We start from the raw sequence: 72089 nt of genomic DNA, 5'->3' as shown, positions 1-72089 counted from the left end.
AGACAGAACTGAGACAGATGCTATCATCACTCAGTGACATTAAAGCAGTTTCTAAAACTGTTTTTCATGAGCCAAAACCCAAGGAGAAATGTGGAATGTATATCTTTATCTCTTCACATATATATTAAAGATTCTAATTAAACTTCTAGAACTGATGACTACATCTTCTGCAGTAAAGATGCATAGGATGGAAATACTGGAAGATAATGCAGTATGAGAGAAAATACTGGAAATGGAAACTAAAATTAAACTTATTGAGGGAAAATAATTTAAAATAGAAAATCAGTGAACTGTGGGATGATTTCAAGCATAAGTAAATAAATAAAGGATAAATAAACATAATTGTAGTCCCTAAAGGAGACATAGAAAAACAAATGGGAAAAAGTATTATGCAGAACAGAACAGTGAATAAATAATGGTAAAAGATTGCATAGTGTATGTACACAGACACACAGGCAACTCGACAAAACCCAAGCATGAGAAAAAGGATGAAAAAGCATAAGTGCACAGCAAAGTCAAATGAATCAAGAACAGGAGCAAGGATGGTGTCTCTAGTGTGATAAAAGGCAAACATAAGTACTGACAGTTAGGATCACTCTGAATGGAAAAATCCCGGAAGCTTCCTTCCTCAAAATCAGGAATGAGACTGAGATGGTGGGTTGTCATCTTCTCTTCTTTAAAAATATATTCAACTTTATTGTTCTTGAGTACTGTGTGTGAGTGTGCACATGCCATAGCTTATGTATGGAAATCAGAGAACAACTCTGAGAAACCAGTTTTGTCAATCCTCCTTTATGTAGGTTCAAGGACCACATTTGGGTGGTCACACTTAGATGGCTAAGTGCTTCACCCACTCAGCCATCTCACTGGCCCTTATCATCAATTTTATTCAGCATTTACATAAATTATAGGCCAGTACAACACAGCAAAAACAAGAAAGGAAATCCCATTGAAATTCTATTTTAATATCTTGGATAAACTTATTTCACTCATCTCTTTTGTCTTCTTTGCATTGCTTAGCCGTAGTTGTTATATCTATATCTATATATGTATAATTATTAATTATATATACATATGAATCTGAAATGAAGTTACCCTATAATGGGATGAAAATGGCCCTACTAGACATTATAAGCTAACAAAGAGAAAGCAGAGTACCATGAATGGGTTACTTCTTTTGGAGGTGCTGGATAGTAAAGTCCCATAGACTCCCAAACATTACAGGATATTGCTAATGCTCTTGGTTACCTTCTAGAACTCGATAAAAGATTACTGCTGAAGCCACCATATACTTAAGTCACAGAACATGGAGTAATGAAGGTCCTCTGATCTATGAGAACAGAAAACCTTTCTATCTTATGATGGCTTTGTCAGTTTATTATGCAAGTCATTCATTTGGTTAAAGTTTTCCCAATTTTTTTGAGGCTGTTGTAAATGGTGCCGTTTCCCTGACCTCTTTCTCAGTTTCTTTCTTATTTACATATAGGACAGCAACTGATTTTCTTTTACATTCTTTCTTTTGGTTTTTCGAGACAGGGTTTCTCTGTGTAGTTTTGGGGCCTGTCCTAGATTTCGCTCTGTAGACCAGGCTGGCCTCGAACTCACAGAGATCTGCCTGGCTCTGCCTACCGAGTGCTAGGATTAAAGGCATGCGCCACCACTGCCTGACCAGCAACTGATTTTCATCTGATAATGTTGTATCCTTCTACTTTACTGAAAATATATATCAATTGTGGAAGTTTCATAATGGGATCTTTGATAAATGAAGTCATATTGTACACAAATAAAGACATGTTGACTTTTTTTCATTTTTGTATTCCTGATCTACTTTAATCATCTTACTGCTCTAGCTATGGCTTCAGGTACAGTATTGAATATGTATGAACATCCTTATCTTGTTCCCGGTTTTAGTGAAAACACTTTGAATTTCTCTTCATTTGGGTTGATGTTGGCTGTGGGCTTGCTGTAAATCATCTTTATTATGCTGAAGTATATCCTTAGTCTCCAGGACTTATTTCATGATGAGGTGTTGGATTTTGTCAATGGCATTTTCTGTGTCTAATGAGTTGATCCTGTGATTTTGTCTTCAATGATGGATTCATGCATTCATCATTTGGTTTATGTGGTAGATTAGATTTACTGATTTGCCTATGTTGAACCATTTATGGCTATCTGGGATAAAACCAATTTGATCATATGAATAATCTTTTTGAGATGTTCTTATATTCAGTTTCCAAGTATTTGCTGAGAAATTTTGCATCTCTATTCATAAAGACTATTGGTCTATAATTTTCTTTTTTTGAAACGGATCAGTAGATTTGCAATGAAAATTGGGAAATGTTCCTTCAGTTTCTATTTTGCTGCGATGTATTGATACTTGTTACTCTTTGAAAGTCTGGTAGAATTCTGCACTGAATTCATCTGACCCTGGGCTATGTTTGGCTGGAAAATTTTTTATTTACTGCTTAAATTTCACTAGATGCCATGTGTCTGTTTATATTGCTTATCTGATCTGGATTTAAATTTGATAGAATATATATATATATATATATATATATATATATATATATATATATATCAAGAAATTCATTTTTTTTAGGTTTTCCAGTTCTGTGGAATACAGATTTTCTTATTAATTTTTTTCATATAATATATTCTAATCACATTTCCTTCTTCCCAACTCCTCCGAAATACTTTCTCACCTCACCACCTACCAAACTCCATGTCTTTTCTATTTCTCTTTTCTTAGAAAGCAAGCAAACAATATCATACAAACCAGCATTTTTAAAAAAGAAAAAAAAACACACAAGAAACACCTATACACAGATGCATAAATACACATGTCATCACTCAAACAAAACCTGTAAAACCACAAAATCAGAAACCAAAATATACAAGAAAAAGGCCATTAAGACAAAAGAAAGTGCATAAACAAAGCAATATAAGACCAAGTGTCTACAAAATATCATTGAGTTTCTATTGTTTTGGCCATTAATTGCTGGACATTGGGCCTAACCTAAATTGCGGTTCTATACTCAGTGAGACCCCATTGGGGAAAACTAAGTTTTCCTTTATAAGTGAGTATCAGTTGTGGATGCTTCTTGGTTAGGGGTGGGTACTTGTGTCCAATTATCCCCTTCCTTATCTTGGTTGAACCGATGCAGGTCCTGTTCATTCTGCCACAGTTTTTGAGTTCATATATTCAGATCCCTAGCCATAGGGGAAATCCAAATGAAAACAACTCTGAAATTCCATCTTATACCTGTCAGAATGGCTAAGGTAAAAACACAGGCGACAGCTCGAGGATGTGGAACAAAGAGAACACTCCTTCATTGCTTTTAGGAGTGCAAACTTATCCAGTCACTTTGGAAGTCAGTGTGGTAGTTTCTCAAAAAACTGGGAATCAGTCTACCACAAGACCCAGCTACATAGCTTTTGGGCATATACCCAAAGGATGCTCAGTCATACCACAAGGATACTTGCTCAACTATGTTCATAGCAGCTTTATTCCTGCAGAAATAGCCAGTACCTGGAAACAACCTAGAAGTTTGTTCCTCAACTGAAAAATGGATAAAGAAAATAGTACATTTACATGATGGAGAATTACTCAGCTGTTAAAAACAAGGACACCAGGAAATTTGAAGGTAAATGGATGGAACTAGATAAAATCATGCTGAATGAGGTAACTCAGACCAAGAAAGACAAACATGCTGTGTCCCACCTTTTGGCATTGTAATATGATGTTGTCATGTACAATGTTCCTGCTTGAGAACCATACTGTATCATGTGCATGTGGTTCATATATCTGCAAAAATCACAGTATTTTAAAGGCATTTATTTATTTATTTATTTATTTATTTATTTATTTATTTTGCTGTGCTTCATGCATAGCTATCGTTGGTGCTACTTGGTTACCCATGACCGAGAGGTCATATACTATACAAGTCAACAGTTTGGAGGCTAGGTTTTTTTTTTTTTTGTCTTGTATCTAAAATTAGCAAGTACTTGGAGATTAAAAATGGATTCTCTGCCCTGCATTGTTTTCTTTCCATAGGAAAATTTTTCTCCACTAGTCTTAGTTGCCATAAATATAATTAATTCTATTCAGAAATGTATTTATTTATTATTTATCTATTTATAATAGTTTCTTGACTTTTCAGTGAGACCCTAGGGCTAGATAAAATCAGAGCCTGAGTGCAAAGCTTCATATTTAATTGTATACTCATTCATAATCTATTTTTTCCAGAAAATGAAACTTTATCAAAGTATTTATGTATTATTCTCTCAAAACTTAATGTATTTTAATTGCTTCTTTACTCTTTTTTATGAATACCGAAAGAGGATCTAAATTCTGGAAAGCATGTGACAGTATATATTTATAGTTGCCAACAGAATTCTAATTTGGTATAGTTGAGGATGAAATCTGAGGAGTTGAGAAAACTCGAGAAGAGGGATACCAGAAGAGAAAGCAGTGGGGTTTGAATTAGAATAGCCCTCATAGGTTTATATATTTGAATACTTGGTCCTCAGCTGGTTGAAGTATTTGGGAAGGCCTAGGAGGCGTGGCCTTATTGAGGAGGTGCACCACCGAAGGTGGGCTTTAAAGTTTCTAAAGCCCAGGCCATTCCCAATTATATACACCCCCTTCTCTCTGCCTTGTGGTTGGAACTTAAGATGTAAACTCTCAGCTACTGTTCCAGTACCATGCCTGCCTACCTGCTGACATGCTCCCTGATTTGATGATTATGGACTCACCCTCTGAAACTATAATCCCCAATTAACTTAGTATCTATAAGCTGTCTTGATCATGGCATCTTAACAGAGCAATAAAAAGGTAACTAAGACAAAATCAAAAGAAAATACAAAAGTATGACCTATTTTCTGGAAACAAAAGATTTAAAATTATTATGGAACAAAGAATGACATTTTATCCCCAAACCTTATAATTGTCACATTTCCATTTAATGCCTTTATATAAATTCTCATCTTTGATCTGTCCAATTAAAAAGAATTGAAGCTGGGCAGTGTTTGCACATACCTCTAATCCTAGCACTTGGGAGGAGACAGAGGCAGGTGATCTCTGAGTCCTGGGTCAGCCTAGTCTACAGACTGAGTTCCAGGACTGTCAGGGATACACAAAGAAACCCTGTCTCAGAGAGAGAGAGAGAGATATCTAATCACTGCTCCCTAAATTTTGCACAATAATTTGATCATACATCCTCATGTGTAGCTGAAAAATTGCTGCATCAAATTCTTATTTTGTTTGTTTTGTTTTTAAGAAAGGGTTTCTCTGTGTATTTGTGGCTGCCCCGGAACTTGCTTTGTAGATCAGACTGGCCTTGAACTCACAGAGATCCGCCTGCCTCTGCCTTCCAAGTGCTGGGATTAAAGATGTGCACCACCACCAGATTCTCATTGGAAAACAGATTGATACATTTTTATCAGCACTTCTCAAACAGTTACATCATGTTTGTATACAATTCCCATTGACAGTGATGTTATGAAAGTCATGTTGCATGCTGGGTAATACAGACTTCAAGAGTTCACACTCTATTAATTAATTCATCACCTAAAAGCTAAGTATTGATTTTTAAATGGTTTTACAAATCTATTTAAGCTTCTGTGATGTGATTAAGAGGATGTGTGTTTACTGTAAATTATCTAACAAGTACAATGCATTACTCAGGAAGAGCAAACAGTTTAGCTTGTGAGAGAACAGCAAAAAAGCTTTATTAAAACATTTTCTCTGTATCGATAATTCATTTAAGAGCTATTGTAAGCTATTGTACTATGTCTTAAAATCTATTATTTCCAAATACAGGTACAGTGTGTCTTGAATTATAGTAAAAGTGAAGTAACACACACGTCAATAATTTGTTTTCTCTGACTTCTCCTACAAATGATACTAGGATAAGTACTCTAACTGACCACTTGTCAGAAATCATGTTAACTCATAATGTGAAATTGTACTGCAGATTTCCATTTATGTTTCTCAACAGTGCTTCACACGGGTTTTAGAAATAGCTCTTTGTATGCTTATAATAGTTCCTTCATCTTTTATAAGATTGCAGAAATTCACATCTGTTATTAATTCCTAAGACAATAAAGGTCTATCTCAGGTATCCACTAAAATTAGAAATGTTGTCATTTATAGGATGAATTGATTTTCAATAGCAGTACAGAACAATGAAATCTTGTTGTGGTTATTATATCCAGAAAACATGTTTGTCTACTTTCATTTGGAAAGGTTGAGTTATGTACAGAGTTGTTCGTGTGTGTGTGTGTGTGTTGTACATTTGGGGAGGACATATGTATGTACATGTGTATGCTTGGGTGTGGGTTCAAGAGGTTGATTCTTTTAGTCCCTTTCTACCTTATTTCCTGAGGCAAGGTCTCACAGTTCACTGATTTGACTACTCTAGCTTGCCAGTTTACCCTGGGAACTATGTCTGATTCTGAAGTTCTGAGGTTATGGACAGGCCAGTTCTGCCCATCCAGCTTACACGTGGGCACTGAGAATCTGAATCATGGGCCTTCATGCTTGCATGGCATACTCTTTACCCACTAAAATATCATCCAAGCCCCTTTCAAACTTCAACACACATTCTGATGATATTCAGCATAAATTTTCTCAGACATGATGGGGGTGTATCCTCTTAAAGGAATTTCACTGCAAAATTAATAGAGTATTAGAAGCATTTCACTCAAAAGCCTTGATTATTTCCAGCAGTTCCTTTGCCTTTTAAACTATCACGAAATCAAATTAGAAGTTTAGAAAGTACAGCACAGTCTCAGAACAAGTATACAACAGAACATGCCAGGAAATGCAGAGAATGTTTACTGGGAAAAATTGAGAACAATTTGCAAGAACTGTTTGTGACCCATATGGGTATGTATGCAGAAATTACAAATGTACAGTTGCAGGCATGGTGTTTAGATAAAGAAGTCAGTTGCTTGGTACTCCATTTGCAAATAATATTGACCATGTATCTACTCTGGGAGAACAGAACGATGCTCATTAGATAGTTAAATGGCTGATTATCTTCTTTTAGCCGTAATAGTTTTAGTGGGAACTGTTGCTACTGCTGCTTAGTTTATAGATGACACCCAACTGGCAATGGAAGATGTGAGGCTGTTTGAAGTTTCTCATCATGCAGAGATAAAAAGGCTGCAGAATAATCCTGCTAGGCCTTTTGATATCATTAATTAGCAGCAGAGTCAAGGTTGGTATGTACCATACTTTCTTAAGTCAAAGTTAGCTTTGTTTTATATTCTCAGAGTCAAAGAAAGAAAAAAATAGCAGAATGACTCAGTTTTGAATACGAAAAAAGTGACCTTTTGTGATGGAAACTAACTAGGTGGGTGTTTCCTTGGTTTTGACATAGAAAAAGAAGTGTCCTTTTTCTATATTTGGTTTCTCCCTAGCTTTCTTCAAATAATCACCATTCAGCACTTCTTTAAGAGTGTGTGTAATTAGGATTTCAAAAAGGCTTCTGTGGATCATGAGGAAATCCTCTCATTTATGGTTAACTTCAAATAGTCTTCTAGACCTTCAAAATGAAATTAAACATTTCCTATTTACATATTTTTTCACAGAGCCCACCCTTTTCTACATCTCTGTCTGCACCTAAGCACAAATCCACAGATCTGCTTAACTATGTCACCAACAACAAATAGAGAGCTCTACATTAAGCTTCCATTTCTAAAAGGGTCATTTCCAGAAACAGAGTGTGACTGCAGACATCTCTCTGAGTTGAGATGTGATGAAGAATATAGCCGAAAGAACTACAAGCAACTAAGGAATGTTGAGAACGTGAGATTTCCAAGGCCAAATAGAAAAATGACTAATCAACAGGACTGCCTGGGATATTTTTATTATTCCTTTAGAGTTTGTTGAACATATACCAAACCACTGCCTCCTGAAGACAAATTACAAGAAAAAAAAAAAAAAAAAAAAACTTCTTATGTTTTTAGAGTATATGCAGCCCAAAGAAACGCTTTCTAGGATTCTTCAGTGTAGTAAAATCTAGATGGGATGATTCATACTTATTCAGTAAGCAAAGCGTTTCTGAGCATTTACTGCGCATCATGCAGCATCCTAATCAGCAGAGATACAGCAGCAAATAAGTCAGACAAGTCCTTCTTTATTCAAAGAACTTAAAATCTAATAGGAGAAGAAAAATCCTCAAATAATAAAAACAATACCAACACTTGAGCAGTTAAGGCAAGTCATGTGAATTGCCATGTATTTAAGAATAGCTTGAGTTGTAGAATAAGACCCTATCTCATAAAAAAAAAGAATAAATAAATAAAAATCCACTTTTCCCCCAGGGTACTCTTGAGCAGGGAGACATATATGTAGAGAAGAAAGAGACAGACAGAAACACAGGATAGCCTCAAGAGGGCCTGGGTCAAAACCTACCAGCCCCTTCTGTCTCTACTAAAGGGCTATTTATAGCAATACCAAGGGATGGAGCAAAATATATATACTCCCCCTTGCACAGCCAAGTGCAGACTGTCCCAAACACCTGGTGACCATGCACGTGGTCAAGCCACTACCTAATGCAGCCCTTTTGTATAAAACAAGCTCAGATCTCACTAGGAAGCTTTTGTGGGCTTCCACAATTGAATAAGAAAGAATGAGAATGATAGGAGGAGAGAAGGAGACCATATTGGGGATATAACCTTGAAGTTTGTAATAAAGTGAGTGGGGAGAAAACATTAAGTTATATGGAACACAGCAGTAAGTATACCTTTGCTGAAAAGTACTTCTCTTAACACAGTCCAGTATTTCTGTTATTTTCATGTGTCCTTTTGTCTCATACCTGTCTCAGGAGGCCCTCACCAAGAAAGTCCCTGTAATTATTGGCCCTGAGATCTGAAAGGTGTAATGGTGCAAATTTGACAATGGCATTCAACAAATGGCCTGTGCTTTACTATCTGGGTGCCTTTGGGTGAGTAAAAGAAGCTGACTAATTGACCTTTGTCTCACTCCTGCAATGGGATTAATCATACTTTATGAAAATATGTTTCTGTGTTAAGAACTCAGTGGACACTAAATCTATAGGACTAACTTGGACTTTATGATTACTTGTAAACTACGGAATGAAAAATGTTACGATGGATATTGAACATTTTAAGGAGAATTGCCTTGTGACTAATGAGCTCAGAGACAGACAAATACTGTAATTGGGATATAATTAGAGGACAGGAAGTCCTCTTCTTGAAATGAATAACTTTCAACAATTCTCTTCATATTCAATACTAGAAATGAATGTTTTATTGAAAATGAATACATATTGCATAATGGCATGAAAAATCTAATTTAGAGTCCTTCCTGTGTTTTTCATTTTGCTCCAGCTTAAGTTAAGCCACATAGAAGATCCTGAACACACCAGCACAGAAAGAAGAACGATTTTCAAAGGAGAGGACAAAATACTTTTTATAGAGAGACTAGAATCCTGAAAATAGGAAATGTCCAGCAACTAAAATGATTAAATGCTAAGGTGCTTGCTGGCTGCGCCATCTCTTTCGGGCACAATACTATTCTTGGGGCCATTCTATTCTTTCTACCTATAACATGTTGTCCCAGAAGCCAATCAAATCTCCAGCCATTTTCCTTAACCAGTTAGGTTTGGCTAGTGGGAAGTCTGATGAAATGAACAGAGCCTGGATGATAAGGGTCACTAGCTTTAGCTTCTGGGAGCATTAGCTTTAGCCTCTGGGTGTTTCTCTGGCTATAGCCAGTGAAAGGAGAATGAGGTGCAGGAACTAAAAGTAAGGGGTTCCTAAATATGATCCATGCCAGAAGAGATCGAAAACTGCAGAGAAGTGCACTGGACCATTTGCTGCTCCCATGTCTCGGTTCATTAACTAGCTTCTAAAAGCTGATGAAGAGTGCAGACGATGCTTACTCTCCATATTCTTACTGTGTTCTGCTGATGAGCCTACACCTTTGTTGGGAAGTCCATACTTTATCAGGCTCATCAGCAAACCACAGTAAGAACCAACCAAGAGAGGGCACAAAGTAAGAGAACCCTAAAGGAAGTTTGAAAAATCCTCAAGATGGTTCTAAGGCTGCGTTTAAAAACTGTAAATGGTCGGTAGTGTCTGAGAAGATACAATCATGGGAACTCTCAGCAAGAGTTAGACAAAATAAACCCATTAAGTCTGAATTCTTTAACAAGAGCTGTTATCATTTTAATGAATGGAATTAAATGTTTCATATTAAAATTCATATTTCTTAGTTTTTATACATAGATCTGACTTGATAATGGGTGGCTTCAACCATATTCTTTCTGCAACTTCTGTGTTTTCTCTAAATTGGCTTGAGATTAAAGGTCTTAGCACAGAAGTGAACATTTGGTGTGTCTGGCAGGTCATTCTAATTATCTGAGTTGAATCCAGAAGTCCTTGTTCTCTCTCAGTGAGACAATACCGAGTTCTGAAATTACTAACTGACAGACACATTCATAAAGCTCTGGATGGACAGTTGTACAGAGGGTGACAGCAGCTCCTTTCAGGTAATCCCTTAAAGCACTTGGGGCTGAAAAATATTTCTTTGTTTTGTGGCAGAAACTCGATTCCTAAGTATGTTGTCCAGTGACACATGACTGATGGGTTCCTCGAATGACTGGTTATTTAAAAAAAATCAATCTCTTGACCATAAAGCTATGTAGAAGGTAATTCAGTTCTATTTTAGAAGTTCTGAATAGTTTTGAGATTAAAAACATAATCGTTTATTCCTAAAGCTTTAACTTGTGCTGTGCAAAATCTTGGATATGCCCTTGGTATTATCAGTCACCCAAAGAAATGATTTTTAAAGTAAGCTCTCTAAAAGATCCTCACATAAGGATGGCCCATGATAGTTTACCCTAGCATAGATGTGCAAAGGGTGGGAAATAAACTACATTATGCTTTTGTGATTGTTGTAACCTGATAAGAATCAACTTAAAGAAGGGAGGGCTTATTCTGGCTTACTATTTAAAGAGTCTAGTCCATCATAGTAGAGGGAAGCATGACCTAGGAGTTTAAGGCAACTGGTTACATTGTACTATAATACAGAACAAACAGGAAGTAGGGCAAGGCAGTAAAGGCCCAATGACCTACTTCCTCCAATTCCAATGAGGTTCCACCTCCTAAAGTTGCCTCAACCTTCCAAACTAGCATCCCCAGCTGAGGACCAAGTGCTCCAACATATGAACCTGTGGAAGATATTTCACATTCAAGCCATAAAAGAAGTACACTGCAGAAACAAAACATGATTATATTTCCAATTTTAAGTATTTTCTCCATCACTAAATTGTGACCAGGAAACATATTGCTGACTTCCAGCTTTTTTTATCTGATTAATTTTGCATGAGGATTTTCTTGCTCAGTACAAACTCCTTTGTTCAAATGGTAGTACCTTTATTGATCAGATACCTGAAAATGAAACTATGCTGACTTTGAACCAAATGTTAATTTTTTTTACTATTTTTTATTTTGTGGTTCTCAAAATAATTATTATTGAAATAAAAAGTCCCATGTCCATAAATGTGGTAGTGAATAGATTATGACTGAATTCCCATAGCATGGTATTAGTACGTGACCCAGGTTTGCCTTCCTATGAAATGATATTGCTGATTTACCTTTCTACATGTTTGTTTGACTATGTACAACTTATCAATATTTCAGCATTTGTCTGTCATAGCACCTTTGAATGATGCCTTTTTATACTCAAAGCAATAGGTGGCTCTATTATTGAAATCTTATTAGAAATATATAGAAGTGTTCTTTGCTTAGAAAATGACAAGAAACCTTTGATGGATTATGCCACTTGTTGACAAAACTTCAAAGACGTAAGTCAGGAGAAGTGGATTGAGGCTCCAATGAAAGATTAAATAATGATTTTCTATAAATTCTTTTATATTTGAATATAAAATATATACTCAATATATATTAAAATCTAGATTACCTTTTATGGCAATGTAATACTTAATACAAAAGTTTAAATAATAAAAATTCTAGGAATATCATTGGCTTTTTTAGAAAAATAGTTTAGACAAATTTATCAGTCTTTACAGCCTTGGCATCCAGGAATCACAATGAAAATGATAGTTAATCTTAAATGTCATATTAGTGAAAGGTGTGTGAGATATACTACTAGGTTTTTCAGCAAATCCATCTAACTGTAGCACAAATTCTAATTGGTCTTTATAATAAAAACCCAGAGTCAGATAAATGCTGAAATATCAGAGAAATAAAGGAACAGCCACCAACACCGTTTACCTCCACGACTCTTCAGACCAAAAAGGGCCTGAGCTCCTGTCTCTGCCCACCTTATATTCCTCTTTCCACCCAGCCATATCACTTCCTATCTCCTGTCTATACAGACTTCCAGACCTGTATGGTTAACTAATGGCTAGCTCCACCTCTGATCTTAGGCAAGCTTTATTTGTTAGAGCACAAATAATATATCACCACATCTATCTGCCAACAGATTAAAATTATACAAATTAAACCAGCAGTACTTGCACAAAGGACAGCTGTTTCAATCAAGTGTTCTTAATGGTTATGTCTATGTCTGACACATAGTAGGTGATTAATGTATAAAATGTAGTTGATGAAAGTCATCTTTCCCCTTTCTCTCTCTTCCCCTCCCTCCCCTATCTGATCCCTCCTGTTCCCATCCCCAACACGCCCCAATCCACCCACAAAATGTATTCTATTTCCCTTTCCCAGGGAGATCAATGCATCCTCCTAGACCTTGCCTTCTTTCCCAACATCTCTGTATCTGTGGATTGTAATGTGATTATCTTCTACTTAACAGCTAATATCCGCTTATAAATAAGTACATATCATGTTTGTCCTTTTGAGTCTGAGTTGCCTCACTTAGAATGATTTTTTTTTTTAGTTCTGTCCATTTCCTTGCAAAGTTCATGATGTCATTTTTTTTCTTCTTTTTTTTTTCTTTTTCTAACAGCTGGTAATACTCCTTGTGTAAATAACCACATTCTATTTATCCATTCTTTTGTTAAGGGACATCTAGGTTGTTTCCAGTTCCTGGACGTTATGATGTTGATCCTCCCCAGGGCTCTTAGAAATGGAGGATATAGAGCCTGAACCAGGTATCTTCTGTAATCAAGCTAGGCTCCCAGTGTTGGTACTGGAACACCTATCCAACCACAAAATCTATGATTCATAACCCGCCCTGCCTGCAAGATAAGATAAGGCAATGGTGGCTCAGAGCTTGTGGGAGTGGCTAACCAATGACTGGTCTAACCTGAGGCTCACACCACAAGAGGGAGCCCATGCCCAACACTTCCTAGATGGCCAAGATCGGATGGCTCAGAGACTTAATGATATTGCGCTATATTTACAGTAAGGTGCATAGCCCAATAATCATCAGAGAGGTTTTTCTCCAGCAGCTGATGGAAGCAGATGCAGAGACCCAGAGCCAAACATTAGGTAGAGCTGGGGAAACTCCATAGTAGTAGGGGAGGAAGGATGTAGGGACCAGAGAAGTAGAGGACACCAGGAGAACAGGACCACAGAATTAACTAAGCTGGGCTCATAGGGACTCATAAAGACTCAGTGCAACAATGGAACCCACATGGGTCTGCACCAGGCTCTCTGCATACATGCTTTGGTTCTTTATTCAGGGATTTTTGTTGGACTCCTAACAGTGGGATTAGGGGTGTCTCTGGCTCTTTTGCCCATTTGTGGGACCTATTATCCTCCTACTGTATTGCCTCATCCAGCCTTTATATGAGGGTACATGCCTAGTCTTATTGTATCTTGTTATGCAAGATTCATTGATATTCCCAGGGAGGCCTGCTCTTTTCTAAAGAGAAAAAGAGGAGGTAGTGGATCTGGAGGAAAGGGGAGGTGGGGCCAGGGCTGGGAGGAGGGGCTGCTGTGGTTGGGATATATTGTATAAGGTAAGAATAAATAAAATAAAATGTACTTGAATTAATAAAAGAATATGAAAGCATGTGGCCATGAGAATTATGGGACTTACGTAAGAAGAGCTGGTCTGGACTGAGTGAGAGACATGGGCTCTGCAGTTCATCCCTGGGTTGCTGCTCTAGAGTGTTGTTTGTTGTATGTGTGTGATATTGGTTCTCCAAATGAGCAAGTGATTATGAGCACTGGTGGGGTTGGGAAAACTGGTTGAGAAAGAATACTCAGGAAAATTAAAAAACATAACATTTGTATTAATTATTTGAACATTTCATATATGTGTACATGTATGTTTATAGTACCCGCCCATCTTCCCCCAAGCTTTTCTGGATAGACTACTTTTTTGAAAGTACAGGGTGAAAGAAAGCCAAATTGCCTGCTTTTTGCAATCCCTGGAACATAATGGTGGGGTGGACTTCTTTCCAGAATGCAGTGGGTGACATGTTTCTGGAAGCCTTGGGCCTGTTTCATGGTCATGGTTTGGGGATTTGGAGATTTCCTTTATCTGTCATTGTTATTTCTGAAATGGATATTTGTAAATACCTTCCTGGTGATAGTATGATTGGGGATCATATGCCTGGTTATGGAAACAGAGGGAACCCAAGTATTTAACTTTGAGATAAACATTATATCCTAGTTTTTTAAAAGCAATATATTAAAAACAAAACAAAACAAAACAAACGAACAAAAAAAAAACAGTGTGCTCTTGGACTTTTCTTCTAATCAGTCAAATGTGCCAATAATTTGAATATAAAGAATTTTGGGCATGTGTTCCCACGTCTGCTTTGCCAGTTTGCTTTGTTCATCCCTACCACTTCTCTCTACTTATTGGTAAGCACTTTGACGAGACAGATTTTTAAGATCACATTCTTAACTTGGCATTTGCCAATGGCTGGATTTCATGGAGCTCTTCTTTCTCAAAATCTTATCAATGTCAGAAGCAATAGATTGCCATAACTCTGAGTTTTACTCATCTCCACTCCTTTTCATTCCTGTTTGTAAAATGGTAATTAGTCATGTGAACTTCTGTTTTTCCTATAACATGGTGTCCAATGCATCTCACAGTAGCCAAGAATCATGGAGTTTGAATTTTTCCCAATACTCATTATTGAAATTTAGTTGAGAATCCATCTTAAATAGGGAAATGTCACCAGCTCAACTCAAACAATGAGAAGCATTACAAGTATTCATCTAGAAGACCAGAATAATCAGAAGAGTTCTATATAGTGAATATATATGTTAGGCTTGACAAGTAAGGTATAAATAACTAGTGAATTCAGGGCCCTCTTTAGACTGTTGTGTGTTTGGGATCATATTGAATTGACATTTTGTCTGAAAGTGGTCTAAGCATTGCTCAGAGCATCAATTAATGTCTTATAAACAAAAAAAATAGATCGTGTGCTAAGGAAAAATGTTATTCCTGAATTCTCCATGTGCATAAATATCTACTGATAAGTTGAACACTGAAAATAATTCACTAAATGATAGGTGAAATGACGTATGAAAAATTACTGTTTTTGTTGGGGATAATAATTGTTCTGCTATGCAAAAGTGTATTTATCATGCCCTGACTATGCAGACCTACTGTAATAGGAATCTAGAAAACAAACAAGCAACAAAACAATCATAAAATTAAATTACCGTTTGAATCAAGGCAGTGACTATGGCTCCAACATCTGCCACAGGTTTCAGAAGATGGCCTCAGGGCTTCTCAAATTCCCAGACAATGAGTAAGGAGTTCAATTCAGCAGGACCGACTTTATACTGTTTCCTAGACCTGAGGAAGAAGCTTTAAATTTAATTTTCCAAAGATTTGCACTGTGGTGGTTTAAATGATATGTCCCTATAGTTTCAGATATTTAAATGCTTGGTCCCAGTTGGTGGTACACTTTAGGAGGCTTGAGGATGTGACCTTGTTGGAGGAGGTATGCCAGGGAGGTGGTCTTTGAGAACTTAAACTCTCTCTGCTTTCAGCTTGCAGTTCAAGATGTGAGCTCCTCAGCACTATGTCCCTGATGCTATGCTTGCCAACTCCTTCCTGTTGCCACTATTCCCTGGTAATGCTGATTCTTATCTCTCTGATACTGTAAGCCCAAATAAACTTTTCATTCTGTAAGTTTCCTTGTTCGTGGCACTTTATCACAGCAGTAGGAAAGTTAGTAACAGAGAGTAGACTAGTACTGTGAAGAACTTGACTCTTTTATTATTATTATTATTATTATTATTATTATTATTATTTTGAGTTTTTTGAATATCGAAGGATTTATGAATGGGGAATAGAAAAGCAGTTGAATATTGTAAACGGAACATAATAGGCCACCCCAGTAGGAGCTTGGAATACAGCAGTACTGACATTGAGCACCTTGGGGACTGTAGAGGCCCATTTCAAGAGGCTTCAGAGGAGAACAATAATAATGACTGGGATAGAGATCATTCTTCTGATTTTATTTTATTTTATTTGTGCAAAGAATGTGGCTGCTTTCTGCCCTTGTCTTAAGAACTTGCCTGAGGCTAAATTTAAATTTATATGGGAAGGAGATTTCAAAATAGCTTAGTATTGATTCTGCCATATGATTATTAGCAATCACTCTTTTGCAGATCTGTAAAAAAAAATAGCAAATGGGGCAGAAAGAAACATAAAATATACAGATTGGAAGGTAAAAGAACACCGACAAGCTGAATTTTATGTAATGCTTATGTTGGAAGACAGGCTACCATTGGTAAGGAAATCAGTGCAACTACAGAGAGGGCAGGTAAAGGGAAGGGTACCCTCAGGACAATTCTCTACCCAACCAAGCTTCTAAATTATAAAAGGAAAAAGTCTAAAGACTTTCCTGCTTTTACAAACAACCATAAGCAAAAACTACTGCAAATGTAGTTGGCAAGTATCCATTCCAAACTGACAGCTAAAATTGGCATTATTGTATATATGTCAAGGATTCACTAGTAAATGGAGTCATGGAAACTTCATTAAGGGTTTCAGAGAGCTGCCAAAGCCAGGAAATATATGGCAAAGGAGAAACAGTATGGAGGTCATGAGAGGCCATTATTTCAGGTTGTGCAAGTGAAGCGTGGGCTATGTTGGAGACCCCAAGTTGTTGTAGATGTCAGAGCCATGAGCTATCTCTCTGTAAAGTAGAAATGAAACACAGGGAGTAGAATAAAATGAAGAAAGAGATTTATTATATGCCACAGTCGTCCTAGGGACCTCCATGCTATATATATATAGCCTTTATGGTTCTATGGGTTGTGGTCTGATTGTTCATTTTATATCTAGAATCCACCAATGAGTGAGTACATACCATAACTGTCTTTCTGGGTTTAGGTTACCTCACTCAGGATGATTTTTTCTAGTTCCATCCATTTGCCTGCAAATTTCATGCTTTCATTGTTTTTCTCTGCTGAGTAGTACTCCATTGTGTATATGTACCACATTTTTTTCATCCATTCTTCCGTTGATGGGCATCTAGGTTGTTTCCAGGTTCTGGCTATTACAAATAGTGCTGCTATGAACATAGCTGAGCATGTATCTTTATGGTATGTATCAGCATTCTTTGGGTATATGCCCAAGAGTGGGATACACAAGAACTATGAACCAAAGGCTGAGCGGCTCCCAGCTGGATCAGGCCCTCTGAATAGGTGAGACAGTTGATTGGCTTGATCAGTTTGGGAGGCATCTAGGCAGTGGGACCAAGTCCTGTGCTCATTGCATGAATTGGCTGTTTGAAACCAGGAACTTATGCAGGGACACTTGGCTTAGTCTGGGAGGAAGGGACTGGACCTCCCTGGACTGAGTCTACCAAGTTGATCACAGTCCTCGGGGGAGGACTTGTCCTGGAGGAGGTGGGAATGGAGGGTAGGCTGGGGGTAAGGGGAGGGCGTGGGAGGGGGGAGAATAGGGGAACCCATGGCTGATATGTAGAACTGAATGGTATTGTAAAATAAAAAATATATATCACAAAAAAAAAAAATGAAGAAAGAGAGAAGTATGTTACAGTCAGTGAAGGCAGAAGGGCAGAGCCACTAAGCCCTTTTAAGATCTAAACTGGAGTTAAAGATTTGGTATTGTTCCTGCTTGATTTCAGTCTTGATTTGGTCCAGTATTTCCTCACTATCCCCATTTTTGTCTTTTAGAATGGCAATGTATATTTTGTGCCATTATATGTCCAAAGTATATCATTTGCTTTTTGGTTGTACAAGGACTTACAAATAAGAGATTGCCTGGATTCTTAGAAGATACTTTGGACTTTTAAACAGTGTTGAAACTATGAAATACTATGGAGAATCTTAGTGCTGGACTAAATGCATTTTACATCATAGTATAGCTATGAGATTATGGGGGCCAAGTAGTGGAATTTAGTGATTTGAATGAGGTGTCTAATATAGTCTTGGGAATTTTTATACTTGTTCCCTCATTGGTAGCACTGTTCGCAGAAGCTTTAGAAGGATGACTATGCTAGAAGAGGTAAATCACTGAGGGTGGGATTTCAGAGTTTCAACGCTTGCACCATTTTGATTTTGATCTCTCTGCTTGTGTTTGTGGTTCAAGATGTAAACTCTTAGCTTCCTCCTCTAACAACTATGACTATGCCATCATGGACTTTTGTCCTTATGAAATCATGAGCCCAAATAAACTTTTTCTTCTATAAATCACCATGGTCATAATATTTCATCACAGCAATAGAAATGTAACAAGCACCACATTGTGATGAGAGTGCTCTTGGCAGACTCATATACAGCCTGCCTTGAGTGTTGTAATGGTGTATCTCTGTATGTGTGTGTGTGTGTGTGTTTGGGGGGGGGTTGTTCTGATCTGTATGCTTGTGCCATAGCAAAAGGTCTATGTCAAGTATCTTCCTCAATTGCTCTCTATCTTCCTTTTTTAGACCGGGGTTGAAGGATTCCCTTGTTTCTTCACCCTCAATGCTAGAGTTATAAAGGATGGAGTATAATTTGTAATTTTAAGATGAAAGAAACCTTTTTCCCTCTTAAGACCCCTAAGTTGCTTGTTGTCAGGGTTTTTAAATCACAACAGCAGAAATAAAACTTGAACAATGTAAAATTTAAGGTTCAGTGTCTTCCAATATAGTTCTATCCTGCATGTGCTGCTGCTCTACTTTTGGGAGTGACTCTGCAGAGTTTCAAGGCTAATCAGGGTATCACCTAGCAAGACAGAATTTCTCACTCTTCTTATAAAGCTATCATCTCATTGTATCAACGTCTCATTATTATAGTCTCATTTAATCTTAAATATTTCCTAAATTCCCCAACTTCAATAATATGATTGGTTTTTTTTGTACTTCATATAAAGAATTAAATTTTATGAGTTTGTTTTTGCAGGGGGGCGAGGGAGGACATAGTATCCTTACAGCATTTACTAGATGCAGTCTAGAAAAATACTTTATTCACTTCAGTGATTTTGTCTATGATATTCTAAGCTATTCCAAACTGGTCACATGGTCTTCATTAAAATCATGTGCCATCTGAAGTTAGGACTATTTGTATCTTCATCTTCATTGTGGCATACTCATATTAAACAGGTATTGATGATTTTAATCAGTTATGTGAAACAGCAAAAATAAGGATAATATTTGTTTAAAAATATTTAATATTCTACCACTCTCTATTTTATAGCTTTTACAATTGAAAATAGATTTCATTCAAACAACATATTCTGATTATGGGGCCCCTTCCCCAACTCTTCCCATATTCTCTCGAACTCTCCACCCATGCAATCCACATTCTTTTTTGCTACCTCTCCTTAGAAAACAAACAGGCATCCAAAAATAAAAAAAAAAAAAGAACAAGAAAATAATATAAAATAAAACCAAACAAACCTTATTAGGGCAAAACAAGCAGAAAAACAAAGGGCCAAAGAAAGAACACAAGAAACACATACAGATGCAAACACACACACACACACACACACACACACACACACACACAAATGGAGAAATCTCATAGGAACACAAAAGGGAAAACTAAAATATAAAAGCATAATACCCATGCTGAAAAATAAAAAAGGAAAGAAAGGAAGGAAGAAAGAAAGAAAGACTCAAAGAGAGTGAGTGAGAGAGAGAAGAAGAAGAAGAAGAAGAAGAAGAAGAAGAAGAAGAAGAAGAAGAAGAAGAAGAAGAAGAAGAAGAAGAAGAAGAAGAAGAAAGCCCAGACAAAGCATTGATACAAAAACAACAACAGCAACCAAAATATCCTCCAAAATACTATTGAGTTAGTTTTGTGTTGGCCATCTAATGCTGGGCATTCAGAATTTACATTTGGCAATGAGACACATAGCTTCTGCTGTAACAGTTTTCTATACTACCCCTTGAATGGTTCTTAGTTTTAGCCATCCTTCCTTGTATTTCTTCCATCACTCCACTATCTGATCCTCCTGTTCTAGTGCTCCCCCATCCTTCCGTAACTATCTGTTTTATTTCCTCTTCCTGGGTGATCCAGTTCCCCACATCCCCTACCCTATACCTAACCATTGTGGTTATATGGATTATAGACTGCTTATCAAAGACCTATAAGCTAACATCCATATATAAGCAAATACATACTGTATTTTATCTTTTGGGGTCTGGGTTACCTCAGTCAGGATGTTTTTTTTTTTTCTAGTTACATCTATTTACCTGACAATTTCATTATTTCATTTTTTCAAACAGTTGAGTAAAATACCATTGTTTAAATATTCCATATTTTCTTTACCCATTCATTCACTGATGGACATCTAGTCTGTTCCAGTTTCTGGCTATTGTAAATAGAGCAACATTGAACATCATTGAGAGTGTCTCTGTAGTAGGATGTGGAGTCTTTGTGTATATGCTGGAGCATGGTATATAGCTGGATCTTGAAGTAAATTGATTACCAACTTCCTGATGAACCACCACACTGATTTCCATAGTATTGGTTTAAGTATTCCCAACAGAAATAGTTGAGTATTCCCCTTATTCCGCATCCTTGTCAGGATAAGCTGCCATTTGTTATATTGACGTTAGCCATTCTGATTGGTACAAGAGAAATTTTCAAGGTAGTTTTGATTTGCATTTCCCTGATGAATAAAGATGTTGAACATTTCTTAAAGTGATTCTCAACCATTTGTGTTTTCTTTACCCTAGTTTAATTGAGTCATTTTGTTTGCTTGATGTCCAGACTTTTGAGGTTTTAACATATTTTAGACATTACCTCTCTATCAAATGTGCAGTTGATAAAAATTGTCTCCCCTTCTGTAGCCTGTTGCTTTGTCTGAATGATGGTGTCTTTCACAGGGCAGATGCTTTTCAGTTTCTTTAGACCCCATTTGTTAAATGTTGTTCTTGTACCTGTGCTATCAGTGTTCTGCATAAAAAGTCTCTTTCTGTGCCAATGAGTTCAAGATAATTTTCTACTTTCTCTTCTGTCAGATCCTGGGTATCTGGCATTATTTTGAGGTCTTTCATCCATTTGGAGTTGAGTTTTTTGCTGGTCAATAAGTATGAATCAATTTGCATCTTTTTACATGTAGGCATCCAGTTTGACCAGGACCATTTGTTGAAGATGTTGTCTTTTTTTTTTTTTTCAGTGAGTATTTCTGGCCTCTTCATAAAAAAAAAAATCAGATGTCCAGAGGTGTTTTGGATTTATATGTGGATTTTCAATTCTATTCCATTGATGAACATGTCTGTTTTTTTTCCAATACCATTCTGCTTTTATTACTATAGCTCTATGCTACACTTTTAGGTCAGGCATAATGGTACCTCTAATAGTACTTTCATTATTCAGAATTGAGTTTGCTATATTATTATTATTATTATTATTATTATTATTATTATTATTTTGTTGTTGTTGGGGTGTTTTGTTTTGTTTTGGGGTGTGTGTGTGTGTGTGTGTGCACGTGCGCGTGTGTGTGATTATATATGAAGCTGAAAATTGTCCTTTCAGGATGTGTGAAGAATTGTCTTAGAATTTTGATGAGGATTGCATCATATCTGTAGATTGCTTTTGGTTGAATTGTCATTTTTGTTTACTCTATTAATACTAATGATCCATCAGCTTAGAAGATCTTTCCATATCCTGATATCTTTTTCAATTTTCTTGTTCAATGTGTTAAAAAGTTTATTATACAAGTCTTTCGTTTTATTTAGAGTTACCCCAAAATATTATATTTTGAGGCTATTGTAAAGGTGTTGTTTCCCTGATTTCTTTCTCAGACCATTTGTCATTTTTGTATATGAAGGGCACTGATTTTGTGTGTTAATTGTGTATCCTGCTATTGTGCTGAAAGTGTTCTTCAGCTGCAGGATTTTTTTTTTTTTTGGTCACTTATGTATATTATTGTATCATCTGAAAATAAAGATACTTTAACTTCCTACTTTTCTATTTATACCCCTTTGATTGCTTTTAGTTACCTTATTGTGCTAGTTAAGAATTTAAGTACTAAATTGAAAATGTATGCAGAGAATGAACAGACTTGTCTTTTCCTGATCTTAGTGGAAATACTTTGAGTTTCTCTCCATTTATGCTGGTGTTTGCTATGGTCTGTTGCTGGAGGGCTTCTCTCCAGGTTCCCCAAGCCCCGCAGTCCCACAATCCACTTATAAAATAATCACTCAGACGCTTATATCACTTATAAACTGTATGGCCGTGGCAGGCTTCTTGCTAACTGCTCTTTTATCTTAAATTAACCCATTTCTATAAATCTATACCTTGCCACGTGGCTGGTGGCTTACCGGCGTCTCTACATGCTCTTCTCCTGGCGGTGGCTGCAGTGTCTCTCCCTCAGCCTTTCGTTTCCCAGAATTCTTCTCTCTCCTTGTCCCACCTACCTCCTGCCTGGTCATTGGCCATCAGTGTTTTATTTATATAGAACAATATCCACAGCACTTCCCCTTTTTTCTTTTTTTTAAAAAGGAAGGTTTTAACTTTAACATGGTAAAATTACATATAACAAAACAATTACCGAGCAAGAATTATAGTTACAATATTAAAGAAGATGTCCTATCTATCTTATATTTGTGAGTTTAAGGTTTTATAGCTAACTTATCTTTTATCATAACTGAGGAAATTACGACTATCTAGCCTTCAACCACATCAAAGACCTGAGAAGGAACATAATGGTACCTGAGAAATGGTAGACGGATGCAAGCAACTTCGGGAATCTTGCAAGAGTAGACCAAGACAGCTGGCAGCCTGGACAGTCACCTAATGTTTCTCAGCATTGTTGGTGCATTTAAATTGGCTACAGGCCTAGAGTATCTGACAGACCATTTTCAGAAGCAGGATTTCTGAAAGACCATCTTACCCTGTCTTGGCAGAGTACAGTGGTCGCTTTCCTTGTGTCCCGCTTGTCCAGAAAGGACAGCATTGCATTTGTACTGTCAGCCATCAAGGCAAGGGCAGTTCTTTGCCCAGTAGGCCATTTTGTGCCAAGAAGACAAACTTTCAAATGGAAATGTCTTAGAAGCCCAACATTCTCTCGGGATCAAATTGGTGCAGCCAGGAGCAATTGTGTCTCATGTCAACAGAATTCTAAGTTATTTAAATGCCATATTCTCTAGGTCTATGAAGTGTTTGAAGATTACCTATCTATCTGAAATATATCTATGTATACCTAGAAGACTTAACTAACATGGCTACAGATATGATTATCATAGATGACTAATTATTAATCTATTTTTTAATTATCCATTACAATTTTAAATGAGTTACATAAACACAATACCTCAAACAAGAATAGAAACATATATACATACAGTATAACAAAATTAACTTCAAGTTTGTATCAATGAACTAAAATTTACACCAATGCAAAACATTTTAAACAAGTTGTTCTTTAAAAGTAGGTTCATTAATCTACCCTTTTATCTTATCATCTCCATATCCTCCTATATATCATATCCCCTTTTCTTTTTTAGAAAGAGATCACATTTATAATCAACCTGTTTTAAATTAAAATATTGGTTTTTCTCTGTCCCACACCAGAGGGCTCTTCTGATTTGGGACACAAGAATCCCTTAACCATTTTTTTTTTTTAAAGCAATATGTCTGGGTTTAGAGGGGGAGTGAGCCAATTCCACCTCTAAAGCCAGCTTGGTATATTTGGGAATTTGGGCGTAGCATCTCTTACTACTTCCTGCTGGAGGGGGGGCGCTGTATCTTATGGGGACGCAAAGAAAATTTTAGACCTATGGGGTAGTCCGTGAGGCTGTATTGTGTGAATCAGTTGCCTTGAAACCGGTCTGGATGTTGGATCATCTGGGCCATGGTGTCATCGGAGACCTTTCAGGGGGTCTTGGCTGGTGAAACCTGATGCATCTTAATCTGGAACAAATCCACAGCCTCTGGCTTTCTGTGGAAACAAAAGCAGAACCTGTTTTCCAAAGTAACATATCCTTATATACAAATTTTGAAGTCAAGGTACCTTTAAAATATACATTTTGGCATAACTCAACAGCTTTTGTAAACAAATGTTTTTCTTTAGTTATGAATATCAAAGAGAACATAATCCAGATTCTCTGTGTGGTAGCCATCTTTATGTGGCTTATGTTTTATATTACCTTGAGCCTTGAGCCTATTGCTTTAAACTGTACCATTGTAAGCCCGAAACGGCGCTGTGGCTGCTGGCTCCGCCCACTTCAGCTTCCCAACATGGCAGTGGTACGTTTTTCGCCAGCTCTGGGAGTCATCAAGTCTCAGAAATAGTGGGTCTAAGCTTTTATCAAAGCAGCGTGTAGCCCAGAAACCTCTTTTTTTTAAAAAAAAATACTAGTAAAGACTAAATCTACCACACAGCTTAATTTGCCGCTGGCAGATGCCTCATTTCCGACATACTGCCGGTCAAAGGCACCGGCCAGGAACCCGCCAGTGTTTTGCCACATCTAGCTGCCCGTATGAGACAAGAAGCAGGAACCTGGTTTTGGCTCTGTTTAGAATTGGTTATTAAATATTCTCAGGTTTAAGGTGGAAACTCGAGCCGTTGGGCACCATTTGTTGCTGGAGGGCTTCTCTCCAGGTTCCCCAAGCCCCGCAGTCCCACAATCCACTTATAAAATAATCACTCAGACGCTTATATCACTTATAAACTGTATGGCCGTGGCAGGCTTCTTGCTAACTGCTCTTTTATCTTAAATTAACCCATTTCTATAAATCTATACCTTGCCACGTGGCTGGTGGCTTACCGGCGTCTCTACATGCTCTTCTCCTGGCGGTGGCTGCAGTGTCTCTCCCTCAGCCTTTCGTTTCCCAGAATTCTCCTCTCTCCTTGTCCCACCTACCTCCTGCCTGGTCATTGGCCATCAGTGTTTTATTTATATAGAACAATATCCACAGCAATGGTCTTGTTGTAAATATCTTTTATTATGTTTAAATTATCCCTTGTATACATAATCTGTCCAGGAATTTTATCATGAAAGGGGATTAGGTGTTGTCGAAGACCTTTTTTCCATCTAGTGAGAAGATCATATTGTTTTTGTCTTTCAGTAGTATGTTTATTAGGTGGATTACATTTATCAATTTACATGTGTTGAACAACCCCTGACTTTGAGTTAATTTGGCAAAGGATTTGTCAATCTTATTGATTTTCTCAAAGAATAAGCTCTTTAGTTCATTAATTCTTTGTATTTTTTTATTTCTATTTTATCGATTTTAGCCCTTCATTTATGTCCTGCTATGTACTCCTTTTGTATATTATTTCTTCTTTGTATTCTAAAACTTTCAAGTGTGCCGTTAAGCTACTATTATGACATCTTTCTAATTATTTTAGATATGCATTTAATGCTATAAACTTGATCTTAGAATCACCTTCATTTTGTCCCATAAGATTGGATATGTTGTATAGATGTTTTCATTTAATTATAGAAAATCCTTAATTTCTTTCTTGACCCATTTTTCATTTAGTAGTGAGTTTTCCAGTTTCCATGAGTTTGTAAGATCTGTTGTTGATATCCAGCTTTATTTTTTTGGTGGTCAGATAAGATTCAGAGTGTTTCAATTTTCCTGTGTCTTTTGAGGCTTGCTTTGTGTCCACGTGCTGTGGAGTATCTTTCTATGTGCTATGAATGTGTTGCTTTGATTGGTTGATAAATAAAACACTGATTGGCCAGTAGGCAGACAGGAAGTATAGGCTTATTGTACCTGAAAGATTCTTATTTGTGGAAATATAGAGATGATAGGCAAATGACCTAAGCTTTTACCTTGTCCACTAGTTTGAAACAGACAAATTCAGGCTATGGGGTAGTCCAACAACAAGATATCAGCAAGAGAGGCTGTAGGCTTCCCAGAATGTAACTCTATGAGAACAGTAAGTCCACTACACTATATCAGAGAGAAGAGCTGAGTCTGAGGACACATGGCACTGATCTGATTACCCAGCCAATGTTCTACCTAGTTAGGAAGTTTGAGCCTGAGAAATGTGTGAAGGGAAGAGATTATCATATTTGTTAAAAAGAGTTATTTCTTCACTGACCATTGTAGAAGCAGGTAATCTAATGATATCCAGGAGGATTTTCTAAACCATTGTGTGTGATACCATCTGTCAAGGTACTTTGATGACTGCAGAGTAATGAGACATACTTTGATAGCAATCATCATTCAAGGATCCTATAGTTTCTAGTAGCACTGGAAAAAAAACTTGACCATAAGAGGCAGATGAAAGGACTTGGCTGGATAGGTCTCATAGCTAGATAGACCAGTAATTTTCCACACTGGTGGTCAGTGATGTGATCAAGAATCTGGAAAAATGCAACTTCACAGAGGAAGAGTTTGCTTTACCCACAGTTCAGAGGAATGATTTTTTTTTTTTTTATGGCCAGGAGGCATAGCAGCAAAAGCAGGTTGGTTCATGGCACCAACCAGAAAACAGAGAAAGCTGGTCTCAGCCCCCTTTCTCCATTTTGTCTTCTTACTTAGTTCACATCCCACCCTATCTGATAGTTCCACCTACATTCAGGGTATATCTTTGCTTCTCAATTGAACCTCTGTGGAAGTGCCCTCAACAACACACTCAGAGTGTGTTTCCTAGTCTATTCTAGACCTATCTAGTTCATAGTGACTGTTAAACACAACCAGACAGCTCTTGGGTATTGTTTTAGGAAACCATGGTTTTGAAAAATAGTGTATGTAGGGATGGTTGTCTGTACCATGAAGCACCGCCCCTAGTAGGCAGTAGGTAACTGCTAGGTACCTACCACCCTCCCCCTGGGAGTGGGGCAAAACGGATCCCTTAAGACCTGGGAGGAATACTTAACTTGCACTCTCTTGGCTGCTTCATTGTCTTGGATGCTGGTGCTGCGGAGTTCTCCAGAGAACTGCGTTGGACAGTGCCCCACCCCTCCTAGATTCTGTGACCAACTCCTTTATGCTTGTTGTGAGTTAACCCCAAATAAATTCCTTTGATTATCAGATAGACTTTATAGAATATCCCCATTAAGTGTATGTATGTACGTGTACATATTGAATGCACATGTGTGATAGAGAGGAGATACAGTTCAAAATTGCTAAATACAGCATTAAAATACAGGAATTCTGTAAGATGTTTCACAAAACTTGTTCCCAGAGTTTTGAGAGATTTTTAACAGCATGTTCTGTATGTAACAGAAAAGAATCTTTAAAAACTTTAATTACATTTGATTGAAAAATCAGAGAAAATTGTGCATGAGCATGGAGTCTGAATTATGCCAGTGGACTATAAATTTCTGAGATTTGCTGAATAACCACAACCCTATAATTAATAACACTGCTTTCTGCATTTAAACCTTTATTAAGATAGTAGCTTTAATGCGTTCTTATTGCAACAAAGTCCTTTTTAATGAGAACAAATTCCACCTTTATCATTATATTGAAAATTATGAGACAAGATATATAGATATTATAAAATTTAAAATTAATTACCTGGATGGAAATTAAGACAAGTGTTATTTTAAAAATATATATAAAATAGGGTATTAAAGTACTTAGCCATTTTCTTTGACAGACTAAATATGAAAAATATTTTTAATTAAATATTAAAATTTTAAATGTTAGAAATATTTAAACAGACCAAAAATATCTCAACTTTTATTAAATCAAGTTGGTATTCTCAATCATTATGTCACATTAAGGTATGTTTTGAACCTCCTACCACATTCAGTCAGTCCCTTGGCATCCTTGAAGTTATCCTGAATAGACACATAAAAGCTTCAAAAAGTAGCTGAGTACAAACATGGACTTGATGGCTATCTCTCAAAGTCCTGCTGCCTACTTCTCCATGGCTGTTTAGCTTGAAGAGATGATCTTTTTCAATAACAATTAGCTCACCCCTTCTCGTAGTCTTCTAAGTGCCTTTCTAGTCACTGATAACAGCTCCTTAAAAGCTATAAGATTTTAAGCCATTCAATCCTTTACACGTAAAATTGATGAAAATCAACAGAGGTCCAACACAACTCTTGAGATGATGGCATCTCCATCTCTGTCTCTAGTGTTCCATGTGAAGTCACTTATGGCTGTGCTTTGCTCTCTGGGTAGAAAAGCAGTATCTGAACATTTATAAAGACTCAGGAAATCTTTTAATCCCTGAGATTCTGCTTGAAAGTTCAGTAGGACAGACTTTTTCATTCTGGTAGAATGCTTGCTCCACCCTATGTTGACACTTGTTCGATCTTTGTTTTGTTTAATTTTATGTATCTCCTTATATTTGTTTTTATAATTTTATATGTCTCCATGTTTTTCAGCTCCTGTCTTAGCAATGTCTCATTTGTATATCTCATTTCATAACAATACACTTTCTTTTAAAAATATTTTGTTTATTATTTTTAAGTGTGTGTGTGTGTGTGTGTGTGTGTGTGTGTGTGTGTGTGTGTGTGTGTGTGTGTGTATGTGTGAGTATGGGTTTGTGTATATGACTGCTGAGCCTGCAGAATCAAGAAGTGGACATCTGAGCTTCTGTTGCACCGTTAGAGGTGACTGTGTTCAATCCTATGTGAGTGCTAGGAACTAAACTAGGGTCCTCTTTAAGAGCACAGTGTGTTCTTAGCCTTGAAGCCATCTTTCCAGTCCCATAACACCATACTTTCTGATGAAATAAGGAGGCTATCTCTTGAAGGTGATGTGACCTTCATGGAATCACATTACTAGCCAGAACAGTGAATATATCTTTAAATCTTTAAAGCTCTTTGGTTTGTTATTGTGAACTAATGCTTTTATAGTCTGGGAAATCCTGTGGATTTCCATGTATCTCAATGGTCTAAGTATTACTCAGTGAGGAACTGTGATTCTTTGAGATATTAAAAGTGGTCACAAACAGATGTTTATTGTAAAATATGAAAAATTGTTGTGGTTTTTGATTTGAGAACATTCTCTTTTACTTATTTGCAACAGACAATACAATTGTAAATATTAATCTTTGATTGCCTATTAGAATAAAAACAAATATGTAATGTATTTGAACCTAGAAAATGATAATTTATTGAGTTTTATAACCTGACAAAATGGATGAAGCTTCATAGGAAAGATAATGATAATTAAGAGATAGTATGACATATTGCATGGGTTACAGTGATACCAAGTGTTTGTTTTCATTGAGAGTTTGATTCTTGAGTTAATAAAGATAAGTAGAAATACAGACATATTTACTAAGAGGAAGGAGCTATTTCATGAACAGAGAGCAGTGAACCCTAGTTTCTGTTCTGAGGATTAAAAGGTAGTGGTAATTTTTTAAAACACATACTTCTCTTTGGGAATCAATTGAATAAAAGGAAGAAGTTGAGTTCTTTGAGGCCATTCTCTGTGTATCTTACATCTGCATATGTTTTTGTAAGATTGACTAAAACAGAAGAAAATGTCTACATGTTGGTAAAGAATATGCAGCAGTAGGTTGTCTTACATATCTAAATTCTGGAATTATGAAGATGAAAAAGCGTGATACTTCCTTTAGTGATTTCAAACTGGATTTTTGTCCTGAACAATACATTTAAAAATGTCCTTCAAAACTATGGAATACCTTCTTCTCTAGGAGGAAACACACTGATTGGTTATTCAATACCATGATCAAACCTGGAAACATACATACAAGTAATAGCATATTGGCCAATCAGGTTTTATTTATGTATTTAGGAATATTTACAGACAGGCACACACACACACACACACACACACACACACACACACACACACACACACGTAACAATAATTAAAGAAAAATGTAGATTAGAAAGAACAAAAGGAGAGTACAAGGGAAGAGATTTAGGGATGAAAGGGAGGAGAATGATTTAATTATATAATTATAATAGTTATGTTATAATTTCAAAAAGTAATAGTAATAAAATAATAATAATGATGTCTTCAAAGCAAAACAAAACCAAAAAAGTGTTTCCATTTCTTTCTTGCTTAATATTATCTGCCAAATTCAAGAGAACCAAATCTGGTTGGATTCTGGTCAATCCCTAACACTATTTACATAGATTATAAATTCCTTATACAAAGTAATTGATTGAAAGTTCACAGTAGAGGCTAGGAATGCAGTTCAGTTGATAGAGTGCATGTTTAGCATGCATAAAGCCCTGGCTGTGGTCTCCAGCACCACTTCAATAGGTCATGGCAGCACACCCCTCCAGTCCCAGCACTCAGAAGGAAGATAAGTTCCAGGTCATCCTCTGATAGACAGTGAGTTGGAGGTCAGCCTGGGTTACATGAGACCTTTTTGTATTGAAAAGAAAAAAGCAAAGAAACAAAACCCCCAAACCTACCAAATGAAAATCAGCATAGTATGGCTAAGTCTCTAATCTCTAGAATTATTCTGCTCTTTTATTGGAGGACAATAGTTATATAGTCCCTGAATGACCCTGGAGGCAAAGAGACACAAAACTCAAGGTAAAGAAAGATGTTCTTTTCTTTTTTAAAATGTTGCACACAAAAATGAAATTGAAAATACATCCTACCCTCTTAATTTTACATTACCTTATCTTTATATGTACATATATGAGTCTCTAGGAGTATAGGTAAACCTGGGTTATGTGCCAGAATGCAGGAATCTTGTTTAATCTACCATCAAAAAGTGGTAAACTGTAACACAGACTCTAAAGGAACACATAGCAAAGGGTTACCAGCATGGATGCATTTAAACAGTTTTTCCTAGTTTAGTCCCTCGCTGGACCAATTTCCTGTGCCTACCCAATGTGAACACATTTAATCATTTGTCATTGGATTCCAAATTTAACTGAGTTAACATATTTTATTTAATCTTCCCCCAAGGAAATATATTGAACTCTACTAAAATAGCAGGGCTTTTTTGGGTAAGGAGGTTTCACAATAAATCTCACACACACACACACACACACTCAGAGAGAGAGAGAGAGAGAACACTTTAATACCCTGTGTATATGGAAAGAAAACAGCTGCCAGAAGAGTTTAAAATATAATAAAAACAGAGCCTTCTTCCCACGCACAAGTATGGACAGTTCTATTTTTTTTCTATCTTTTTAAATTTTTTTTATTCATTTTACATACCTACCACACATCTCCCTCTCATCCCTCCTCCTGCTTCTCCCTCCTACCTTCACCCTCCAACAGGGTAAGTTCTCCCATGTTGGGGGACAGCTAAGCCTGACTCAACATCCAGTTGAATCAGGACCAAGCCCCTCCCTGCCGCATCAAGGGTGAACACGGTGTCTGACCATAGGTAATGGGATCCAGAAAGCCAGCTCCTGCACCAGGGATAGATCCTGATCACATTGCTAGGGGCCCCTCAAACATACCCAGGTACACAACTGTCTCCTGTATGCAGAGGGTCTAGTCTGGTCCCATGTAGGTCCCACAGCTGTTGGTCTAAAGTTCTTGAGTTCCTTTGAGCTTGGTTCAGTTATCTCTGTAGATTTCCCCATCATGATCTTGACACACACACACACACACACACACACACACACACACACACACACACACACACACACACACCACCCCTGCCTTGCTCATATAATCCCTCTTCCATCTCTTCAACTGGACTCCTGGAACTCGGCCTAGTGCTTGGCTGTGGATCTCTGCATCTACTTTCATCAGTTACTGGATAAAGGCTCTATGATAACAGTTAGGGTATTCACCAATCTGATTACCAGGGAAGGCCAGTTCAGGCACCCTCTCCACTATTGCTAGTAGTCTAGTCTGGGGTCATCCTGTTCTTTCTTTTTTAAAGAAAGGTGAAAATTCCTCCTTCATTTTAGAACATCACTTCTAACATTTATTAAATTGTGATGTAGATATGTTTTTATTCTTTCAGTGTAGTTAAGACTAGAAGATTATCTCAACCAGGAGCACATGACCAAAGCAGGTATGCAGAAGATATGCAGGAGCCCAAAAACAGATTAATCAGGAGTAGGAGAAAGCATTCAATGTTGCTTAAAGGGGGAATACAACTAAATTCATTTATTTGAATAAATAACTTAGTATGTACTTAAGGGCAAAGTTTGGGCGAAGTTTTGCAGTGAGAGTGTCTCTTAGCAGTCGATAATGTTTTCATTTCAGAAGCTCACTAAAGTCTGAGCAATGAGGCTGCCTAGACCCAAGAAAAGAGAAGCAATGCACACATCCAAGTCATCCTGGTAGTACAGGTAGATCACATAAGTAGAAAACGAGTTATAAAGACAGAAGGCGGAGGACAGAAGAGGTGACTCCCTGGTTAATAGCACTTGCTGTGCTCTTGGAGAGGGCTAGTTGAAGTTTCTAGCACTCACATGATGGATTTCATCCATGCTTAACTCCAATTCCAAAGGACTCAATGCTCTCTTATTGCCTCCTTCTTGAGTACTGCACACACATGGTGCATGTACATAGAAGCACAGAAAACACTCACATGTATGGAGTAAATATAATTTCTTTAGAAAATGAATGGTGAGTGTATCACAAGGCAGGAACTTCTCCAGAACAAGAATGAGGAGTCAAATGTCTGGAACTTAACTGCCAATTTGGGCTCTTTATAATATACCATAGTTTTAGTTAGATTTGGAGATACCCAGGTATATGTAAAATAATTTACTTTTTAAAGATATGCTACAAAATAAATGCTCATTTGGTTGACTTATATAATCCTTTATTACATTCCTCTTGATTGATTATCAACTTTTAGTTATCTTCTCTGAACTTCAGACATCAAAATTTTATAAACATTCAGGCAAAATTCTTAGCTGAGTAAAAAATAGTTGAGATCACTATTAATATTTCAAGTAAAAGGTTTCTATATTTGAATTTTATGATGTGACCTCTTTTCCATAGTCATGTATTATTTAAGTTGTATAATGCCAAGGTTTTATTGTACACGTTTTGACAGATACTTTTTATTCAGACAACATTAATAAGGCATTCAGTAATTGCAAGATACTTCACTAGGCACAACTCAGGATATATGATGGGACTTCATCTTCAACAATTTGACATGAGAATAATAAACATCAGAAGTGTCTATATAGAATGAACTCATGACTCTGAGTAAAAATGGCACTGCATTGGTTTTTCAACATAAAGGATGTCTTCAGTACCAAATGACCACATAGGAATCCTCATTCTGACACTCTTCACTTTGTAGCTGTGTGCATACTTTGTAACTGCCTCATGGCCAAAATTTTCACACCTACAGTCTTAAATTTCTAATGATATATCTCTTCAGCTGGACTCCTGGAACTTGGCCTGATGCTTGGCTATGGATCTCTGCATCTATTTCTAGTTGCTGGATGAAGGCTCTATAATGACAGTTAGGGTACTCACTGATCTGATTACTGAGTAAGCCAATTCAGGCACCCTCTCCACTATTGCTAGCAGTCTAAGCTGGGGTCATCCTTGTGGATTCCTGGGAACCTCCCCACCACCTGGCCTCTCCCCATCCCCATGATGTTTCCCTCCATCATGGAATCTCTCTCACTGCTCCCCAACTCTGTTGGTGCTCCAGCTTGACCATTCCTGTTCCCTCATGTTCTAATTCCCCATCTCCTACTCTCCCCCCACCAACACCTCCAGTTTACTCATGGAGATATCCTCTATTTCCCATTCCCAGGGCAATCCATGCTTCCCTCTTAGGGTTCTCCTTGTTAGCTACCTTCTCTAGAACTGTAGGTAATAGTATGGTTATCCTTTGTTTTATATCTAGTATCCACTTATGAGTGAGTACATACCATGTTTGTCATTCTGAGTCTGGGTTACCTCACTCAGGATGATATTTTCTAGTTCCATTCATTTGCCTGCAAATTTCATGATGTCATTGTTTTTTTATTGCTGAGTAGTACTCCATTGTGTATATGTACCATGTTTTCTTTTTTATTCTTCAGTTGAGGAATATCTACATTGTTTTCAGGTTCTGGTTGTTACAAATAATGCTGCTATGAAAATAGTTGAGCATGTATCCTTGTGGTATGATTGAACAATCCTTGGGTATGTGCCCAAGAATGGTATAGCTGTGTCTTGAGGAAGATTGATTCCCAATTTTCTGAGAAACTGCCATACTGATTTCCAAAGTGGCTGTCCAGTCAAGAGAGAGAAGAGGGATTCTTTGAGCAAGGAGTATCAAGATCATGTTGGGGGAACCTACAGAGAAAACCAATCCAAACTAGTGGGAACTCATGAACTTTAGACCAACATCTGTGGAGCCTCCATGGGACTTGATTAGGCCTTCTCATGAGGGAGACAGTTGTGTAGCTTGTTTGCTTGATTTGCTTAAGGGGCCCCCGGCAGTAGGATCAGGATCCATCCCTGGTTTGTGAGCTAGCTTTTTAGAGCCTGCTACCTATGGTGGGACACCTTGCACAGCCTTGATGCAGGAGGAGGGGCTTAGACCTGCCTCCACTAAATGTACCAGACTCTGTGGATTCTCCATGGGAGACTTTGCCTTGTTGGAGGAGGGAATGAGGTGTGGGTTGGCAAATAGGCAGGAGGGATAGGAGGAGGGAGGAGGGGGGTTCTGTAATTGGTATGTAAAATGAATAAATAAATTCCTAAATAAAAAAGATATATTGTAATAAAATACTAATAATGTGTATGATGCTAAAGTTTTATAATTAGAGATATGGTCCATTGTGCATTTGGCATATGGCAATTGTTAAAAGACAATTCTCTGTGGTTAGCTCACATCTTTGCATTGGTCAACTCTTACAAGACCTGTATAAGAGAGGTTTGAATAAAGAGGTAGTCAAGGGTTGGAAGCTGACATGTCTCTTTTCTTTGAGACATCCCTATGGTGATATTTGTGCTGAAATATGATTTTATTTGTATGTTAATAAATAAAGTTGCCTGGGTATCAGACCTAATAGCAAGACATAGCAGAAGCCAGGCGGTGATGGCACACAGCTTTAATCCTGATCACATGACAGGCAGATCTTTGTGGTATCAAGGATACAGCCAGCATGGAAACACATGCCTTTAATCTCAATACCAACCGTAGAGACCTAGAGGTCTGTATAGACAGGCAGTGATGAGGAGGTCATGTGGTTGGGTTTACAACCAATAAGAAGGCAGAACAGAAAGTCATTAAAAACACAGACACACAGGAAGTAGGCCTCTTTCTCAGGGGAAGGACAGCAGTGGCAGGAAGGGTAAGAAGGCAGTTTTAAGTCTCAGCTCTTAGCTACTGCTCTGACTTCTTGGACTTTTAACTCTGCATTTGGCTCTGTGTTTCTTATTTAATAAGACCCTTACATCTACACATCCCACGATCAGAAAAATAAAGACCTCCCTCTTCTTTTGTGGATTTTTTTTTTTTTTTTATGGAACAGGATAGAAATGTTAGAGATGCCTTTATTTGTTCTTTTCTGGAAACATCAGCTTACATATTAGAGTGGCTATACCCATAAAATCTCATCAGATAGCTGCCCAAATAGGACTGGAACAATGGCAACATCAATGGACAGGCTAACACAGAAGGGGTAGATCTCTTGGGGCATAAAGCCTAGACAAAGGACTACTGGCAAAGAGAGAATGCCTGAGCATGGCAAAAATGGTCTTTACCAGGGAAAAGGCCCCCAGTTGGTTGTCTAATTCCAAGTGGTCAGCCCTGAAATCATCTAGATACAAGTAACATCATACAGATTGAGTATGTTGTATTTATGTATTTAGAAGGATGGTAAAGAAGAAGTAGCCATAGTTTTGAGACAGGGCAAGGGTATACAAGTGCTGAAGGGAGGAAAAGGAAAGGAAGAATAATCTAATTATACTATAATTTCAAGAATTACATGCAGAAAGTGAACAGGCTTGTTTAAGTAATATTCCCAATGTGACACCCAAGTGTCACATAGTTTTTGGATTAAGTAGGACGCAGGCTGTCATCACATCAACTATAGAAGACCTTGAAGAGTCTCAAAAAGGAATGAACAGTTTCTAATTAAAGCAAGTTATAAATTCAAGTGGTAGCTGGTCATCTTCTAAGTAGACCAATTGTGACACAGAGAGAGGACAACATAGATTAAAACAACAAAAGGGCAGAACCCCAGGCTCCAGTAGTCCACTGTTATCTTGGATGGACCACTGGCTTCTCCGTGAATGTAGTTGCCTTCACTTTAATAAGTCTTACCTGCTGCATCTTTCTTTGCGTCTCTTTGAATTTTTCATGAGGACCAAGAACTGAGGGACTCCCATAAAATTTTGTCTCACATAGTCCACATTTAGGTGTTATGGGTAGCTGTTTGAGCCATGACCTGAAGCACTGCCCCTAGTGAGGCAGCTGTGGTTGTTACACCTGCCTATGACCTACCACCCTTTGAGGTCAAAACTGTGACAATATGAAAATGTGATGGTTAATCTTAATTTTCAACATTATCGGACTTAGATCAACATGGAAGCAGGCTCTGTGCTTGTCTGTGAAGGCGTTTCTCAGTTGGATTAATTGAAGTAGGAAGATCCATCCTAACTGTGAGCAGCACCATTCTGTGACCTGGGATCCAGGACTGAGGAAAAGGGGACCCAAGGACCAGCATTTCTCTCTCTCTGCTTCGCAAGTGCAATGCTGTGTAATCGGCTCCTGGTACTGCATTGGAACTTCCCTGACAGGGTGTCCTAAACCCTCACAATTTTACCAAAAGTGGACTTGGAGATGAATGGGTGGATAAAAGCACCTGTGCCAAGCCTGTAGAATTGAGCTAGATCCCTGGAATTCAAGAGGAGAGAATCAACTCCTGCAAGTTGTCCTCTGGCCTTTTCAGGTTATCAGGACATCCACCCAAGCACAAACACATACACAAAAGAACAAATACAATTTGAACCTAAATAAACCTTACCTAAATTTCTTTTGTTGGGCCTTTGATGTAGCAATGTGAAACGTTATTAATACGGGAAACTCAGGCAAGTATGCGACATGTACCTCCAGAAACACGGGATGTGAAAGGAAATTAGGAGGGATGACAACTGGGTGGACTTTACCTGATTCTGGAATCAGTTCTGTCCTCCTGGGCAGCAGACCACTGATTCACCCTGGTGCCTCTTCACAAATTTAGAGTGGATGCGGTCCTGCCATGTGTGAAGGGCACATAGAAAGACAAGGAATCAGGGAGAAGAATTCAGGTACTGCAAATGGTAATATTCTGCTGACAGCCTGCCTCTGGACAGCTCACATAGTGAGAGCAAGTATGTATTATGTCTCAGGAGGAGCTGGAAACCTCGGGTATGGGGTAGAGACCCACACCACTTCAACCTCAAACAGACAAGTCTCCCGGTTCCCAAATCCCCAAATCCCCACTCCTGGCCACACTGTTGAGAATGGAGGCGTTTTGGCTGCTAAACAGCAATATGCCAATGGCATTGTAAAACCTTAATAAAATGTTTATTGGGCACATAATGAAATCTAATTATGCTTAAGCAAAACATAACTATGTACTTAAGAAAGCAAAAGGTCTCCAAATAAATTTAGACCTTGGTCAAACTCAGTAAAATATACTGTTTTCTTTGGCAAGCCAAAAATCTGATAAATGGTGCTTGTTTTTTGTTTCGATATGGTTTTGGTATTTACAAAAATATGTGTAAAGTCTATCCTTAAACACATAAGAATGCAAGAAAATAGATGTGAATTGAGTTTACCTTAACAACAATGTGTTTTCTTGAAGTACATATGTCCTGAACAGACAGTATAAATATCTTCAAATGATTGATTAAACCAAACCATATTTTTGGAAAAAACATTTTTGTTGATTTAGTTTGTTGATTTTCCTTTGCCTAATTCCAAGAAGAAAATATTACTAAACAGACTGAAGAGAATTTAAAAACACACAAAGTATTTCCTTTTTGTTGTTGTTGTTGTTTGTTTGTTTCTTCCCCATCCTATTTTTCCCACAAGACTCTTGGAGTCTAGCTAAACCTCGAGACTCAGATAAAATGGCTTCAGTCTTAACTCATCCATGTTATCAAATGTCCAAGTCTTTTGGAAGCATGGGGCTCCTGAACTCCACAGATGGGTAGATAACCATCAGATCTGCTGTCATGATCTGTGGCCTAAAGCAAATTCAAGTTGTCTCTTTTGTATGTTTTTGTTCTGTGCCTCAGCATAAAACAAACAAGCAAGCAAACAAACAAAAAAGGGTCCCATAGATGCCATAAAAGACTGCTGGGACTCAGACTCTAAAAACCCCACTTACAGTGAAAGCTTGTTCTGTTTCAACACAACTGTTTAATGTCAGCCACATTGTGGCAGTTTCAGAAGTGCCTGAATTTTTAACTCTTGACTTCTGGTTTTGGTTGCTTGTTCTCATACATGTGATTAGATTATCAGGATAAAACAGGCCCCCTAATTGGCTAGTTGACTTTGTTATCCCAAGACATTTGTTATCAGTGATATGAGTGCTGTTTTGCTCAGTGAAGTCACATGAACACATATAACTAAATTTATGGGCAGTGATAAAACTATAAATGTACAGAACAAAAGAATGTGTGAGAATACTTACCTTTCCTAGTCTGTGACATATTTCTACATCACCTTTGCATCACTGGCCATCTTTCTACTTCCCTTCTTTTTTCTCTCTTTAGTTAAGTTTTACTGACTTTTAATATTACTTTCTTTAGTCAAAATATCAGTCCTTCATTATATACAACTATTTTTCTAATATACAAGTCATTTTAATTTTGTTCATAAAATTTTTTGTTAAGGAAGGGTTTTATTTTCAATATCCTGTTTTCATTTACATTATTTTGTATTTTGGGAAGTCTATACTTGAGTGCTTTCTCTAGTATTTTACTCTGTAATATTTACAGTTCTGTTATCTTACAGTTATAACTCTATGGATATTAACTGATTCTTTTTTGTAAGTCCTGCCAAATTCTCACAAAGCCACAAAATATTCTGTATTTTAGTCATGGATTCAATAATCAAAAAAGCAAACTAAATAGATCCTCTACTCCATATTAATTATTTTTTGTTTTCTGATCTTAGGACAAAATGTCAGATTTTAATGCCTCTTCTCTATAATAATTTCTTGACATATACCACAGGCCTCCCAACTTCTCACCATCTTCTGATTTTTTTTTCAAAAATAATGTTCCCTATTCTTTATAATTTCTTTAAGCAAATACAATTTTGGTTTCAATTATCAAGGTAACCTAAGTAGTCCCAGGTATAATTTGAACATAATTCATTTGAGACCCACTCTATGTAAGCTAATCTCTCTAGTAGGCCTATAAACACTGTACGTCAATACCAGTGCTACTTCTCAGACCGTAGCCTTCCATATAAGAGTGATGGCATGAAGCTGAATCACCTGTATGTGTCTCATATGTCATGGTCTCATTATATTAATGAGAACTCTTTCATATGAGTTCATTTGAATTGTCAAGAGGAAGGATATATGATAGTTCACATGTTACCACAGTAGCAACATTTGGTGAAGCTACCAGTTGGAAGTTCAAGTTTTATGTCTTACACTCTTACCCTTTTTTCACTCCACTAAGCAGTGAGAAGTCCTCTCTCAAAACACTATCTGAATAGTGCACTGGTTACTGAAAAGATGTTGGTGGATATATGTGGGCCACAGAGGCACCATCTACAAAAGCCAGATAATACTTGATATGGAAGGACCTTTAGAAATTATTGAGTAGCATTTATTTGAATTTGGTTGAAGAAATTGAGATGATGAGAAGTAAAGACATTTTAAATGCCAGCAGTTTCTTGGTGACCATGGAGTGTTATATCTGAATTTGAGCATGAGTCCTGGCATTGATCTGTTGGCAACTCCCTACTCAAACCTGTCAGCCTAAGATAAATAAGATAAAAGATAATAAAATAAAACGAATGTGCAGTAATACATGCCAGGAACTCAGAATTACAGTTACTGTTCTTCTGAGATCTCAGAGTACAAGTTTTACTCCCAAGCTTGCATTAGTCATTAGAGACATGCTCACTGGAACACCACTATTACAAGCATATGTTTGCTCCCCACTGTCATGGGGACCAGAGTTATTAGGCTAGAATTAATATATAATCATCAATAGTGGCTTAGTTCCCATGTGCTTAATTTTAATTTTAAGGGGCACAAATTACAGCTTGTTTTCTACCTAGCCACAGAGAGCAAGAGCTAAAAAACATGGGAATCAGATATTGGCTTTACTTTTTGTCTCTTATCTGACCATATGTTATACTTCATGAGTGAGATGATTGCTAAACTTTAAACACAAGTTGTATTTGTATCTTTTTTCCTGGATCTTAAGTGTCTAAGACAAGTACTGCACTTGAGTTAATGAGGTGTATCAAAGTCATATTCCAATCTAAACTTCCATTTTCTGCAAGCAAGTCAATCTCTAAAAAGATCAAGCTTTGTCTAGTAACTGCTTCTCAAATTAACTTACGTTGTAACTCTTCTGAATATTTTTACAGACTCAGTAACAAAAAAAAATTCATGGTTCAAAACTTTGGAGCAACTTATACAACTTAGAATTTCTGATGCAGCTCCTGGATCAACTATGCTCTTAGTTTAGTCAATCTGAGGCTCGCACACACAGTCTGCACATTGTTTTACCTCCTTTTGTGCATGTTATGCTCCTTCACCTTCTTCTTCCCAGCAGAGACCTTTTCTGTCCTACTTACCATCATATTCCTATTTGTCTAGAAGAGAATATGACACTAAATAGTTGCTTAATAATGTTTAAGGTTAGAAGACCAAAATTACCTATAACTTTGCATAGGTAAATTCAATGCCTAGATATACTATGTAAAAATTAGTAGATATCCACAATGCCTTTAAACTTGGCAGGGACACTAATGACACACTCTCATCTGGTGTCTATTATTTTATGTACACCTAAATTTATATGTATTATTTTGTCTACACAATTATGTTCTCTCTGTCCTTTCAACTTTTTGTACTTTTTCTGGATGATTTTTCAGTTTTGATTATCCCCAGTTAGCCTGCGTCATGATTATGGCTTTATCAATATTACTACCCATTGTAGGCTCATCTAATGGATCCTATGAATATACTGGGTTGAGTCAAGTCCACATGAAGCCTGTATGCATTCAGTCATGGCATCTCACTAAGCCAAGTTAAAAAAAAAAATCTTTGCTAAAACAGACACAGTTAGCAAAGTAAGTAACAAGAGTGTCCACACACCATGTAAGAAAACTTGAAGGATGCTAAAGACTGCTCTGCCTTTCTACCATGAGAAGAGCATAATTTGTGACCATTCTGATAAGAGAAATAGAAAAGATGCATACAATCCTGGTTTTCCCTCCCCATGAGCCATTGATTTCAGGCTTTATTGACAGCCCCCACAAAAATATACCTAGCAGCACACTCAGGGGTCCCAAATTTTCTTTAAGAATATGTCCTAAGATCACGAGCAAAAGGGTAAAAATCTTGGGTAGAGCTCAAACCTATATACATTATGTTTTTCCTCTGTGACACACAGCAGCTACATAGTGCTGTTCTCCTTTCCTTCCATATTTTACACACTGACACCCCCTTTGAATCAATCAGGCAACTGCATCACTACTCTATTTTGGGGTGACTGCTAAGTAAAATAAGAGTGATTTCAACAAAGAAGTACAATATGAGATATTTTTGTCATACTATTCTATTTAAAACTTAGAATTTTTACTAAACAATGTAGTTCAGTTGGAAAAGTGCTTGCCTAGAGTGTACAAAACCCAGTATTTCTTCCCCAACACCACATGAATTAGCTGTAGTGGTGTCCACTAAAATCTCTGCCCAAGGGATGTACAGTCAGACCAATTATAAGTTCAAAATCATCCTTAGCAATATGGCAAATTTAAAGTTTGAAGCTAGTATGAGATACATGGTAATTTGCCTCAATAAATAAAGTCCAATAAAAGTTATAGAATAGTTATTTCTGTATATTCCCTTTTGATATTTTAGAGTATGTTTATTAAGGTCATTGAAACTAGGGCAACCTTGGTAGGTGAATGGGCTACTATCCAGACTTGCATGGCTCTGCTGGACTATGTAATGCAAAAGACAGATGTAAGTTGGCCAATATCCAATACTGTTAGAGTAGGTCATCACAGTCTACCCCAGTCTGTCTATGTCTGTGGCCTTAGTGATGAAACCACGAGAATAGTTGCTTGTTGAGATGAAATGAAATGGAAGTGATTGTACTTTTCTAACCTACTATGTATCTGTTCTGATTTTATTGAACAACTGTCTCAGTTCTGGGGATAAACTTAAGTCTTTTACAGTTTTTATAGCTAAACTGAATAGACAAAATATCTGGCTTATATGTATGTTTAAAAAATTCCTCATATTTTATAATTCAGGTATGAACTAAAAATTGGTTAATGTCCCAAAATTTATACTGGGATGCATCAATTATCTCTCCAATTTTCTAAGATTCAGAAAGTTACTACAGACAAGAGTCTTCATGTTCTAGATGGTAGACAAGTTAAGAGTAGATGTACAGAACTGTTGTGGTTTGAATGTGACGTTTCCCAGAAGGTCATGTGCTTGAACTTGTGGTTCCTTACCAGTGGTGCTGATTTGAAATGTCATCCAACCTTTCCTCACTAGAAGAAGAGGGTCACTGGGGGTTAAGCCATGCTTCATAGTCATTCCTCACTCCCTATTCAAACTCTGTTTTCTGTTTTGCTAAGCTGTGAGGAGGTAAGGAGTTCCACTTGTCCTGTTCTATCAACATGAAGCTGCCTGTGTACATGACTTCCCCTCCATGATGGACTGTTTTCATTCAAACTGAGAGCCAATATAAACTTATTGCAGTAGTTTAAATAAAATTGGCCCCATAGGCTCATGGAATTTATTGCTTGGTCACTGGTGAGTGGTACTTTTTGAGTGGATTACGAGGTGTGGCCTTTTGGAGGAAATGTGTCACAAGGGGTGGGCTTTGATGTTTAAAAGCCTATGCCAAGCTCAGAATCCCTTTCTGTTGCCTGTGGGTCCAGATGTAGAACATTAACTGCTTCTCCAGGACCATGTCTTCCTGCATGCTGCCATGTTTCTTGCCATGATAATAATGGAAACTAAGAAGACCCCAGTTAAACACTTGCTTTTGTAAGAGTTGATGTGATCATGAGGTCTCTTCACAGCAATAGAACTAAGACCTGTCACCCCTTAGGTTGCTATTTTTCTTCTTCTGGTGTTTGGGCACAACTACAAGAAGAATAACTAATTCAGGAGTATAAAAGACTGATTGTAGACTTCTGAAACCATGTTTAGTTCTCATAGTAGATACCCAGGCATTTGCCCATGGAACTTGGGGTTATCATTGGAAACAAGGGGTGGGAGAAGTGCAAAGAAGCACAGGCCTTGAAGCTGAAGGTAGGAATCCTGAGTTCAAATGTCACTCAAGCCCAGATCATCAACATCAGGGATCATTTCTGATCATGAGTAACTTTCTCTTATAAACAAGGCAGGTTAAAATGAGCATTTCAAAATTCCCACATGAAAGCCTTCATTAACCTGAAGACACTGGAAGCCAGCGGTGGGATGTGACTGAGAAAACTGGGTTTAGAAATGGTGACTGTCTCAGATCACATTCAAGGGAGGCTAGTTATCTTTTCCTGTGGTACTGCAAGTTACCCTTTTGGGAGACTTCATGAATGTAGGCTGAGACTGCTAAAACTGCAGTTTTTGAGAAGTGTTTCCATGTTGAGAAAAACAGACAGGAGTAAAATATTTGGGTCTTATCTCAAATTCTCTTCTCATTTCATTTCCCTTTTTCTTCCTGGAAAATAACCATTTCCTTGTCTTTTTGACAGCATTTTGTGAGTTTCCTACTTAAACATGATGTCTTATGCATACAGTGTTTTGTAGTCATACTGTACTCATTCCTTTGTTGCTGGCTTGCTTTGTCATAGTTCATCTTGAGAAAATCCATTGTTGTTTATAACTACAATCCGATCATGTTATTCAGCTCATAGTCTACCCACTGTTCTACAGATAAATAAGGTTAATGTTTCCACTCTTCTATGATTGTTTTATTCCCATTCTTTGATGTATATATGCATAGGATTCTCTAGGTCACAGATGGAGGATTGGAACTGGTAATGTATATGAATGAGGACAAATGGAATGGTTTAGCAAGTGAAAGAAACTGCTGCCAAGCTTGACTACTTGAAAACAGGGACCCATGGGTGGAAGAAGAGACCTGACTAACTCATGTTATCCTGTGACCACCACAACCATGCTGCAGCGTGTGCATATTTAGTGTGTACATTGAACTCCCAGGGTCTGGGAATTTTACTACATCCGGCATGGAATATCTGAGGGGGAAAAAAAAATCTATGTACACTATGTTCTTATGTCTGTAAACTTTATTTCTCTAAGACAAAATTCTATCAATTCAGCTACAGCTCCATCAGGCATTTGGGGCCAGAATAAGTCTAGATACACCAAGCCCCTTATCCACTTACTTTATTTCTCTGGGATGAAATCCTTTCTACATAGCTTCAGTTCCATCTGGTTCCCTCTCATCGTCCTGCTTACGACTAAGCTCTTGTGCTTCCAGCCTCATCTTCGTCCTCTCTTTCTTCATTTCCCATTTCTACTACTCTCTACTCCTAGCTCAAGAGTTCTGCCTTACCTCTGTGTTCTTCTCTTCTCCCTGGTCACACTCTTCTGTTTGCTCTACAGAAAAATGCCTGTCTTTCTTTTCCTGGCCATGCAGTTCTCTGTCTCCTCAGGCTTGTTGCTCTACCTTCCACCTTGATATGTAAAACCCTCTTTTGTTCTCAGTCCTTTGCTCTGGAGACTACTAGGCCTGAAGGCAGGGAGATGGTCTGAGCTTCATTTGCACAAGAAGCAAAGCTCTGATTCTCCCACCAGCTTGTCTTTGACTACATGACCTTATTTAAGTACTGGCTCCAGCAGGGAAGTCAGTTACCTAGAAGTTCAGCAGGTCTGAGGAGCTGAATTGTTTGCCAGTGTATCTGGGGATATTTGGGCATGCAAGAATTTCATAGCAGAAGACAGATGAAATATTAAGAGCTGGATAACACCAAATATTCATAATAAATGGCTTACCTTTTGACAGACCCTTGGCCAGTCAAAGTATAGCTTTAATACACAGCTGAATCTCTATTATATATTCTTGTGGCCTGACACACACACACACACACACACACACACACACACACACACACACACACACTAAATAAATAAAGTGGTGGGTAGGGAGGGGGAAAGGATCTGGAAGGACTTTGGGAGAGGAAGAATACGATCAAAATATATTTAAATTTAAAAGTTATTTTAAATAATAAATATAATAAAAAAACAAAAAGAATATATGAATGAGTCTGTCTATATAGTTTCATTGGATGTGGAAAACTATTTTTCAAAGTTTTTTTTTTTTAAGAAATATTTTCCCTTAGAGTTAGAGACCATTGATTGGCATAACCATTTTTTTGCTATTACTTATTAAAATCATGTTTATTTCACTAGTAAGTTACCATTTCTTACTGATTTATGCATTACTTGGCCATGCATTACATGGTCAGATGTATAAGTGATATAAGTATATAAAAACCCATGAACTACCTAATTCAAATATTCATTGCTTTTACTTTCCAAAATAGCTTTGTCTGCATTAAAAACACATATTTTTTCATTGAAAGCTTTTAAGATTCTTGAGTAAAATATGTTAAGCTATCTACACATTCGTGTTTTGGAAGCTGGTATTTATTTCTATGCAAGGGTTATGAAAGCAATCTCCCTTTTCGGAGAGCACAGGTGCACGTGTTGAGTGGCCATTGCATCTATACACAGATGTTTGTAACTGTTTCATGCGGCAGTCCCAAGCATAAATTTGTACTCAGAATGAATGTGAGATATTGCTGCAGGCCCCAGGAATATATCATAAGAACTCAGCTGGTTATGGCAAAGTCACTACCTGGAGAAATCAGGGAATTCCTCCAGAGGAAGCCAAATCCCAAGGAGTTTTTGGTGTTACTCGACTTGTTATATATCATCTGTCTTCTGTTATGAAAATCCTGTGTGCCTTCATAGTTTTCCCAATTGACTTTTCCCTAAGAAGGGCTAACAATGTGGACTGATCACTCTCTATACATACACATTCCAGGCATTTGGAGAACAGCCTCAGGAAAGGCTTTCTCTGGAATCAGATATCTCCCCTAGCCACTTTCAAGGACTAAAGGAGACACCACCCAGGTGGTCGCCCAATTTCTGAGGACTAACAGTGATAACAACCCACAGGCGAGTCTCCTGACTTAAGGTAAAATCCACAAGGGGACACCACCTAGGTTAGGTAAACATTAAGTAATAGCTTTATACAATTTAGCTCAGACCCTCCCTTTATATACTGGGACTTCCAGGGAACAAAGGAGAGAAAAGAAAAAAGAGAATGGAAGAACTAGATGGGTAAGAACTTGAGAGGAACAAACTGAGATGGGGAAGAAGTAGATTGAAGGGCTAGAGAGTATTAGAAAAACGAGATAAAAGATGAGGAAGAGCCAGATGGGAAAGAACAAGATGAGAAAGAATGAGATAAGGAGAGAGAAGGAGATGGGAGAGGAGATGATATGGGAAGGAACAAGATGGATGAGAACTCAAAAGGGACAGAACCTAGAAGAGGCAGAACTAGATGAAGGAATTAAAATAGAACCTAGAGGGGACCACAGACAAGTGTAGAGAGAAATCAGGCTAAAAATGAGCTAAATACGAGAGCAGAATATAAGCTTGTAACTGACACAGAATAATAAAGTATATGGGCTAAGGAGTTTCATGTACATAGATTCATTTCTTCTCATCAAAGACTAATTATCAGCTGGTTGTAGATTCTTCCCAGACCCTGGGAGAGAACTATCGAGGGGCTTGACCCCCCATAGTCACTGGTAAGATATTATCATGTGAACTCTTTGAAGCTAATTTGAGAACAGTTGCGGTTTAAATGTGATAGAAAAGACCTTAAATCCAGTACTGTAAGTGAGTTTTGTATACCTATGACTATACATATGGGCATGATTTTATTGCTTTTTAGCAACTAACTAAACTCAAGGCAGCAGCATGCAAGCAGACAAACCCTAGACAGGATATCAAAATGTTGAGTTTTCACTTAAACATTCCTGTTGCGTTCCTCCCTTGTTTCTCATTGTTTTTCTTCTTTCCCTATCTAGTCTCCTCTGTTTAGATTGCATAGGACTTACATGCTTGTTATTACTCCAGTGTATTAGAGGTAAACGGTGCAGAAAATGATCGAGAGAAGACAAGAGTAGAAAGAGGGGTGGCTCTGAATGCACTGGACACTAGCGTGTGCCTCAGTTGCCTTCTACCTACAGTACTGTGAAAGTGCCTTCCTGCCTCTCAGAACACCAGACCTGGCATCCTTATGCTCGTGCCATGCTGCAGGTGCAAACTTTCAATTAGGAGTTGCTGCTCATCTCTGTCAACACTAATGAAATTCAGACATCTAAAGTGACAGGCACCGCAACTGGTTTGGGAGTTTAAAAATTAATACCTTCAAGTTTCATTTTCTCATTCTGCCCTCAGTGCCTTCCCCTGGAAGGAGAAACACCCTGACCAGTCCAAACATGCCTCGAAGTGAAGGTCAAAATTCAATGACACTGTAGAATTGATTTAAAAGGGAGAGAAGGGGAAGAGAGGAGGTGATAACACTTGGGTGCCCTTTGAACTCTGGCAAGACAAATGAACCTTCAGTCCTGATATTCCAGACCAGAACTGACAAGTTTCAGAGGCAGCAATGTGATTGCAAGTGCAGTCTGTCTTTCACAGCCCACTAAGAAGAATGCCTAATGAACACTGCAATTCAGCAATGGCCCATCATCTGAAACTACTTTTAGACCAAGTGTAGACACTGTCAATGAATCTAATTTCTGAAAATAATCGACTATAATATTTTATGTAATAGGATTATACTTTTCCCTTGTGAAATAAATCACTAAAATATAAATTGTGTCTCAAACTAAAGATCTTCCTAGAAACACAATCACACACAGGTTCTGGTTTTTTGTTTGTTTGTTTTTTCACATTAACAGAAAAAGTTTTAAAAGGGACTCTTCCTTTCACAGTTTGAAAACTCAACTGCTGATATATGCATTTCTTTTTACAGTTATCGAAAAGTTTCCTCTAAATTTGCATTGAATCAGGCCAGAAACACTTGACAGTAAATCCTGAGATGCAATCTGAGAGCCCAGGCTTAAACGATTTCTGCTATAGAGTTGGAACATCAAGATTCTTAAGAGTACCAATGCCTTGGAAGATTGAATGATTCTTTTCACTGGTGCAACTGAACTCTACACATTCCTTGTGTTAGGACCAACACAAGAGGTGTGGCTCTTTCCTTTACCTGCCTTAGTCTATCCCCTACTTCTGAACTTCAGTGAAATTAGAAGCCTCTTCCTCTCCCTGGTGATTTGTAACTCAGGTCATACACAGGCCAGGCCAGCTGGGACCTCCTTCTCTGAGCCCCATTTCTGTGTTTTCTCTCAGTCATTCCCTATGTTATGCCTTCAGCCCTTCTCAGCATGGTGCCTATTACAAATTCATAAACCTCAGCTTATCCTCACCCTTCACTGCACACCATCTAAGATGGAGCGTGCAAATATTTGGAAGCCATCTCAGAGCAAACAGATTTCCCCACTCAGATCCCAAGAAGCAGCTCTTTAATGAAAGTGCTCCTGCACTTTCAGAGTGGAATAGCATTAAATGATACATAATTTAAAGATTTCAGCCCATCTTTCTTTTTGATTTCTACCGGGGGATGCATTTTTACAAGAAGCAGAGTAGGTAAAGTAAGTAACATATCATTAAACATGTCTTTTTGAGAGTATTACTAATCACTCCAGGAAGGATAATAGGCTGAAGACATACCTGCTATGGGCTAAACTGGACGACATCATCTTAAACTGTGTTTAAAAGATGGTCTTGACAATAAAAGCTACCAGTTAGCTGGTTTGTACAAAAGTACCTGAATTAATAGTATTAATCTACCTTCCCTGACCAAAGACATTTAAAGACAAGTGTTTGTTTCTCAATAGCTAAGAATTATACACACCATGTTTTAAGAAATGTGGAAAAGGTGAGAAGGGTAACTTCAATCAGGAGAAGAAATCAACAGAGAAAGAACCTATAATTATAGGAGTATTTGGTGTTGGCATAATCCATCAACACATCATAATAATGTCTGAACTACAGAATGGAGCATTCTTCCAGGCACTGAAGGGTTTAAAATAACATCAGCTGTGGTTCTTGTGTGCACAAGTTTTGATAGAGAAGTGTGGCAAACCAAGAAAATAGTTAAGACTAAGATGATCAGGGAAAGATTAGGAAGACGTGAGGGTGCAATTGGTTAGGGTAGTCTTCAACTGAGGTATACAGGTAGGCAGAAATGATGAGGGAAGAGAGAATAGTAGAGACAAATGTGGTATTGATGTCTGCTTTATATTGCACAGAACACCCCATTCAGTGAGAGAATGCATCAGGGACAGGGAAAATAAAGCAATGATGATTGGATAAGGGGTGCTTGAGGTAAGAAAGCCTGAAAATTGTGTGTTGTATATTAGGAAGTCTACTGGAATTTACTGATATTGAAGAAGAGACACCATCTCCTTTGTTGTAAAAAGAATGTTGTTAAGTATCTATCAAGGAACATTTAAGAGACAAAGAAGTGTATTTGGACTTAAGATACTGCCTCTCAAAAAAAATCAATGTCCAAATGTCTCTATTCCTCTCTTCATGAGATTTACAACACTCATTATTTTGTTTGTTTCTTCTTTCTTCTGTACCTTTCTTTATATTCTGTTTATGTGCTCCTTTAAAAGTTTTCTTCATTTTCTCTTTTGTGTTCGCACTTAACGAGCTCTACATAAATAAATCATATGGGTTTAGTTTGATTTGTCACATTTCCTATATATTTGTGGTGTCTGTTCATGGTTCATAATTTTCTTGTGGTCTTTTTAGTTAAAACAATTTCTAATGACTCTCTTTCTAAAAAAAAAAAAACAAACAAACAAACAAAAAAAAAAACCAAAAAAAGCCGGGCGGTGGTGGCGCACGCCTTTAATCCCAGCACTCGGGAGGCAGAGCCAGGCGGATCTCTGTGAGTTCGAGGCCAGCCTGGTCTCCAAAGTGAGTTCCAGGAAAGGTGCAAAGCTACACAGAGAAGCCCTGTCTTGAAAAAAAAAAAAAAGAAAAAAAAAAAAAAAAAAAGACTCTCTTTCTAGCCCATGTCAGACTGAAATCTTAAAGCTGCTTTGATGAGTAAAAAAAAGATTTGAAATACTAAAATATTTAGTTTTTTCATTCTTACTCATGAAGTTATTACTGGTAAAAGTATACATAAGTTTATATTAGAGTTTACTAACAAACAGAAAATAATGAAGATGTTGGACTTCAAGTTATGCTCTGTCATATTTGTAGTATAAGGAGCTACACTTTAGCTAATTTCACATTGGGAAAAGGAAATGGAGCAATTATAATAAGTGTGGAACCAAAATAAGACCAAAATGCTCTCACCCCAAAACTAAAGGCCTAAGACTGCTTCTTTTAGCTACAGGCCATAAGTTACTGGAACAGGCCAGAAGTTACTGAAACCAGTCAGTTCAGATTCCAGAAACCAGGAAGTGTAAAAGTACAGAGTCACAAGGTAGTCAGGAGGTAATGGCTGCTGGACTATGGAATGTCCTCTCCCTGGCCCCCTAGGCAACTGCTTGGCCATAGAATGTCCCAACCCTAGTTTCCATAGTGACTGTGTAGTCACCAGATGCCCCCATCTGGGGGCAGCCAATGAGAAATGGTGGTGGGCAACTACCTCCTTAGAATGAAAACTGAATTGTGATTTCTGGAATTCCTAGACACAAGCCAATCAGAATTGTACCCATACTAGCACCCCTAAATAATGTAACCTTGTGATTTTTCCCTTTAAAAACTGGGCTTGCAGATAGGTGGGCTCTTCCTCCAGCCTCCACTGCGTTTGATCTGTTGGACTAAGTCCCTGCCTAGGCTTGTATTGCATTTGGATATCCCGAAATTAAACCTTGCTTTTGCATTTCGGCTTGCTCGTCCTTGGTGGTCTCTCTGGGGGTCTCGATCTGGGCACAACAATAAGAGGCTGAATTTGTGCAGCAAGGAAACTATGAAAATAGCAAAACACTCAAGAAATTCTTTGATGATTTATAAGTGATTTGTTTTTATTTTTATTTTTTATGTCTTGTATATCTGTAGTGAAAACAGCAGCTCAGGCCTCTGCCAAGTTGATTCATAGGCTGTCCACTGTTGACTTAACTCAAAATGTGAGAACCAAAGCTGAAACAATCAGGTAATTACCTAGAAAGTCACAAATACCTAGGTTTTTAGCCCTATGTATAAAACATACTTAACATTCATTCTTTATTCAAATACCATATTCAAATGTTTGATTCCTACAGCTCCTGAAATTGTCTTTTAATCTGCTGTATGTTAGAACCTAACTCAATTACCAAGCAATTTTCATTTCACTTTTCACATAGAAGCACTACACATATTTCCCCTGACTTCCCCTAGCCACCTTGACATTTGGTAAGAACTAATATCCCAGGAACTGCCTAGTTGTTGACATATATTGTCTCTGGTCATTCCAGTCATTCTGTGAAGTATTCAGAGAAGAAGTAAGTATGCTGAAGTACTTAGAGTGCATATCCCCAGTAGTCTCAGGCATTTGAATACATGGTCCTAGTGGGTGGCACCCTTAGGAGGTTTACATGGGACAGCCTTGCTGGAGGAAGTAGATCTCTGGGAGTTAGCCTTGAGATAAAATGCCTTTACAAGGAGAATTTGAAGTTGTGAGCTCTCCTTCTTCTCTGGCCACTGCACTTACGGATTATCACCGTGATGAACTCTAGGACTGGAGACCCAAATCAACTTTCTTCTCTGAGTTGCCCTGGCAATAGCATTTTCGCCCAGCAATAGAAAGTTGACTAGTAAATCTACCAACAGTGTCTAGAGTACACAGGGTTCTGCAGCTCAGGGTCTGCAGCCTTCCGCCCCACAGTCTAGCCCACCTTTCGTCTACACACCTGTGCAAATACTTTGTAACAGGAACTGCCCAAACACTAACCTGATGGATTCCCTATCTCAGCTTCCACCATTAGTCAGCCTAACACGACATGTTTATCTTGACTATCCTCCTTGTAACCATTTTCAGTGATCCTTTAGACATAGAGAAAGAGTTTCAGGAGATACTTTACTTGGAAAAGTGAAGCAAACAGATTAAAAACTTTTCATTGTGTGATGTTCAGGATTAGATTGCCATGAGACCTAGTTATTTTAATCTGCATAGGTATAGTTGGTTTTTTTTTGTCTACTACATGACCAATTTGTGCAAATATTCATATATATATATATATATATATATATATATATTATTTTAGAGTATTCACACATATGTATATGTGTGAGTCTTACATATCTAACATAATAGATTAAGCCTACAAAGCAAAACCTTCTGATGATGCTGTCTCCTTCTTCTAGGTTATTTTTCTGGTTACTCCCCTATTCCTAATGAAGTTATGGTTGTGTTTTTACTACTCTTGTATTTTCTAACTAACTTTGTCCAGTCCCATCTTTTGAAACCTTTCGGTATGGATGTAGGGTTTATAATGTCAGGTTAAGTAAGACCCTATCTTGTAGTGAGACTAAGAATACTTCAGGTCACATATCAAGTTAGCAGTTGGCTTGCCTTAGTTCATGTTCATCTAGCCTAGTACTATTCTCAATGACTCCAGACAGGCAATTTGGCAGCAATTTACCACTCAGCTTTTGACATAAATGTGAGACGGAAGGTAAGGTGTCTCTGACCCCCAGAACTCTTGGTAGTCTCTGGCCTGCTCCTGAAAACCTGCATCCTCCTGAGGACTGGGTCTGTACAGGGCCTCTGTCCTCTTCTAGTCATGACAGAAATAGTGTGCTAACTGAAATTCCTCACAGCATTGCTCTTTATTTTCACTTCTAGTCTATGGTGGCATTACCACTTTTTAAAATCTAGACTATATTGATTTAATTTATCATAACTCCCTAGTAATGGTTTGGAGCAAATAGCCTGCATGAAAATGTGCCCTATCCTTACTAGAAATTGTTCATCCTGCTTATGATGTTATTTCATTTTCCCGGAGTGTACATTTCACCATAAAATGCCATCTGAGCACATCTGGAAAGGAGTCTCATTTCCTGGTGAGTTGAAGAAGAACCGACTTCTTATAGAAGGGGAACATATAGCTTGAAGGTCAGGGCATAAACAAAAAAAGCCAGTTGAATTTGCTCCCATGTATCCCCTCTGTGGCTTCTGAGATGGAAAGCTCCTACACAGATGGGCAAGGCCACTTTGCACACGACCCTTCTGTTCCCAGAATAGGATAGGGGAGGCACTAGGCATGAATCTGGGTGACTTTCCTAGAACTCTGCCTCCTTTCAGAACTCTTGAACTTCCCTCAGCTCTACAGTTTTATTTGCCCATCGTTAAGGAAAAAAACATAGGTGGAAAACATGTGATCTCCATTCCTCCAGAACTACATCCAGCAACCCAAAGGAAAGAATGTGCTCTGGAGAGAACTAAATCTGAAATGCTGTCGGGGACAAGAACAACGAGTGAAGATCACAATCAGCTGCATGGAACCTAGAGTGCCTGCCAGGGGCTCAGAGCTGGGGCCAAGTTGCTCTAACTGTTAAAAATAAATACAGCAAATCAATGCAGCTAGGAGCAGATGGTTTCCTTGCAAGTCTTAAGTCTCCATTTCAATCTCCTAATGCCACCTTCTCAGATTAACCTATTTTTCAAAGAGGGATCAAGGTTGATAATATCAAGAATGCTGAAATCCATTTTCCTAAAATATAACCTTAATGTAAGTACAGGCACAAGTGTGAGAAAGAATTTTGTAAATAACCCATATTTTACCAGTACTTGATACAAATCTAGTAGATAAAGTCTTCAGTAGTAAAAGTAAATGATATTCTGTACCAGTAACATCTCAGGGAAGATCAAAAAAATGATCTTATACAAGCAATTTTGGAAAGTAATGAAGAGAGGAAAATATCTGTAAGGAGAAAAGCCAAAGGAAATAAAATTACTGTGAAAATTTTATTTGTGCATATAACTTTATATATTCTGGCATGATAAAATGTTGATTTAAAAAAAAAGCTCTCCTATTCTTAACATGTGCCTATTCAATCATCTGAAAGCAAATGCCACAGAATTTACAAATTATTTTAGACACAAATGTTATCCAAATAATTAAGGAGGGCCTTATTTTTAACAGATTCTAGCAAACTGTGTACAAAGTACACTTAGGACCTCAGCACCTAGATGCACAGATTACATGCCTATTTCTAGTTCATCAGAAAGACACTAACTATTCTGGTTTCTAGAGAGTAATTTCATTTAATTTATAGAACACCAACAGTTGTCCTGTGTATTTACTGTATGAGGTTTTCTTTCTTAACCTGAGTATTCTTTTTACATCAGTCTTTCCATGTATTTTCCTTTCCCTTTTGTTTAAATCATTATCATTTTGTGTGTGTGTGTGTGTGTGTGTGTGTGTGGTCTGTTTGTGTTTGCAAACATATGAGGCATGTGTGACTGTGTATGGTGGGTGCACATGCACATCTATGCACTAGTGTGTTAATTCCTGAGGTTGATATTGTCTTCCTTGATTGTTGCCCACCTTATATATTGAGATGGGGCTACTCATTTTACCCATAGCTCACTGACTTGTCTCCCTTGAACCATAGTTTGCCCCAGGGATGCTCCTGTCCATGCCTCCTAAGAGATAGGATTTCAGGTGGACCACAACACCTGCTTGACATTTATATGGGTGCTCAGGATTTCCACTCAGATCCTCATGTTTGCTTAGCAAGTGTTTCATGCACTGAGGCATTATCTCCTGAGCTCTGTACCTTCGCCTTTTAGGGACAGGTGCCATAAGCACAACCCTGATAAGACAAATCCTCTTTTGAAGCGTGACCATGTACATTATAGCAGAGTAAGCACAGTGTTCTACATGTGGTGACATCTATAGAACAAGAGCAGCATGCCTAACTCCAAACGAACACCAAGCTCTGCCCTTCTAACTAGACACTATTTTGGATTAGGAAGAGAAGAGATTATTTCCTGCACTTTAGCTAAAACAACCTGTCTTGTTTTCCTTTAGCAAAACCTCCTGGATCACTTCCTCTGATTAATTGTATTAAGATCTTCAAGGGAAAGAAAATGTCAATAAGCTTGATGACAAGGCTGCAGGCTTTGTTGAACAAGAGCAGCAAGGTCAGATTCAGGGAGTGTTATGCCCGAGTGCTTGCTGGCCCACAGTGATGAAGAGTGAGCACAGGTGATCTTTCAACCCGAATCCCACCTCTCCTTGCTGCGGCAGCACAAATTGCCAATTCTCCGTAGCCTGCCCCTCTCGGGCACTCATGACCACAGCTTCATTTCTAGAAGGACATCTGAATAGCCCCGAAAGGTGTCCACATCTTGTGCTTGAATCCCATTAGTATATGATTTCATGGTAAAGGGGAATTATAGCTGAAATGAAATTAAGATAGCTAATTCATTGACAATGGGATAGGAAATTATGCTAGGTTAATAAGGTGGGCCCATCATAAGCACACAACCCCTAAATACACTAGCAGAATGGGATGACAAACAAAAGAATTTGGGGAAATTTTAGAGGCTTCAAAAGTAAAGAGAATTGATTTTCATTTTAAAAATAGTATTTTATTAATGATTTGAGAATTTCATACAATGTATTTTTATCATATTTACTCTTTCTATTTCCACCCTCTGCACTTTCAGCTTTTTACATCCTCAACTTTGATTTCCTTTTCTTCCTCCCCACAGGTTCCAGTTTTTGTTGCTCAACTATTTTGGGGAGTAGAGCTAACCTGGAGTGTTGCCCCCCCTTCATGGATCATGTCATTAAAGAAAGATGACTCTCTAACTTCAGAGCATCATACTTATGACAGGATTTCAGCATGCTGCTACTCATTTTAGGCTTCTGGACTGTAAGACTGTGAATAAGTTTGTGTTAGGTTGTGATAACTTACAGTAGCAGTAGGTACCAATACTTGTGAAACACATCTGCTTCCATAGACACCTGCTGCTGTGGAAATGTTAAACATGCCTCACAGCACAGTGACCTGAACTGAATCATTGCAACCCATGGAAAGGTGGAAAGAAAGATTTGAGCCCGTAAAATTGTTTTATGACCTCCACTTGTATGCCAAAGCACATGTGCCTACATATACACATCATTGCACACAAACATATAAATATAACAACAGTAATAATAATAACAATACTATTAAAAAATTTTGTTTTTGTAAAAAAAAAAATACCAATTAGAACTTATGTGATACAGACAATTTGGAATGAACAGAAACATTATTGTTTATTACTTTAACTTAATTTTTCTATACTTTATTATATATTCCATACATATGCCCTACTAATAAAACAAAAAATATTTAATATGCAAATATTTGGAGCTAAAGTTTGTTCTAAGGATGAAAAATATTCATCAAGAAACCTATGCATCTCCTCCAAGAGCTCACTCTTTACCCCTTAATATCCCAGTTTCCAATCATTACTTCCTACAGTTGGGATACCATCTGCAAATCACCTTCCTCGTCCCTTATAAATATGTCATACTGGCCCACTGTTATTCTCCACACTAACTGCTCATATTCTTGTTTATTCCACTGTCTCTATGGATGACCGCTACAATTTCTTGGCCTTATCTTTGACTTTTTCTTCACACATCACTCATTTGTTCTCTAAATTTCGACTATTTCTTATTCATTCATTTATGCTTAATAATCCATTTAGGCACTTATTCCTTATAACCTCAATTTTATGTGCCCCACTTTATGACCATCAACTCCTAACTTCACAAATCATGTCTGTCTCTGTGTGTGTTTGTTTTTCCATGTGTGTGGGGTATTACATAAGCATGTGTCACATGTATATAGAGGCCAGAGGATACCTGTGTCAGGTCCCTTCCTTTGGGGGGGGCTTCCTTTTTTAATTCTTCCTTCCTTCTTTTTTATTCTTTTTTTTTTTGAGACAGTGGTTCCCAGTGGAACCCAAGGCTCTCTGATGAGATTAGTCTGATTGGCCAGCAGCCCTAAAGGATCTGTTCTTTCCAACCCAACAGTGCTGACATTGCAAGCATTCACTACCATCCCTGGCTGTTTGTTGTTTGTTTGTTTCTATCCTTTGTTTTACTAAAGTGAATTATGGGGCGTAGAACTTAGGGCCCATGCTTGCAAGGCAAGCACATTGCCAACTATGTATCTCCTATCCCTAAAAGCTCCCAGCTTTTGAAATCTGAATTCAGATAGTCTTTGACATTACCAAGACCTTCAACACATTATATGAATGCCATGTGTTGGTCCACTCTGCACAAGGCTCAGCCCAGAAGCATTACTCATCTCTGACCATTGTTCTTTCTATATTATTTCATATGCATGATTTGTTATAAAACTCCACAGTTTAAAATTAAAGTAAACCTAGAACCCCTATACTTAATGTTTATGGCCCCACATCTTCCCTGCAACTCTGACTATCTCTAGTCTACTCTTCTGTCAATCATTGTCTATCATCCACACAGCAGCAAGAGGGATAATTTTGAAATTCAAATCAAAGCATATTATAGTTTGGGGTAAGACATCTTGATTATTTGCTGTTATAGTAATGGCATAAGGCTTTATAAGACTTGTGTGTTTTTTTTTCCTCTAGATCTGACTTCTTCTCTTCAGAATCTACTACTACTACTATTACTACATTTTTGTAGACCAGGTGCTCCCAGATCATGACAGTCAGATTTCCAAGCTAAGAACATCAGACTTCTTGTTATCTCTGTCTTGGACACTCTTTACAGTATCTATGCCAGTGTTTCCTTCACTCTTCAGCCACAAGATGTTGAAATAGAAGGATACTCAGTAACAAACGTATTTATTTAAACCTAATAAGACATGAGCAAAAACATGAAGACAAGGATTTTACACATGGAATAACTCCTATAGCTCCAGAATCTGGAGGTGAGTCTTAACATTGTATGTATTTAATAAATATTTGAATCTTATTAAAGGGGAAATTTTGTTCAAAGGGATGTAGAAGTAAAAATGAAGATAATTAAACTAAGAGTACTAGAAACACAGTATAAAAATCCTGATTTGAGTTATTATATTCTACAAAGAACAAAGTTATCATAATAAGGAACTGGAAAGGGATTGACTGTGAAACAACCTGGTTTTACATGTGTGCTCATCTCCAGTGCTTTCCATGTGTCTTTCATTCATTATTATGTGTATTATGCCAACATTTAGTTGCCCTTTGCACTTACAGCCATTTTATTGCCTATTGTGTGCTTGGAAAGGAGTTCTTTTCTTCTAAGGGTACACAGGCATACTCAAGACTCTGAAGTTAGTTGGCCTCGTTGTATGAATGGGTCTGGACATGAAAGATGATGGAATTTCATCCCAGATTGTACTCCAGTTCCCCTCTTTGTACTCAGAAGTTCAGAAGGGCTGTTTGGGCGACTGTTTTTGGACAAGGGAGATGCCCTCTCATGGTGACCTCTTCATAGGAGCAACCTGTGACCAATACCGATAGAGCGATACCTGTTGCTCTAAGCTCAGCAAACTCTGAAGGGATATTCCAACATAGAGCTTCCTAACAGATTGACTAATGCCTCTGACACAGCTCAACAATGCCGCGTGCTCTTTCTAGTACTCGCCTCCTTCCTACAATTCACATCATTTGAACCCATGCACTGTAATCCACCTCCAATCTCAACTTTGCTAGAAAAAAACAAACAAAAAAACATCTCAGTAGACTTAGTGACCTTTATTTCTACATCTCATATTTTATGAATAAAATATTCAGGTTAATAATGTCATTAAAGCCTAAGCATATATTGAATCATTAATTGTATTAGAGCTCAGAGGCTGTAGTGACAAAGATATTTACCAGAAAAACCAAACTAAGATGAAAATTACTTGTTGGAATAAGTAGATAAATGACAGCGAATAGGGCCTCTATAAGCACTACCAGAGATGCAAAGGTAGATAACGTATTTATGTAAAATGTTTCTCAGGTAGAAATTATACTAGGATAATTTTTTAAATGAGATTGATTTTAAATCAATTAATATCAACTGTGTCAAAATAAGATTTTAAAAAATATTCATGCTATCAGTTTTGCAGCTTACTTTACTTCTCAATCTTTGACTAAGGACAAGTGTCATTTTACAGATTGGAAGTATTTACAAAATCAACTTACATTCTAAACAGGGCAAACTCACTTCTGCTTCCTCTGGCACTGAGTATTTTACAAATGTCCAAGTCTTTCTCTCTCACCATGGGTCATGTAGTTTCAGTGCAAGGTTATATCGACTGCTTTTATATTGAAATTTTTCATTCATTGGACTTTTATTAAGGACTCTGTCTTTGTCAGAAAGACACTTTGAAAACATCACTAATGTGCAAGGAATCCATATCTAGACTTTTAAAGTAAAGCCCAGAAATTTCATAAATGTCAACAAGAGGTATAAAATTGGGTTCTCATACAGATTCAATTTTATTTTCCACTCAAGTAGGGCTTTTTTAACACAGCAGGGTGTTCATCTGGGCTCAAGATTCTCAAGTTACTTCTTTTCAGGTTATTGTCCAACGCCTCTACATTTTTATTTAGTGCTAAGTGTTCTCCAGTGGATTCCATTGACTTAGATGTAGTGCTTTCTTAAGGCCATTTGTGAGAACTCGTTCCTTTCTGCTAACAGTTTAAAGATTTCCAGGCAATGTGGTGGCGTTTTTGTTGTTATTCTTCATATTCTCCCTGTAAACTTAACAATTTGAGTGACTTGTTTGTTAATCTCATTTTTTTGAACAAAAATTACTCAGGTTGGTGATATTTTTAATGTCTAAAAGCTAATATTATGTTTACAGTAGTGTGCTATTTTGTTTAATTAGCATAAAGTTCAGAAACTGTGGAATCAAAGATCTTCAGCAGAAAACCCCTAGATAAAGTGATTAGGCTGTAGCTCAGGGACTTGGAATTTTGAAATTCTAAAGAAACAGGCTAGATAAAACCCGGGGACTGTAGCTACTTGAATTATTGTAATTATCTTGTTTCTTGTAAGCCCATCTTTGGAAGAAAGGAGAGCTCAAGAAAATTAACAGACTATTAATAAAGAAATTTTCTAAGTTTACCCACTCTGGAAATTTTCTTCCTTGGTTCCAGAGTTAAACCAAATGCACAAAATAGGGACTCATTTAATGCATATGGGGATTTATTAAAGCATCAGAAGGCTGTTACTTAATCCAGAAAAAGATAAAAAGGAACTCTACACCTTGTTACACAGAGAAATGAAATATCTGTCTCTATCTGGCTGCCCCAAACAGAAAATAACACAAAATGCCCCATAGTTAGCATTGCTTATATTGGATTGAAAAGAATGAGTTCTACAATGAAGACAGAAAAGCTTAGCTCAAAAACAAATGGACAAGAAAAGCAATTTTAATAATTCATGATAATTAGCTCAGAGTTCAGAAGGCACAGCAAAAAATTCTTGACTATGAAATCATTAAGTGAAAGCTATAGGGTATCAATAAAGAGAATTAAAACTTTAGATCCCTGAATAATAGGTTAGTCAAAACCTGACCAGCTAGTTATTACCTTTTCTACTTATTCAAAGCAAGAAAAGTTAAATATTTGCTGCCCAGTTGTCAAAGGTGAAATATTTGATGGTATTGTAGGTCTAATTCTGTCTCAGGTGAGACGCATTCACTCAGATGTAATCTTTGAGCTTAGTCTTTTACACAATAAGCACAATTATTGGGTTTAACCAAACCCTGTGTTCTTCATTCAGTAAGAGCATTTCAACTTTCTAAAAATAAAGATGAATACACAGAATCTGCAAAACGAGAAATTTGAGGAGGAGCAAAGTTAGGTAACAGAATTTCTGGGACCGATACCAGGTACCATTCAACAAGCTGCTCATTCTGTCATACCGCTTTCACATTAATTATAACTGAGCATCATTTATGGAGCCATCGAATCCATCATTAATGCTGTAGGGAATAATCAGTACTCTGCAGAAGGGATGTCAAGGACTCAGGAACAGTTTTAACATACAAAATGTAAAAATGCCTTTATTATTATTTTAGCATAAACTGTTTAAATAATTCATTGCAAAGAAAATTTTTCATCACAAATTTGGCAATATTTTTTTAATTGCACATTGAGAATAGTGAATCAATCAACAAAACAGTTCACCATTGCTAATCGCTGACAGAATGACATATTGGGCTTTATTTAAAGCATGGCATACCATTTATAAAACAGTATTTATGTAGAATTTGTTATATTCTGACAAAACAAATGCCAGTAGAATACATAAGGAAATAATTTCTGCCATCCTTTGGGATCAGTTATCTCAAGAAAGAAACTATTCATGGTGCATGGATACAGCTGGTCTACTCTAACATGTTTTTAGAATGTCACCAAACCATAGATGTGAACAGTTACCTTCACCTGCAGTTTGGTTAAACTGCAGTATCATTGGCAAACTCTGGCTTTAAATTCCTTCATTTGTAAAGTTAGTGTCTCTGTTCTTTTATGTAGACAAAAAAAGTGTTATTAGCTTTGTAATTAAAAAAACCACACACATAAGAATATTCAGAAATGACACTGTATATGCACTATTTGTGGGTAAGTCCTCTGAGAGTGAGCTAATTCTATATGGCAACATGAAAAAGTAAAAGTGTAAAAATAACCAAGAAATGGGCACAAACTCTATCCTGTATCCTAAAATGGGGCATCTCATTTGTGCAGGTGAATAGCAAATAGCAGTGGAATTGAGGAGTGATGATATATAATACCAACATTAACAGATTCTGTCCACGTATGCTCACCAGACCGCATACATAGTGGCTACGACAAGAACATATTTACAGACATTTCTAAAAATGCCAGCAGTTCACTCAGTGCTCGGTAAATAATATACAAAGTGGATAATATTGAGTAGAGACAGCTGGAAGAAGTGAGCAACATCAATGGGGTGATGGGAGGTTCTGAGACCAGTAGCCATTTGCCAATGGCTGGGGAACATTTTACTCTTAGTTTAAATCATGGGCCCTCCCTGGTTCATTGTCTCTGAACCTCAATTCTGATACAAGGTATGATTGTAGATTAGAAGGCCTCAGACCCTAGAGAGCTGTAAAAAGGATTGGTGCTACAGCTGCGGTCATTCACATAAGAAATAGAGTAGGAAGTTATCATCTTTGGGTGGGGACTCAGGACTGCATGGTACCCATCAGGTCTTTCTCATCAGAGCAGATCCTATCTCTGGCAAAGCTGTAGAGGATCAGAGGATCTCTGATAATTTGTCTGACGTGAGAGATGGAGAACATGACATAACGGAACATGGGTGGCTGTGAATGGTTGACATGGAGTCACACAAATTCTATACCTCATAGTATAAGATAACTGTATTAGATGAATTAAAGATGCCCTGTTTGTTGGTTCAGGAAATCTAAGTCAGAGGTCTCAAATGTGAGACCAATGATCACTTCAATGGGAAGTTAATGAAGGTATGTGCTGACAAAAGGCTTGAACAAATCCTCCATCTATAGAAAATTTAAAAACTGTACGTGTCTGTCTCATCACAAAGCATCTGTAATATCTGTTCCATACCATAAATGGTCCAAATGAATTCATTTAATGGTATTCATTACATAGGATAATTGTTAGTCTCAACTGAAGTCATTATGAAAATTTTAGGCCTCCACACAGTAAATGTTTAATAACTATTATTTAATATAGAAAATAAATATACAATTTATCTTCCTGACTAGTAAAGTGATTGCATATATGTGTGCACCTTGGAAAGCATATTTATCATAGTAAAATTCTATGCATATATAGTTGATTGAGCTCAAATAGAAAATTCGTGAAGAGAAAGAAGAGATAACATACTTGAAATATGCATATATTGGAAACGTGGCAGACCCTAATTGAGTAATTCCTAGGCTGCATGCCTTTGCGTTATGCTGTCTACATACATTAAACATGACAAAACTGTCGGTATCACTAATCCCAGAGATAATGTGTTCAGTGTTGCATGTCATTTAACTGACGAACAATTGGCAGGTAGCTTTTATAATAGCAAGATGGATTCTTGTATGGGATGTGTTGATTGCTTATGTCAGCCCCTTTGAAATTTAACAGCAGTCATAATTGGAGCTGTAAATCTCCTCCAACTATAATTAGATTACTATTTATACCCATTGTCATTTTTTTAAACAGCTTGAGACTCCACTGTGGAGGATGGAAGAAGTGGGAGTGGGTAATGTGGTAACCTAAAAAACAATAAATGCTGGTAAAATTTATTTGCATGTAAGTTTGTAAATTTAAATACCAAGTCCCAAGGAAATTATTTCAGAACAATTATTCCGAGAATCTTTAACTTTTGTCAAGGATGTGTATTGTCCAAAGGAATTGTCTTGCATTTATAAAATAGATCACATAGTCAATGGTTCTGCCTACCTACATGGGTAAACAAAACAAGACTGGAAAATGTGACATGAAAACTGACCTCTACATTTGGCATCTCATTAGTTCTCTACCTCCCCTTAAATGAACCTTTTGCCGACTCTGTAATCCAGTGAGAATATATAATATACCAGATAGAAATTTCTCATTTAAGGTACTATAAGTTACAAAAGACAAGAAGGGGCTTTTCAACTTTTTACCTTCCTGTCCTTACCTTTCCTATGAAGGCTAAATCAATAAAGCCAAGGGCACCCAGATTGCTTCCCCATTCAGGGACTTTTAAATGCCTAATGGTGTTCTTAATCTAGGCGTGAAATAAAATAGGTGTAATGTAGCACTTGGGAGGTTTTTGCTAGTTCTTCACCCTGCCTCCCTTTTTAAAGTCTTGAAAACCATGTAGTCCATTTTATCCTCTTAGCAGAGGGTCAGGAATCAAGGCCAACTAGAAGCATCCATCCAGGATCCAGCTTTGCTTAATAAATAGTGGAAAAACAGACAAATGGACTGCACTGAAGGGGAACCTGGAAAGCAAGAGAAAGGACTCCACTCTCAGGTGTCTACAAGGGCTCGAGTGCTTAGGTAAAGCATGCTGTTTATTGTCCTGACATTCTTTGGATCCACTGCATTTTCATGTAAGAAAAATATAGTAGATGATCTTAAAGTATATTCTAACTATAAAGCCTGATTATTATCTTTAGAGACTCTTAGCTCATTTGTCCATATTTAATATATTGTAAAAGTCTTCCAGTTGACTTTTCTCTGTTTTTAAGTATGCTACCTACTGACAACGCTTCCTCCACAACTCAAGCAGATTAGAGTTTCCAAATACTGACATTAAAAAGCAAACAAAATAAGCCATAAAATTAGTAGAGTTATTTATAGAAATATGACCTTACAATTATTTCTCCTTCACTCATCTCTATCTATCATCTGCCTTGCCTATCTAATTTTATTTTTGAGACAAGGTCCCACTATGTAGTGCAGGCTGGCCTTGAACTGACTATGTAGACCAGCTGGAATGAAACTCACATTGTAGACCAGGCTGGTCTTAACTTCACAGAGATATGGCTACCTCTGCCTTTTAAGTGTTGAGATTAAAGGTATGTGCCACCATATATGGCTATCATCTATCTATTTTCAATATGAAAACCACAATTGCTATTGAAAAATACCAATTTGTATTCATACATAAAGATCTTACAATTAAAAAGAAATCAACACCAAAACTAATGCAAGTATGATCAAGCACACTTTATATAAAAATAAATACAAAGAGCCAAAAAAAGGAAAAAAAATGTAATCCAACTCACCTATGATTAATATAATGAATATTTAAGTCACTAAATGAGCACATCATAACCTATTGTATTTCAAATATTTTCAATATCATTTTTAGTGAGAGGGTAGAGTGGATAGTCTTGTGCTCTTACTAAGCATATTATGGAAAACTTTTTAGAAAACTATCTAACTCATATTTCTCAGAGTTACAAATAAACCTACTGTAGAAATTCTACATTTTGTAAAATAGTGTTCTACATATATGCATCAAATCGTTGTATTTGATAAGGATACTCAGGAACACTGATACAGATATGGCATTTTGTGCTGTCCTCCTGTCCATCTGCCATAAGAAATGAATAGACATTAAAAGACCAGTACAACAGGAGAGTCAAATGCTCTGATGTTTCAAATAATACAGAGGTAGAGCTCAGTATATACTCCACAGTTAATTTACACTTAGCATTAGCCAAGTGCTTGATAAAATCCCTAGCATTAGGAGAAAAAAAAGCAGCAGTAGGTGCTCTGATATCTGATGATGTGCTTAATGTAATATATATTTAAATAAAAGAATGTTACACAATAGGTATTCAAGCTACAAGTTTTATAATCTCATATAAATCAGAGCATATTTCATAAAAAAACGAAATACTTAAGTGGTAATATAGCAAAAATGGGATTTGTGGGGAGAGGTAGTTTTAAAATATTATCATATGCTTTACTGTGTTGTTTTAAGCTTGAAATTTTACTGAATTGCATTACATGTATAATAAATGCTGGGTTTAAAGGAATCATGGGGGCAGGAAAACACTGAATTAGAGACTGTTGGTAACCTAAGAGGAGAAGCTGGGTGTCAGAAATGAGTTCATAAAAATGTTTTTACATTTTTTACAGATAATGATTTCCAATTAGAAAGCTAATATTTATTCTGAAAGAGCACTCCTTACCCCAACACACACACACACACACACACACACACACACACACACACACACACACACCTACATCTGAATTCATAACAGTAGGAGCTAATATGGTCCCCTTCCAACTTTCCAAGATCTCATGTCAAGACCCTTAATAAGTTCACAACATATGTGATTCCATGATCTGTTGTTACCACCTTTGATTAGGAGATTAATATTGACCATGAAGGATACATATTTTTGTTTTTCTTTGGAAAAATCAGATTCAACCAGGTTATCCCAGAATTTAAATTTTGTGATTAAAATTACTCTCTAAGATGCAAATGACCAAAGGAAATAACTCAGCTGTTCATCAGATACTTTCTCCCACTCTTTGATCTGTACTACAGAATTCGTTTCATGGTTTAGAGCAGTTTACCCAGGTATACACACAGAGGGGCTATTCATTGTTATGGGAGAGGAAAGGCTCTGAATTTGGAAACAGAAATGCTGGATTTCAATTTTGTCTTTGTTTATGTGGCTTAGTCAAGTCACACAACTTTATAAGCCTCATCTGTCTTATACACATTAGGTCTAAAAACGATAAAATTTTCCTCAGTGGATCACTTCTGTTTCAAAGCACTCATGCCCAAAAGATTGCTTTAAGTAATCAAGCTTTCTATTTCTTTGATTGGCTAGGTTACCTCAGGAAAAAGAAAGCACAAGTTCAGAGACAAAGTCATTATAATATTTACCATGTAAACAAGACATTGTATCAAATAGTGACTTGTATAATTCATAGTAAAAATATTTTCATTAAATAATGGCTCAGTTATTACACCCATCAACTTGTCAAGATGAAGCTGAAGCAGCTTAAAATAAAGACATACATATAAGAAAGTTACTACAGGTACAGCATATGTATCCACAAAAAATATCTTGGGAAATCTGGACTAAGCAAAGTTTGATTGACATGATAAAGTGGTACACATTTTAAATACAAGAGTTCTAGAATACCATCTTGGAAAAATTCTGTGGATGGAGAGATGACTCAGTAGTATAGGCTTCTGGTACACAAGTTGAGGATTTGAGTTAGAATTCCCAGAAGTCATATGAAGCTGGGCATGGCAGTGTGCATTTGTAATTCCAATGTTCCTACAGGAAAATGAGAAATGGAATCAAGAGAATCACCAGAAACCAGTGGACTCTTGTCATAATGCAGTGGCAAACAGCAAAGAGACATTGCCTTAAACAAGGTGGAGGGTGGAAAATAGCACAGCAAGGTTGTTCTCTGACTTGCATATGTATATGCCATGTTATATGCATGTGCTAACTATCAAACACAAACCTATCATCTGTCTATCTCTCTGTCTGCCTGCCTATCATTTTTCTCTGTTTCTATCTCTCTGCTTCTCTCTCTCTCTCTCTCTCACATTAAAAAATAGAAAGTTCTATTTTTATTCGATTTAGTTTATGACAACTGAAAAACTTGGACAATAATCAGAAAGTCAGAAATTCAAGATTCATTCTTGTGTGAAGATAGTACGTAGTAAAGATTTATTCAAATTATTATAGTTTTCACATATAAAGACAAAGCATATACCTGCTTCATGGAGATGGGACATTGTGTCATTCTGTTTCAAAACTGCATTGGTTCTCAGTAGATATAACATTGATGGTTAAAGAGTTTGTCTTTGCTGTACTTAGATTTTAGAAGCACACCATAGTACATACAACCATTAGCTATGAGATATGCTCAATGTAATTAATTATTCATAGAAAATTGAATTTTGAAAATGGTGTAATGGTCTCAATATAATCTAAAACAATGACAATAACAGCCATATAATATATTCATTATCATGAATTTTGTAGTCTGATATATTTAAATTTTACCAAATAGAAAAAGTATGCGAATTTCAGTAGGGACATTAGAAAGTTCATTCAGGAATGTTACATGAATAAATATTATTCAATGTGTGTGTCATAACAGGAAAATAATTAGGTTGAGTGTTACAGCTTCAATACATTATCTTGCTTGAATAAGTACAACATCGAGACAGCCTGGACATCTAGCTAGACTTTCTTAAGTTGATTTTGTGAGGCTACTTGTCAGGTCTACTTATTTCTGGTTCATTGGAGGTTCACTCAGTTCAGACGGTGTGTAGATGAGTAAGTGCTCCATTTTGCATGAGGAGCCTTTCTTGGAAGCACTATCATTCTCTTAGTCATTTTTGGGTGCTGTGACAAAAATCCTATCAACTAGGGGAACTTGTAAAGATAATGTTGAGTCAAGGCCTTATTTCTAAATTTTATTTATTTATATTTTTCTCTTTTTTAGCCTTACAGGTCCTTTGGGTATATATTATAGCTTCTAGTTTAGTGTCTGCAGGATTCCTGAGTGTGTGAACAAGTAGATCTCTGTGTCCACATCTGTTTCTTGTGCCTTCCTTGGGCTCTTTTCCTTCTATTTTTTCTGTCCCGTTTCTATGTGTTAGCTTTTGACTTATAACATTTTATATTATTATCACATAGAAGCCTGCTTGTTTTCTAATGAGAGATAGAAAGGGAGTCGATCAGGATGGGAGGAGAGATGAGGAGGAACTGGAGGAGTAAAGGGGTATGATGATTTGAAAGAAAATGACCCCCAAAGGGAGTGGCACTATTAGGAGATTTGGCCTTGTGGGAGTAGGTGTGGTCTTGTTGGAGAAAGTGTGTCACTGTGGAGGCAGGCTTTGAGGTCTAATTTATGCTCAGGCCACACCCAGTGTCTCAGACTATTTCTTGTTGCTTATGAGTGAGGCTGTAAGAGCTCTCAGCTCCTTCTCTATCATCATGTCTGCATGCATGCTGCCTTGCTTCCTGTCATGATGATAATGAACTAAATCTCTGAGCTGTAAGCAAACTACCCCAATGTTTTCCTTTATAAGAGTTGCTGTGGTCATAGTGTCTCTTCATAGCAATAGAAACCCTAACAAGGGAGGAAAATATGTGAGAAAAAAAATCTATTTTCAATGAAAGGAAAAAATACATTAATTTCTATTTAAAATGGTTTAATTAAGAAAAAAGTCCCTCATAGGTATTATACAGTTGATTGGGTTTTAGTTCATTCCAGCCATAGTCAAGTTGATGGCCAAGACTATCCATCACAGTTCCACTCCTTATAAACTTGATGTACAATCACATTTACTTATGTCATGCTTAACTTCCAAATGAAAACAATATCAGATCATAATTATAACTAACCTGATATAACTATCCTATGTATAATCACATATGCATTATAAATTTTAAAATATGTGGCATTGTCCCTTAATGAACATTTTTTGTATCTCAAAATTCAAATATGATTACCACCGATAGTCCCTTAATTGATGTTATATTACATGATAAAGAAATTGAGGGAGGAAAACCTCAAATATCTGTACAAACACATTCTTAACAAAAAGTGACAGGCATAATTATGCTAGTTATAATGCTCATTTCCATGACTGATCACTTGGCCTTAGCTGGTGTTTATAATTATCTGTATTTCCCACTTTGTATTTCCTCCACCCTCAATAAGCAATTCAGCAAGCCTTGGATCTTTTCCTATACTTTCACTCCTAAAGTGTCTGTGCTCCTTGTCATCCTGCCTGGATTAGGTTGCTGAAGTTTCCCATAGACTTTAATCACAGGACATGGTAGTGCCAAGAGATGCCTAAAGGATCTTCTGCACTCCAGATATAATCTTTCTTACCTCCGTTGTGGAGAAGCAATCCAATTTCTCCTTGGTAATATGTATCAATAATCACTCCTAATATTGTTATTCCTTTTCTTTCTTTCTTTCTTTTTTTCTTTCTTTCTTTCTTTCTTTCTTTCTTTCTTTCTTTCTTTCTTTCTTTCTTTCTTTCTTTCTTTCTTTCTTTCTTTTATTTTACAATACTATTCAGTTCTACATAACAGCCACAGATTCCCTTGTTCTCCCCCTTCCGGCCCCCCTCCCCTTCCCGCCAGCAGACCCCCCTCCTCCTCCACCACCTCCAGATCAAGGCCACCCCCGAGGACTGAGATCGACCTGATACACTCAGTCCAGGCAGGTCCAGTCCCCTCCTCCCAGACTGAGCCTATCTCATGCAGCTACCCCAGGACCTGGTACCACTCACTGCCTAGATGCCTCCCAAACAGATCAAGCCAATTGACTGTCTCACCTATTCAGAGGGCCTGATCCAGTTGGGGGCCCTCAGCCTTTGGTTCATAGTTCATGTGTTTCCATTCGTTTGGCTATTTGTCCCTGTGCTTTATCCAACCTTGGTTTCAACAATTCTCGCTCATATAAACCCTCCTCTTTCTCTCTAATTAGACTCCCCTCGCTCCACCCGGAGTCCTAGCTGTGGATGTCTGCATCCAGATTCCTCAGTACTTGGATGGGGTTTCTGGCACAACTATTAGGGTGTTTGGCCATCCCATCACCAGAGTAGGTCAGTCCCGGCTGTCTCTCGACCATTGCCAGCAGTCTTTTGTGGGGTATCTTTGTGGATTTCTGTGGGCCTCTTTAGCACTTTGTTTCTTCCTTTTCTCATGTGGTCTTCATTTACCATGGTCTCCTCTTCCTTGTTCTCCCTCTCTGTTCTTGATCCAGCTGGAATCTCCCCCTCTCTTTCCCTCGACCCTCGCCGTTCATTGCTCCCACTCATGTCCAGGCTGTTCATGTAGATCTCATCCATTTCTCTGTCACTGGGTGATCCTCGTGTCTTTCTTGGGATCCTGTTTTCAAGGTAGCCTCACTGGTGATGTGAGTAGCAGTCCAGTCATCCTTGTTCCACATCTAGTATCCTCCTATGAGTGAGTACATACCATATTTGTCTTTCTGAGTCTGGGTTACCTCACTCAGGATGATTTTTTCTAGATCCATCCATTTGCCTGCAAACCTCGTGATGTCATTGTTTTTCTCTGCTGAGTAGTATTCCATTGTGTATATGTGCCACAATTTATTTATCCATTCTTCAGTTGAAGGGCATTTAGATTGTTTCCACGTTTTGGCTATTACAAACAATGCTGATATAAACATAGCTAAGCAAGTGCTCTTGTGGTATGATTGAGCATTTCTTGGGTATATGCCCAAGAGTGGTATAGCTGGATCTTGGGGAGATTGATTCCCAATTTTCTAAGAAAGCACCATATTGATTTCCAAAGTGGTTGTACAAGCTTGCATTCCCACCAGCAGTGGAGGAGAGTTCCCTGAGTTCCACATCCTCTCCAGAATGAAGTGTCCTCAGTGTTTTTGATCTTAGCCATTCTGACAGGCATAAGGTGGTATCTCAGAGTTGTTTTGATTTGCATTTCCCTGATGATTAGGGATGTTGAGCAATTCCTTAAATATCTTTCAGCCATTTGAGTTTCCTCTGTTGAGAATTCTCTGTTTAGTTCTATAGCCCATTTCTTAATTGGACTTTTGGTCATTTTGATGTCTAATTTCTTGAGTTCCTTATATATTCTGGATATCAGTCCTCTGTCAGATGTGGGGTTGGTGAAGATCTTTTCCCATTCTGTAGGCTGTCGCTTTGCCTTGTTGACTATATCCTTTGCCTTGTTGACTATATCCTTTGCTCTACAAAAGCTTCTCAGTTTCAAGAGGTCCCATTGATTGATTGTTTCTCTCAGTGCCTGTGCTACTGGTGTTATATTTAGGAAGTGATCTCCTATGCCAATGCATTCAAGACTACTTCCTACTTTCTCTTCTAGCAGGTTCAGAGTAGCTGGATTTATGTTGAGGTCTTTGATCCACTTGGACTTAAGTTTTGTGCATGGTGACAGATATGGATCTATTTACATCCTTCTACATGTTAATATCCAGTTATGACAGCACCATTTGTTGAAGATGCTTTCTATTTTCCATTGTACACTTTTGGCTTCTTTGTCAAAAATTATATGTTCATAGGTGTGTGGGTTAATGTCAGGGTCTTCAATTCGATTCCATTGGTCCACATGTCGGTTTTTATGCCAATACCAAGCTGTTTTTATTACTGTAGCTCTATAGTAGAGCTTGAAGTCAGGGATTGTGGT

Source organism: Peromyscus leucopus, chromosome 5, assembly GCF_004664715.2.
Source record: "Peromyscus leucopus breed LL Stock chromosome 5, UCI_PerLeu_2.1, whole genome shotgun sequence".
Lineage (NCBI taxonomy): Eukaryota > Metazoa > Chordata > Mammalia > Rodentia > Cricetidae > Peromyscus > Peromyscus leucopus.
The sequence above is the reverse complement of the archived record's forward strand: the minus strand, read 5'-3'. Positions refer to the sequence as shown.